Source organism: Carassius auratus, chromosome 15 (genome assembly GCF_003368295.1).
Source record: "Carassius auratus strain Wakin chromosome 15, ASM336829v1, whole genome shotgun sequence".
Taxonomy (NCBI): domain Eukaryota; kingdom Metazoa; phylum Chordata; class Actinopteri; order Cypriniformes; family Cyprinidae; genus Carassius; species Carassius auratus.
In genome coordinates, this window is record NC_039257.1 from 17,885,692 (window position 1) to 17,957,780 (window position 72,089).

The window sequence follows — 72,089 nt, forward strand, 5'->3', positions numbered from 1 at the left end:
GTATAGTGTGAGTGATTTGTGATATTTGTGACTTTCGTCAAGACTTTCTATCTCTAGAGCATTGTTTTTTCATGCATATGTCTAAAGTTTGTGTGTGGAGTCTACACTTCTGTCTGGGCTCCATTTGTGCCTATTTATGGGTCATTCCATTAGTTTTTCAAACTAAGCTCATAGATACAGCCATTTCAATAGAAAGAAAATAGATTTGAATAAAGGTTGTGCCATCTGCTTAACTATTGTATGTATTCAGTCCTGGGCAAACTCTATACCAAAATTACACCCGGGAGACAAAACCAGATGAATGCAGAACAGACCAGCCACAAGAATGATTAAGATGTGAAATGCCTTGCCTGAGTTTTTAAGCACATCATATGGGTGTATCATATATCATAACTTCATTATGTGTAGGTAGAGGCTAATGATCTGTTAGGCGACAGCTACTTAATTGAAATAACACAGGGTTTAGATTTGTTGGGTTTACGACTCAGGCTGTGACATGCAAAAAGTTATGAAGCAATTGGCGTTCCACATTCATCTTCATGTAGAACTAGATTTAGGAGATTTATTTTTGAGATTCCTCAAGGGCCGAACATGACTTGCCCCTGTGTTTGTAAAAAAAAAAAAAAAAAAATATATATATATATAATATATATATATATATATATAAATATAATATATATATATATATATATATATGTGTGTGTGTGTGTGTGTGTGTGTGTGTGAGTGTGTCTGTGTGATCCTGGACCACAAAATCAGTCTTACTTTAAGTCACTGGGGTACATTTGTAGCAATAACCAATAATACATTGTATTGGTCAAAATTATAATATATTTTGAGAAGATATTTCGTAAACTACCATAAATTTATACAAATACTTAATTTTTGTTTCATAATATGCATTGCTTAGAACTTTAAACACAGTTTTCTAGATGTTTTTCACTGTCAGATTTCAATTAGTTGTTTTTTGGCCAAATGATGTCCTTTCCTAACAAACCACAAATCAACAGAAAGCTTGTTTATGCTAACTAAACTTTTGGCAACTGTTTATGTTAAACTGTTGTTGTGAGCCATGTGCCATGCCATTTTTATACATGAGTAATAACAGATAACTTGTATAAGATATATATATATATTGTATAACATTTTTTTTTGTTATCATTAGCATTGTCAGTGATACACAAGTAATATAGTAATAATATATATAATATATATATGATTTTAGTACTAAGCATGTCAAACTTCATAAGAAGCATTAAACAACAGCAAAACAACACACACACACACACACACACACACACACACACACACACACACACACACACACACATATATATATATATATATATATATATATATATATATATATATATATATATATATAGTGTAATATAATATAATAATTATAAAAAAAATATTATTTTTATATTACTAAGTGGCAGGTGAGAGAGAAAAAGAAAGAATAAAGGGCAAAAGTTGCAGTTCTGTTTGTGTCCACAGAAAACCAAGAGACAGCTGGAGATCTCAGTAGCACCAGGAGGAGGAGGAGGAGGAGGAATCAGGCCACCCTGAGCCTTTTTAATAGCAGCTGCTGTCAGGACGCTGCCATTTTCATTTGACTTAATGCCTGCTGTACTTGAAATTCAAATGCTTTAGATCTTAAAACAGCAGAATGTGTGTCAAATTGCTCAGACCCGATGATGACCTGAGAGGAGGGAGATGAGGAGGACACTTAGTGATTGTTTAGTTAGAAGTCACGTGGAGTATCGGTGAGCCCACTCGTGTGCATACTTAAGTAGAGATGCATACTAATGCACGTTTCCTGACTGAGGGGCCGCTTGTTCATAAGAGGGCACTGTTCTACATTTCAGAGCAGAGGCCAAGGTCACCAGACGTGCACGTATGAGGAAGTTCCTCTCTAATGAGCTCAATTATCAAGCTGAATGAGGAGAGAATATTACTCCTGCTCAAGTCCATGATGTCAGGATTTGGTCTGTTTCTCTTTAGTATGTTTTCAATATCGCCTGCTAGAACTCATTAGAAACATTAAAGGAAAGTGAACTCATTACTCAAAGTGAGTTCAAATTCAGTCTTTGATCTGAACATTCAAGAACAAAGTGGCACATATATTCATACAGTTTGTGCTTGGGTTTATATTTTAAGGAAAAAAGCACACACACACACAAAGTTTGGTTCAGGGTTCGACTTTAAACATCTGTGATTATCTATAATTAGCAAACAGTTTTTTTTTCTTACAATTTAAAGTTGACATAAATTGAAAGTTTATTTTGTGGATCACTTTGTGAAAAGAAGTAGAATTTATCATACTTTTAAAGTACTTTTTAAAACATATGTGATATCCTAAATATTGTTTTTAGCAATTAAAATGTATTATATTTATATTAAACGCAATTTTAAAGCTTTACATTGCATTTTGTCTGACTTAATTAGGACTTAAGTGCATATTTATAAGTATTTGTTTATTACTTCTATTGTACTTCTATAAGTGTACTGCTAAATTTACTGATCAGCATTTATTGTACTAAAACTTCTATGTCAAGTTTCTAAAAAAATATTTGTTATTACACATTTGTAATGATGAAGATAAAATGTTTTACATTTAAAATATATTTATTTTAATTGTAATGTTGGATAACACACTACAGTTAAAATTATAATCATGTGCTTTAGAAGTCAACACATCAAAATATTACCTAAAAGCAAAAAAGCAAAATATTATTAAGACATAATGGTTTAGAATGTACTTAAAAACTAAATAAAATAAAATAATAATTTGGCATTACATTTAAGTAGACTTTCTATATTTATCAAAATGTACTCTTCTTTAAGCACACTTAAGGTGCCTTTTCTCCAATTAATGTTATCTGCAAGCTTTAGCTTTTTTTAATCTACTTTGGAGTACACTACAAGTTTGCATACAATGAGACACACTTCTTTTAAAGAGAAACTAATAAGAAGAAGTTTTGAAGAATGTCCATGCTACTGTTTTTCTTATGAAATCATGTCTACCACCTACCATAGTTAAGAGGCTCTGTCAATATCCCATGAGTATGCACAAACAAATAAACAAACAAACAATAAATAAAGTGATTAATAAAATAAAAAATAAAGTAATATTATTTAAAAATGGATCAGCCCCTAGATATGAAAAAAAATTGCAAGATTTAAACACACTACAAAGCATAGTCACATTTATGTTTCATCTAGCTTGTGTTCTCTGCATGCTTTCATTACAAACATCTACAAATACAAAAATCAACATGACAGAATTTACTGAGAGTCAGTAATGAAAAAAGTAACCAGTTAAACAGTCCTAGAAAGACACCTCAGAGTAAAACATTCCTTCACTGTTCAGTATATAGGCTTTTCTCTTTCATAGGATAAACTCTGTCCATCTCCCTCCCTCCCCCTAACTTCTCTTCAGTACTTATCCTCCTCTGACCCTGTGCATGACCCTTATGACCCCCTGATCGTTATTCTCTGTGAAAAGACGACAAGAAAGTAATCCTCCAAATGAGACCAGCTTAAAATCTTTAGTTTTGGATAATGAGAGAGAAGCTCAACTCCAAACTACCAAACAACTATAATAACAAAAAAAAAAAAAAACAACAACAACAAAACAATCTTATGGTACCCATTTGTTATGTGGTGAATTTTACCTCCTCCATGTACTATACTAGTTTAGTTAATGCTTAATATCTTAAAGACACATTGCATACAATAAAATGCTAGTTAGTTATTTAGTGATGGCAACACTAGCTTTATTTACCTTTCAGTCGTCACTCTGTGTCACGTTGGTGATCAATGAATTGGGATCTCGCCTGAGAGCCCTATCATCTTTGAATGTAAACTAAACAAGCCAATGCACATATGCATGCGATAATTGCATCAAGCTCCTGCTCGTCATGACACGAGTATAAGTAGGCAGCAGATGCAATGCATATTCAGCTTTTTCTTCGAAACCCGAGCAGTTCTATTGTTCTGCTCTGCTTATCATCCGATGAGGATTCTGAATGAGTCTAAGAGAGCTCTGGGAAAAGGGTTCTTCAACTGGTGTTGGTTTGATGGCACTGCAGTGGTGGTTCGTTGGTGAACATGCTGGTCCTTCTCATGGGGGACCGACTATTTCATTCTGTGCTCCTCGGTATGACCAGATGTCAATTGTGGCGTTGGAGGGTGAGCTGGAGTCTTGGGATGAGGACTCGGCTGCGTTGCCTCTTTCGGGGAGAGTAGCATTGCCTAAGCCTGAACCAGAATTGATTGCTATGTTTTCCTGGGCTGATTGGTAACTCTGGGTGACCATGGCTGGTTCTCAGCCCCCCATGACAGTGCCATTCTCTGCCCCGAAATGGGCAACCCAGAGGGGACAGCCATTCGAGAGATGATGACCACCTGACAAGCGCTTCCCAGTCTGTCTCACTGGATCATTCGGACTGTCAGACTTGGCTATGTGATTCAGTTCACCCGGTGTTCCCTAAAGTTCAGGGGCATCCAGTTCACTTTCATGCTGACCAGTGATGCTCCTTCTTAGGGGCAGAATTCACAGACCTGCTGGTGAAGGACTTGATATAGTCAGTCCCTCCAGCCGATATGAGGTTTTACATCCCTTACTTCATTGCACCCAAGAAAGGCAGTGGCTTACAACCAATCTTGTACTTCATAACATACCATTCAAAATGTTGATGCAGAAACTTATTTTCAAGTGCATCCGCCACAGAGATTGGTCTGCAGCATTTGCGTACTTTCATGTCTCCATTTTGCCTTGGCACAGGCCATTTCTCTGCTTTGCATTTGAAGGATGGGCATTTCTGCACAAGGTCCTTCCCTTTGGGCTGTCCCTGTTGCCCCATGTATTTACAAAGATAGCAGACTTGGCCCTTGTTCCCATGAGAGAACAGGGCATTTGCATTCTCAAATATCTCGATGTCCCGGGAGTCCCAGGAGCAGATGTGCGAACACAGGGACATGGTGCTCATTAACCTCAGCCAGTTGGGACTTCGGGTCAGCTAGGAAAATAGAAAACTCTCTCCAATGCAGAGGATCTCTTTTCTTGGTTTGGCGTTGGACTCAGCCCATCTGACAGCACGCCTCACAGAGGAAAGTGTTCAGTCAATGCCGAACCTGAATTCTCTCAAGTGCATAACAGCAGCCCCACTGAAACATTTTCAGAGGCTCCTGGGGCATATGGCATCCACAGCCACAGTAACGCCACTAAGATTGCTTCATATGAGGCTGCTTCAGCATTGGCTTCACTGCCGAGTCCTGAGATGGGCATGGCAACACTTCACACGCTGAATGAAGATCACTCTGACCTGTCACCAAGCTTTCAGCCCAGCCATCTCCTCCTATGAAGTCAGAAGCATCTTAGGTCAGTTTGTATCATTTACATTCCTGACCTGCTCAGTCATGCATCCAACAAGCTTTCATGGCAGCAAGCTCTTCTGGGAGAATGGAGACTCCATCCCCGAGCAATTCAGCTAATATAGAGACATTTTGGAGCCACACAGATAGACCTGTTTGCCTCTCTAGACATGTCCCATTTCAAGCTGCTCTGTTTCTCGACTGGGGGAACCCTTGGCACAGATGCACTGGTGCATAGGTGGCCCCTTGGTCTGTCAAGTCAAGTCGCCTTTATTTATATAACGCTTTAAACAAAATACATTGCATCAAAGCAACTGAATAACATTCATTAGGAAAACAGTGTGTCAATAATTCAAAATAATGCAATAATGGATTCTGTCTATGCAAGTTTGCGTTTCCCCCAGTGAGCCTACTTGCACAGACGTTGTGCAAAGTCAGGGAGGACAAGGAGCAGGTGCATCTTACTGGCCCAGCCGGACTTGGTTCCTGGAACTTATGGTCCTTGCGACATCCCCTTCCTGGTGCATTCCTCTGAGGAAAGATCTATTTTAACAGGAACCTATTCGTTGAATCATTCTCTTCTCACTGGGAAGACAGACAGAAGACAGAACTGTGCTTTCCTTCCTCCAGGAGGTGTTGGAATGAAGGCTGTCTCCCTCCACCATAAATGTATATATGTGGCCACAATTACCACACATCATGATTCTGTAGGCAGTGAGTCATTGGGAAAGCAAGACCTGATCATCAGTTTCCTGAGTGGTGCGAGGAGACTAAATCATCCTCTAAACTGCACTGACTTCAATCAAGAGGGTAAGTTACCTGCATGCATTTTCAGTCAACGAATTGTGCCTAGAATTTGAGCCAACTAACTCTGCATTATCCTGAGACCCCGGCCTGGTTATGTGCCCAAGGTTCCCAATACACTTTTCAGGGATCAGGTGGTGAACCTGCAGGCGCTGCCCTCAGAGAAGGCTGACCCAGCCCTAGCTTCGCTCTGTCCCGTTCACACTTTACACATAAATGTGTACTATATCCAGAGCTTTAGGACCTCAGGGGCAGCTCTTTGTCTGTTAGGGAGGACTAGCTAGGCTGGCTCACTGGATAGTGGATGCCATCGTCTTGGCATATCAAACAAGGCGTGCCTTGCCCCATCAGGTTGAGAGCACACCCGACATGTAGTGTTTCTTCTTTATGGGCTTTGGTGCAAGGCGCCTTGTTGTGAGATTTATGTAGGGCTAAGGGCTGGGTGAGACCAAACATGTTTGCTTGGTATTATAGCCTTTGTGTAGAGCCAGTTTCCGTTTGTGTACTGGCCTCGAGTAGCCAGTAAAACCAAAGGAACTGCTCGGTGACTCAGTTGCTGCACCATTCCCCTCCATGGAACATATACGTGTGCTTATTCTTCAGTTCAGTTCCCCACAGGGTAAACCCTGTGGAGTTCCTCCATGGCCCTCAGCAGCCAGACATGATGGAGCGTCCAATGTCAGGCCTAGCACTTGTAAGTACTCAAGTTGGTTGACCCCTGTGCTAGGCTAGGTGTCCATATGTTGTGATCCCCACGGAGATCCCATGTGTCTATTTTACCATGGTACGGTTACCCTCTAAGCCTGTGTCTTTCCCTTGGCAGACTCTGCACTGCCGTCCTTGCCAGTGTTGCATCCCTCCTATCTGGGCCGAAGCCACCTCAGAGACATTCCATATGTTTTACTGCCCTTAATGCCCAGTCCATATGTGTAATCTCCACAGGATACCTCCCTGTGGGCAGGATGTGGATTCCGTAGCATCCCTGTAAAGGGTATGCTTTCCCACTGTCATCAATAAGTCTTATTGTATGGATCTAGTGGAACAACAGTAATAGACTCTTTCGACGTATGGCATGTACTTTATTCCATCCCAGTTGCCGCAGAGGGGACCAGGTGGCTTATTAGGGGCTCTGGAAAGGGTTAAGATAGCACTTTGTTAGGGATCCTAGTTTGTCAGTCACCAATGTGACTTGATGTGACCGACTGAAAAAGAACATCTCGGTTACGTATGTAACTAGCTAGGGATGTAACGATTCACTCATTTTCTCGATGCATCGATTACAAACACTGCTGAATCATATGCATCGATCTTGAAACATGATTTTTGAAAAATGAATCGCCGATCTCTGAGAGTTATCGATGTAAATTGCTAAGAATCCAATGAATCGCGATTTCTATAGCGATTTAATGCTTTCAAAATATATACACATTACAAATAGTGGCTCTAATCTCTCCTTCACACGCTCCACTGTTACCGCCTAAGACTGTCACAGGATTGTGCTCACGCTCCGTTCGTCTTTGATGCAACTTATATGTGATCTCTCCTCTGGACTCTTGGCCAGTTATACTCAAGTGAAGTAGTTTTACTTTTCTGTAGTTTGTCATGCCATGATAAATCTGTTTTAAAGGGATACTCCACCGTGTTTTCATATTAAACTATGTTTTTCCCTTAACTAAGACGAGTTGATACATACCTCTCTCGTCTCAGTGCGTGCACTCAATCGCTTTGGCGCGGTTACACTTTGAAAGCACTTAGCTTAGCATTCATTCAATATGGGCCAAGCAGAGAAGCTACCAAACTCCTCCAAGTTTTCCCTATTTAAATACAGTTACTTGCGTAGTGTAACTCGACCTAGGACGGTAACACAAAACAAAACGTTGCGCTTTTCTAAGCGTGTAAAATGGATAACTATATTGTGTGGCGGAATACCATGGCAAGTGCTTGTAAGCACTTCGTCTTGGCGCAGTAATATCTTCACTAGAGGGAGCGGGGGCCGGTGAGAGGATTTTTTACGAGTGAAGATATTACTGCACCAAGACGAAGTGCTTAAATAGGGAAAACGTGGAGGTGTTTGGTAGCTTCTCTGCTTTTTAGTGTGACCGCACGCCAAAGCGATTGAGTGCATGCACTGAGATGAGAGAGGTATGTATCAACTCGTCTTAGTTAAGGGAAAAAACATAGTTTAATATGAAAACATGGTGGAGTATCCCTTTAACAATGCTGATGAACCAAATGTACGAAGGAAACTGTTAAAATAAATACAGCATTAACAATGACCTTGAAATAAGAGCGCAAGGTTTATCTGATAATCAGATGCATGAAAGTAGTGTTTGTTGCTTTAGCAAAAACACATTGGGTCATTTTCTCTCAGAATCATCATTGGCTGATGGAGAGGAGAAGTTAAATAGCTACTATAAGCATTTTATTCGGTAATATTTAGATAAAGAAGTTTTCACACTGAAAGAGAAGTGATCTCACTCTCATAGATGTGCCAGGCTATATCTGCAGCTAAATTGAATAAAAGCAGAATGAACTGATGAAACGTTAAAAAAAAAACACAATATATAAATACAATTTATGAATGATGCAGTGCTAATTGATATAATTTATTACAGTACAGAAACTTATAAAAGTATATTTTCTACCTTATTCTGTGCAGAAAATTGAAATAATTGCTAATTAAATGTAGATAATTAAACAATCATAAAATTGCCATTAGGAAAAAAATATTGATTACAAATGATTGATTAATGTCCAGCTCACAGCTAATATTTGATTTCTTACAGCAAAATAAAAGTAATAAAAAAAGAAAAGAATTCTTTGTAAAAAAATAAATAAAAAAAATTTCAATTATAGTAATTATGATAATATATAGGCTAAATACATAAAACGATTATATTTGACATTTCTCTCACTTCTGAAATTATGGCTATGCCCCTGGTGGGACAAAATGTTAGCCTTATACCAACATAATACTCTTAAAACTATTTTTTTAAAACTTAGCTTACATAGATTTTAACGTATGCCATGTCATGCCATAGCATCATTAAACTAGCATCTAACAATGGACAAAAGGTTTTTATTAATTTATTTACCTATGGTTCTCTAACTATAAAGGGTGGTGTAATTTGCCCCCTGACTAAGCATTTAAAGAATTTAGGGGAAGCATTTAAATAATCCCGAGAATGCATTTAAAGAATGTAGAATTGAATCTTTATAATCAAATAAAATCAAAGAAATCGGAGATGTCATGTCCCGTCACCACAGTTACCATGCGGGGTGACGGGTCACTGGCTCTAGATTCTATAACTTATAAAAAGCATTTTTTCCTTTAATATTAGATAAACTATAAATAAAGAAAAAAAGGATGGTCCACCAATTCTTGAGCTGTTACTGACTGTATGCAACATCTACTGCTCTGCAGATCCTTACAAAAAAAATCATTGATTCCTTTTTATTATATATTGTTGTATGTGTTGCACATTATAGAAGACATAAGCACAAAAATATTTCAAGGCATTATACTGTAAAACTAAAATGACTGATTTTTTTTACTAGGAACCCTTTAAAGAATGCTGTATGTATAGCAAATTGAAAATGTAATAAAAAAGGACATTCAGAGCACTGAGCACAAAGCAGTGAAGAGCTCTTTGATGTAAACACACACCCACTCTTGGAATGGAAATGTTCTCTTTCTCTCTGCACTAATGTCTCTGTCAACAGTCAGAGAAGAGAGCAGTTAAAAGCAAATGAATTGTATGGATTCACATCGACGAGTTGCGTAATGGACAAACAAGAAGTACAAGGGATTTTGTTCATATGTTCTGTACTGGCAATGACTAGCAGCATTCAAAGGCCGAAACTGAACGTGGGAGGGTTCATGAGCAGGGGAGAGACTGAGACACTGGGACAAGAGACAGCAGAACAATAATACAAACTGTGTTCATCTGCTCTATCCATCCTAACCAGAAACTAAACGTTTGACAGAACATCGTTTCAAAAATGTACAGCAGTTACACAACAATTAGGCATATATATTTATATATACTTTTCTTATATTTTGCAGTTTAGATAAGTTATCAAAATTATGAAGTGCTTTTAATGGAAGTACAGGAATTATGCTATCAAAAAAATCAATATCAAATCATACACTCTAGATTAAAAGTAGATTAAATATATTCACTAAGCCAACTTCTGTTTTTAATAATGATTTGTTTATTAAAAAATCTTATTATGTTTCTGTAGAGTTGCACTACTTGACATTTAAAATTTTACAACCTGAACTAACCTTATATTGTGTATATGATATTTTGAGAGACTTATTTGCCATGACTTTAAATTGACAAACGTTTTTCACATATTAAGAAATAGTGAAGCAGTCATATTTTGCCACACTATTAAATACCCTTTCTTTTTCTATTTTTTTTTCTTTAATCTGATAATTGTTAACAAAAACTAATTTGAATACTTTCATTTGATACTTTCATAATACTTTCATTTTAATTTGAATAATTCATCACTTAAATAAACTGATTATAAAATAAATATAAACTGAAATGTATGATTGTAGAATAAATATAAACAGATATAAAATAAAATATAACAATCCTAAACTTATTTTATATCAGCTAATTGCCAATGCATTATTTAATATTTTATTTTATCTTAACTTGAAGTACTAAAAATAATTTGAATTTAATAGCAAAAGACTAAAACATTTATAGTTAAACCTGTTAATTGTTATGCATTACTGTGAAAAACTGTTGATCAATCTAATGTACAGTTTTTGGAAGTAAAAGTTGTTGGATTCACTTTTTTATTTTATATTTTTTTCTTTTTACACTTTGTAAACTAAGATTTTACTGTAATTTTACTAAATTTTACTGTATTTTGTACAGTATTCTGGCAATTACAGCTGTCAGTTTTAGTTTGTAATTTCTTTTCATCACTTATAGAATTTGTAATTAATAGTTTAGTAGATCTTTTCGTCTTCACACATCTTTTATTCATTCTAGCAGGTTTATTAACCAACCCTGTAAACATAAACACCCTCTCCAAACCTTCACTTTTCCCTAACAAAGTCTTTATGTTTAAAGCAGACATGCTGTCTGGACAGTGTCTCTGTCCAAGGGCCTCCAACCATGCTACCGGTGAGGGCACATCCTGTCCCGGAGCAGGGGGAGCTCTGGTCGTGGGAGGTGAGGCAGGCAGGTTAAAGGTTAGCGCCCCTCTCTCTTAAGTTTTAAAAGGCAAGGACACTGGTTATAGACCTGGGTCACTAGCCACTGACTTCTAGTGAGACTGCTGAGCCTCAAGCAGACAGCACTAATGGCTTCCGCAGCTATAAAAGGCTGAAAGTGGAAACGATTAGTGGGCTCATTTGAGGGGCGATGCATGCTACCACAGAAACATGTTGGACAGCATCGTGACGGAGACATTATATACACACAGAAGCACAATTGGACTTAACAGCCATGGATTGATTTCCTCATCAATCACCACCACAGTTCACTTAGCATTTGACCTAAATGAGCAAACAAGGCCTCTGTGTGAGTTCACTGCATACCTGAGCGGCTGGCTATGGCCAATTAGACTGCTTACAGAGGGACAAGCCCATTAACATCAAAAGACAAGGAAGAACCTTTGTGCTTCATTTGTAGCTCATGCATTAGATCATCATACTGAGAAATAGGAAGCTGCAATATTGAAGATATTTTCAAATTCAACCAAAATCTGTGAATGAAAAACATCAGATCTAGTCAACCAATGTTTCTGTCCCTATTTATAAAAAAATACATAAAAATTTTTTTTTTTCTATTAATTATACTAGGTTTATAACAAAACTCAAAAGTTTTGTGAAAAGGGTTTTTTTCTTTCAAGGGTTAGTTCACCCAAAAATCTAAATTAAAGTCATGAATAACTCACCCTCATGTCGTTCCAAACCCGAAAGACCTCCGTTCATCTTCTAAACACAGTTTAAGATATTTTAGATTTAGTCCGAGAGCTCTCAGTCCCTCGATTGAAACTGTGTGTACAGTATACTGTCCATGTGCAGAAAGGTAAGAAAAACATCATCAAAGTAGTCCATGTGACATCAGAGGGTCAGTTAGAATTTTTTGAAGCATCGAAAATACATTTTGGTCCAAAAATAGCAAAAACTACGACTTTATTCAGCATTGTCTTCTCTTCCGTGTCTGTTGTGAGAGAGTTCAAAACAAAGCAGTTTGTGATATCCGGTTCGTGAACGAATCATTCGATGTAACCGGATCTTTTTGAACCAGTTCACCAAATTGAACTGAATCGTTCGAAACGGTTTGCGTCTGCAATACGCATTAATCCACAACTGACTTAAGCTGTTAACTTTTTTTAATGTGGCTGACACTCCCTCTGAGTTAAAAAAAACCAATATCCCGGAGCAATGCATGCACTCAAACAGTACAATGACTTAACTGCTGTCAAGAGAGAACTGAAGATGAACACAGAGCCGAGCCAGATGTACATTAATGTACATTGATGTTGCTCCTCTATTCCCCGCCTTTCTGAAACGCGTCGATTTTTAGAAAGCTCATCGTTCTGAAAAGCGAGGTGTACACTGATTGGCCAGCTATCCAGTGCATTGTGATTGGCTGAATGCCTCAAGCGTGTGATGGAAATGTTACGCCCCTTAACACTGTCATGTCATGTCTCCCGGCACGACCAGACAAAAACAATAAAACCCATTACAAACTAGGCATTTGTTGCATCCAGTGGGGACAAAGTTACCGATTATAATTAATTATATTGCGTTTTTACGCATTTTACACAGTTTAAACGAGCCAATTCAGGAGGGTTTGGACAAGTCTTAACTTTTATTAAGAATATCTCTTTGGATTTGAGACTTTAGTCTTTGCAACTTTACAGATCTGTTTTGTGCACCAAGAGCTTGAGACACTCCAGAGAAGATGGAAAAACTGAAATCACGTTATATGACCCCTTTAGTGTAAATGCAATGAGTTAAGAATATTTGATATTTAAATAATAAGGACTTCACTAAGGTTACAAGTTTGTACAGTTTGTTTTATCTGCGTCTTGTTGCGATGTGAAGAGTAAAGTCAAGCAGTTCTACATGTTATCTCACAAACAGATAAATCCCAGTTTCTGAGAACAGCATGAAGAGCCGCACATAGGGAGACATAACAAAAAGCCCACTCCATTCTGAGCATGTCATAAACCATCCTGCTGGGTTCTGATCCAGAACGGCTAATCCTGCGTTTAAGAGGGTTATTCAGCGCCAAGGACACAGAGTTCCTCACCCACTCGCAATGATGGTATTTGTCTCACAGTACCCAAAACATCTAGCATGGGATCTCTTACTTTAATTTCTGGGAGAACCCCATTAAGAGATAAGAAAGTGTAGTTTTAATGGTTATATTTATGCCAGACCATTTTTTCAGTGAAGTGTAGGTTTGACCTCATTCAAACCTGGCTGGCAGATCCCCAGTGATTCACTGAAAGTGCAAGATCCCGAGTAACTCTTTCATCAGTTTAGCATGGCCTATATCTTTTGTGAATAAACCAGCACATGACAGCACACTCCTGGTGATGATAAGGAATGGACTTGCGGCTGGTCAATGTTTAGCTTGCGCATTTCAGAATACACCAACACATGATCAATAGTTTGGTTTGTGCAACAAAGGCAGTCCTGTTGCCTGACTATCTGATTCACAAACAGAGGAGAACGTCTCGAGGGCATCGGGAACTTTGCAGGGGCTGAGGTGCTATCAGTCATCATGTGGGAGATCAAAGAGAAGCCTAGAGACATTCAACAATGGAGGAACACCAACAAAACTGACTGAGAGAGAGAGAACAGAATGACGCAAGAAGAAATAAAATCAGTAGGTCATTGAATATTAACTAAACCATGTTTCCATCGAGCCAGATAGGATAAGGATAAGGCTTTGATGAATGTTATCTAGAAGGGGGAAAACAATGTAATCGCTTTAATATCTATACCTAGAATATTTTATATTTGCCTTTTCCAAATTAGATGTTTCTACCAAGAAACATATGGCGGACAATTTCATAAGTAACTTCTTTGGAGTTTCAGGAGGAAGAAACTCTCAGAAAATCCTTCATATAAACTAAATAAATGATTAAAAGAGAGAAGATTTTGTGTTTAAAGAATGACTGTCCTATTATATCCAATTATATATATATATATATATATATATATATATATATATATATATATATATATATATATATATATATATATATATATATATATATATAATTGGATATAATAGGACAGTAATATATTTGCTACAATATTTTTTGATCTTTATTTAAAGTACTACATCCATTGTCAGTTCATGTCAACTCAAGTAATAATAATAACAGATACAACTTTTGATTTTAATAATATCTTGTGTAATGTGATCATATGGAATATTATTGTGAAGTTATAGCTATTAGCAAATATAGCAAAAATATTAGTAATTTTTGAGTTTTCTCGACTTTTCTCAACTCAAGTGTCCTCGCCTTTGTTTTTTGTTTTTACAGTGTACACTGAAGTAACAACACAGAAATACTCTGGAAACTACCCATGCACTGTGGTGACAATTTTTGTTCCGGCAAACTACACCCATATTTTCTTCAGAAACAAAAATTGTATTCATATATTGTATTTACAGAAGTATATCTTTATAGTACAGAATTATTTGAAAAAAGAGAGAGATTTATTTATTTATGTATTATTTATTTTTTCAGAGAAACATCATTGAGGTTCCTCGCAGTGGCACTGATCATTTGACTATATGCAAGTTAAGTGTGTCACTCCCTCCAGCCACGGTGTCAAAAGACAGGGAAACACAGCCTGATCACATTGTGCCTGCAGTCTGTGTGCCAGAGACTGATGGGTTTTTATCGCCTCTTGTATATGGCAGGGATTCAAAAGCTCCTGCCAGTGAAACTATGAAGCAATTTATCAGGGTTATCAAACAATCAACATTTAGTCATTACAAAAACGCTCAAGTCTGGCTCCGTTTCAAACCATCGCAAACATGATGACAGATTTAAATAACCCGATTTTTTAGGAAAATGTGAGTGAATGTGATTGTTATTATTATTTATTAATTTATTTTGGTACAAATTGTGAAAATGAATGGCGTCAAAAATAGTGTGGGAGAACTATCCCTTATAGTTCTATACTGATTGTAAGTACCTATTTATTCTTCACTATTTAAGATGCTATTCTATATTTTGTGTGCTTTGAATATATATATTTCAATGTTGCACATTTCAGCTGGTTACAGAACACAAAAACTTACGCCATTTGATGTCATAAAGCACATTTTTGCATTCCTAATTTCAAATGTTGCTACACTTGTGTCTCACACATGGCATTGCATTGTAAACATGCAGCTCTCAAGTTAAAAGAAGTTAGACAAAAAAAAAAAAAACATTGCAGTGCCCTGCGTCTTAAACTTTTGCATTTCACTGCACTATATTTCCATTGATGTAACATGCAATGGACAGAAGCATTTGACCCGTGTGTGAACATCTAATGTCTTCTACAGTTTCTTGTGTTGCTGAAAGTAGTTGAAATTATTGAAAGTACATATCCAGGTGGTTTTTCATGCCACTGCCCTTTTGAATGCAAAAATGACCACCTGCTGATGATTTTTGCATTGCGTTGCGTGCTACAGTAGATGGACAAATTTCACCATTGTTGATCGTTGACACTCTATTCTAAAAATGCTGTGCTTAAGCGAAGTCAAGCAGTTCTTTATAAACCATTTAAAACCTTTGAAGGTTGAAAGTCTTGGTCACCATTTACTTTCATTTAATGAAAATAGCATTTCACCCTCCACTGCAGATAGTTACAAAGGTTTGGAACGACATCAAAGTCAAGTAAACGATGACATAAATGTATTACATTTTAGTCCATTTCATTAAACAATTTTGTTCTAAATATGAGTGATTCTAATAATGATGCTTGCCTTTCGAACACCACTAATTATGGCAGGAAATGGGTTGGCCTTAAGAAACCAACATTGTGGGATCTAGAAACCATCACTTTGTTTGTAATGAGATTTAATTGTGCTCCCTCAAGCCTCCAGACGTACATTAAAAGCAGATTTGTGTCAGTACCAGTGCTTCAAATGAGACCACACTGCTGGTGGATTTAATCCTATCAGCCTTCATATTGCGTCACACACACATCACAAGAGAGCTCAGGCTGTGCGCAATTACACACATATTCCAGAACAAATCCCATCAACAGGCAGAAAAGATTTGTGCCAATTTGCTCTTAAACTCCTGCCATCTCTGGAACCATATTACTTTCATTGTGATCACAGTGACGGATTATAACCATGACGTCAAGTCGTCATAACTCATTACCAAAGTCCATTATGTACGATATGTCAAAGTTCAGGCATTCACCTAAATGTTCCCAGAAATTACATAAGATGTGTGAAAGACGATTGACCAAGCATTGGTCACACTAAGGTCACATGATCTGCATTCGGGTCTGCCTTTTTTCATTTTAAGACTCTTGCGAAAGTTGTTGTTTAAAATCTCATGTTGTGGTTGATGATTTCAACCACAACATGACAACTTTTTTCAGTCAGAGATGATTATGAAATGTGCTGTTCCTTTCTGACCACACTCAACGTAGACAGTCCTTAAGGGACATTTATTGAAAATCCTCTTTTTTCTTTTAGGATGTGTGGAATGTGCTAACTGTGATATCTTCGTCCAACCACAACCACCGTCTGAGCGCTACCATATCAGATCTTGCGTTGTAAAAGTACACATTATGGTTTGAGAGAACTGGTTGTTGTTTCCGAGTGAAATGCTAGTTATGCTAAGTTAGGTATAGACTGCATTCACTGAAACTGTTGTCTGTGCAGTTGGCTTTTCTGTGAGACAAAACAAAGCTTTTTAATGATGGGTTACAGTAAAACTGTTGCAGACATAATTATAAAAAGAATTGTATCCATGCAAGTATTCTTATTTTCATGTGGCCCAGTGACCTGCACTAGTAAAGTCTTCCAGCTCAAATAATCCTGTTATGTATAACAGTTTACAGTAGGTCAAACAACAGCAAAACCCAAAGACACTAACTCTAAAATAATCAATATTCAACCTAGTAATTTTAATAGTCAAATAATAGTAACAAACATTGGAATTAGAATAAACTGCAACTTTTAGCACTGGGATTTTAACAATCCAATGATTCGTTTAAAAAATGTTCTTAATAGTGCAAATTACACCTACTTAATGTTAATGCACTTTTTTTTGAAACTGTATTAACTTCACCTTCCAATACTAGCTAGCTAATATTGTCAGATTACAAAGTTTTTACAATACAAAACCTACATTTATTTTTGCATAGAACATTTAATGTTCCTCACAATACATTACGAATAGAGCATTACTATAGCAAAAAGACTTAAGTTCCTTATGTTTTTCCCCCCTTGTTTTCTAGTTTTTCACAAAATTTAGAATGTGCTATGTGCAGGTTTAGCGATTTACTTTGTGTTGCTTAGCTATTTGGCATGTAATTTGGTTGGATAGCATGAGAGTTACTGCTCTGACGACATCCTGTTAGGAAGTGCAATCAGTCTTTTTGAATTTCACTTGGAAAAGCTAACATGTTAATGATTCAAATGTTCCTTTAAAGATCAAAAAACTGTTCTCAATACTTTGTGAATCCATTCTTTTAAGATGGTTTCCAGTGGTCTCTTTGCAACAAACATGCGCTTACCAGATACAGTTTATGCTAACAAAGCTATCACTGAGGTATTGCATGTTAAAGTCAGCATGAAAGCAAAACTGACCTAGTAGTGAAATTACGTGACATTCAGCCAAGTATGTTGACCAATACTCATGTTATTGCCAGCCCGAGATTCGAACCCACAACCCTAAGGTTAGGAGTCAAACTCTCTTACCACTAGGCCACGACTCCCCCACATGTCTTTTGTATGTACTTCAGTATGCTCCCAGTCATAAATAGTGCTGTTGTAGGTGATTTCATTGAATGTTAACTGTAATGCACGAAACGTCTGAAAGAAACACATTCAGGTTTTAATTAATGTCACATTTATTTTCCTTGAAAAACATGGATAGCAGTCAGCAACCAAAACACTCATGCACACCGTACCATAAACAGGAGTGTTTATAGAGTAAGATAAATTAAAATGCAATCATAAAATGTACAAATCTAAAAGTAGATTACCCTGATAGTGTTATTGTGGCGGCGATAAAGTACATAAAGAACAGAGGCCACTTTCTGATGTATACATGTATAGAGCACAACAGTGACCAACCGCTTAAGGCCATGGTTTAGCTTAAAGAAAAATAAAAATAAAATACAAAGTTGTGTTGCCGATCTCTGACTGAATGACTCTGACTGGGCTTCTGAATAATGAGAAGCAAACTGAACATCTCATTGGCTGATCATCTCCATCATTGCTGGTTAAACAGGAGGACACATAGCCAAAGAACTTTGTACCATGTGTTGATCAAGTTGAATATAAAGACTGCAATAGGGGTTAACCAGAGATCACAAGTGCAATGCACTGTATGGCATGCAAAGGTGATGTTTTATGGTTAACAGGTCCACCTTTGTGTGACTAAGAGTAAACAAGAGTTCACTGAACACCATCCATTTCAAGGCTGTGTTAACCAGTACAGAAGACGCAGTTATACTGTACTCCAAACAATCATAAGGTAGACTACAGTTACAAGAAGGTTCATTTACAGACTGAACACTTCAGCATAAAGGGATAGAAAGGACTACTTGGAGTGGGCATAGAGAGCCACAGGACTGCCTTTGTGACTTCAGAAAGGAGGCTTAATCACCAGTGTTAGCATGCTAGCATTATTAACATGTGGCTGCATAATGTTCGTACATGCATTCATAAGGTAGAAGACATGGGTAAATAAATAGAAACTGTACCAATGTATTTGGTTATAAAAAAAAAAGCTTTAGTTGATTTTTAAAACCATAATCAGAGGGTTTTTGCTTTGGAAGAGGTCAACAGTTTTCTTCACTATCCAGTTGAGCTATTTCAAGTGTTCATTCTGTACAGTCAGCATTGTTTATCGGAGAACAACTGAAAATGTCATCCTAAGCTTTGTGACGAAGAGTCTTAGTAGCTATGTTTGCATTTAAACTTGCAAATTAGACTGGAATATTGCATGAAACATTTGCGAATAAAGTACCGTTTCCATTTCATGTGTTCCAGAGAACAAAACAGTCAATTCCTGGGAAACTGGCATAAAGGAAAAAAGAAAATTCCCACATAATATGATTTTGATGGTATACAATAAAAATAAGTGACCCAGTCACTGGCTATGTTGAGGCACTTGAGTTTTGTTTGCGCAACCAGGTATTTATTTGCAAATGTATTTCCATTGTAGCTTAATGCATGTTTTTTTTTTGTATGCAATTTCCATTTCGTGTTTATGCTATATCCCAGATTTGCATGAAAACACATGGATGTAAACATAGCAGATAATTTCCTCTACATCTACTGTAGAAGAAAATCTTTATCCCGAGCCCTGTGACTTTTAGCAACTGCCCTGCAAAGGTTATTTTGGGAAGCTAGTTGCACCTTTTGCAACCATTCACATCATCCTTACAGTAGCAAAACCGTCCTTTGTTGAGCAGCGTGACGCTAAACAAGAGTCCATCACATTGTCCGTGTCTCAGAAGATGGGTTTGATCTTGGCTACTGTATGCAGATGTATTTCTTCCACCACGACTTCGAGAGCATTTTCATTTTATCAGCAGTACTGTGGACCTTCCTCTCTCGTCTGGATCTTCGATCGGAGTGTCGGAGCCCGACGGAGATGGCGGCGTCAAACACCTCCTTAAGGTTTTTCTGTGTGAGAGAGGAGCATTCTATGTAGGCTACCGCTCCCATTTTGTCTGCCAGGGCGCGGGCGTCCTCTTCCAGGATGGGTCGCTCTCGGTGCCGTGCCAGTTCGATGAGGACCTTGACGTCCTGCCGTAGGTCGCACTGGGTGCCCACCAACAGCACAGGGGTGAGCGGACAACGGCGTCGGATCTCTGGCACCCATTTTTCACCGATGTTCTGGAAGGAAGTGGGACTAACGACGCTGAAGCACAGGAGGAGTACGTCAGTCCGCGTGTAGCAGAAGTGACGCAACTTATCGAATTCATCCTGAGGTAGAGAGAGAAAAAGGAAAGCGTCTCATTACTGATGTTTAGAGGGTTTTGTAACACAAGGGCTCTCTCAAAAATCATTTGCGGGATTCCAAATTGTTATTTGAAATAATAAAATCCTTTAACTAGTTCTTGGGGTGTTTTATAATTCCCTGAAGCAATTAAGTGAAGTTATAGGTTGGCGCTCGCAAAGAACATTACATGTGGCACACGCTTTAATCTTAGAAACTCGGCCAAAGTTTTCAACTCTGGCACACCCCGTTCCCGTTTGTGCTGTACAAATGAATCGAAAGTATAAATCTGCTGAGCTTTTGGAGAGCAGGGCCTCGCGAAAACTTTGAAAACACCAATTAAGCTCGACAGATAAGAAGCCAAACCTTTTCAATGTCTACGCTACATCTATTTCTCATTACTAAATGCTAGGATTCGGATCAAATGTGAAACATGAAAACAAAGAAGGTAAACCTATACTGCTAATAAATATACAATGCTGTAAATAAATAAACAGCGGCTGAAATGTTATCATATTTAAATGTTTTCAAATATCTTTCATATATTTTGTTACATTTGCTTTTATATATTTAACTAAGTAACCACAAATCACACATTAAATGCACATGAATTTGTTGAATCTATTTTTCATTTTCTTTAGTGCAACCATTATGATTTGAATGCATGTAAATACTAGTCATATTACCCAGCCCTCCAATTATCACTCAAATAAAATAAAGCACTTAAAAGTACATAGACGTCAACTTACTGACGCACAGACATCGCCTGATTGACTTTATTTGCAAAAGACTGTTTTCTTTTGTTGACATGGACACCTGCACAACATTAATGGAAGTACATCCAAACTGAAAGAAAAAGTCTTTTGTCATGCTAGCCTTTGTTTCTCTGTATTGGGCAAAGTGCATTTGTTCTTTCTCTTTGAAATCTAAATGAAAGCCTGGGAAACTGAATCCTTATCTTCCCGTGTTTGCCTGAGCTTGCCTCTGCATGGCTGTGTAAAGGGATTAATAGGTTATGTACTAAGAGGGCAGAGTCATTTATTTGTTAACTCATTTAATGCATGACAAAGGAGTGTCCGTTTCTGAGGTTCAAAGCCTTACACAAAACCCTTCGACAAAACAATATGATATTCCAGTGTGGAAAGCAGAATGAATGTACAGCCAGGGGGCTTTTTGAATTATTTTCAGTGATATGTGACGGTAGTTACACAACTGCAGATTGAAAATAATCAGTGCTGAAAACATTTTTTGGCATCACAAAAACATCACTTGGAGGCAAAACCACTGGACAAAATAGAACCCTGCCTAAGCCTGCATGGCTCAGGAACTAAGAGGGAGATCCAAAAACTGGAGTGCCAATAGCTTGAGGATTGTTCTTTTCGCTCTCTTTACAATTTCCTCACAGTATGGCGTCCCCGCCGAGTTCTTCTAATTGCTACGTTTTTGTTGTGCAATCACTTTGTCATCCAATTTCCAAATCCTGGTTCCAGAGAGTGACAGAAACACCAACCCCGAATAACAAGATCTAGTTATTTGATGTTCCTCTGGGGTGCGTAACGCATGGGATAGTTGAGGTACGAGACTCGGATGCAGGTGGAGCTCTTACCTGTCCTGCAGTGTCACAGAGCTGCAGTCTCACTGGCTGTCCATCCACCTGTACGACCGCTGGAAAGAAACAAAAAAAAGGGAAAGGATGAGTCATTTTACCACCAACACACGCCCATCTTTCCATTTAGTCACCTGACACAGTGAACAAACACAACTGCACCACTTTAAGACTTTACAGACTTGAAGAAAAGAGTATATATACATTATCAACTTTATATCTCATATATGAAGTAAATACACACAATATATATATATATATATATATATATATATATATATATATATAGATATATAGATAGATAGATAGATAGATAGATAGATAGATAGATAGATAAAATACACACACATGCATATACTTTATATACAATTTCTTTAGATTACGTTAATAAATATATTTTATATCGATTTTTATCAATAAAATCTCAAAAGTCTCTAATAATAATAGAATTATTATTATTATTATTTTCAAATAACAGTCTGTAATGTAACAATCTTAATTTAACAAAGGCTCTTTAATAATAATAATAATAATAATAATAATAATAATATAAAAAATATTCTCAATAGCCTTCTTATTATAGAATAACAATTAATGTTCCTTATTCTTATTATATTTTATACACCCTCATGCACATATTCAACAGCTCAGATATAATTTGGGTTCCTGCAGCACACAAACAGCTCAGCATCTCACACTTTGCATGTTTTGAAGGACTGTACATGCTGTTAAATCCCATCAGCATGTTTTTTTTCCCCAACATGGCACAGTAAAGTCATCTGATGAAACACAGTAACACCGAGGTCCTGCTGATGGTGTGTCACATCAAAGCGTTCTGCGCGTCAGGCGCCTATACTGTGGAATTGTCTCCAAATCCCTGTCATATGATCTGCCTTTAATTCAGCCCTCTTCCCCCTCAAAGAGCCACCTGTTGAATTGCATAATTGCTCTCATCTCTAACTGCAGAGATTTCTGATCTGGTTCCAGGAGAGTGAGAGTGACATCATCACGGGCTCCAGCAAACCATATCTGATCACACATTGAAACAAGCGGACCCAAGTTTATGGGCCAGATTCTCAGGTCAGACATTATTGTGCAAGGGCTTCCTAATTACAAAGACGTGCTTGTGGGATCTGACCACTGAATGCTTCTTGTTTGAAGTCCATTCATAAATTGTGAAACCCTACTCTGGTGGAAAATGATGTTATAGTACTACAAAAGCACTGCTTTGGGATCTGTTCAGATCTAATATCAGGAAACATAAAAGATTGTGCAGTAAATTGGCACTACAAATCAGCTTTCAAGAAACCTCTCTCGTGTTTCACAGCTGCTTTCACAACTTTTTATAATATTTTTGAAAACTAATAAAATCGATAATCGAATTTTGCACTTGCACTTGATGGTCAAATATTTCTTGCTTCCATATTATATCTGTTATGAGTTTAACATACATATTACAGTCAAACATATCATTACATATACATATTATCATACATATTACAGTTCATTGATTTTTGATACTGTTCAACCTACACCGCATAAACTGTGTGTATATGTATTTTTAATGACCTAATGGTCACTGACAAAATTGCTGGAATAGTGAAGCTGTTTCTGTTAAAAGCTCGTGCATTTGTTTGCAACTGATGCGCAACAACGCACAATTACGAGTCTAAAGGCTCACCTGAGAAATCGTCAAACGCTGTCGGGACGTATTTTGTTGGATAACCGTTGGTCGTGTAGCTGACAATCAGGCTGGTTTTCCCGACAGCCCCGTCCCCGAGAAACACGCACTTCAGCAGGCGGCCCTGGCAGTGCGCGGGGCGCGGGGATCTGGGTTTGTGCGGCGGCACCGGAGGCGCCATCAGGTGACTGTAATCCATGACGCGCTGCTCGACGGGACCGCAGGTGGACCGCACTCCTAATGGAGTGACCCAGGAAAAAACCATCAATAAGAGCTCTCTAAAAACGACTGTGCGCTATGAGCGCTGCGTGAACGCGCTTGATCCGGTGCAGTGCGCGTAAAGCGTCAATTTCATAAGCTCCAAACTCTCAGAAGCTCCACAGAACACTACAGACTCTACAACAGCTGGGTGAGGAGTGAGAGAGACAGCTTTTATACTCAGCCTTTATTTGCCTAGCTCCTCCCTCTTCATGTGGCTTCTTTAGCATATTCATAACGCTTGACCTCACTCGAAACAACACACTTAAGTGTCTGTTAATAGATGTAAAAGCCTTTCGCTCTTCATATTCAGAGAACATCTCCAATTTCAACTCTGTTTTATATGACATATGCTTCATTTTGCTGTAATGTCCTACATTTTAAGCCTATGTCTTATTTATTGCAAGCATAAACAGTCATAACGGACTGGCAGCTTTGTAGCATTTTAAGTGTGGTGAAAGGTTATGTTTATTTATTTTGAATGCACCTTTTTATTTTCACAAAACGTATTTTGAGATAAAACATCGTCAGGTCCTCTTGACTGCAGAGAACACCTGTTCTACTTTAAGGGGTTTGCAAACATAGATTAATCAAAAAAATATTTCAAACATTAATCCAAGAGGAAAGTGTGCAACCTAGTGGCACATTAAGCACATTTATGTTTATGATTGTTAAATATGACCAACAAAACACTATAAAAAAATCACCAAAACGTTGCGTTAATAAAATATGACAGTGCCTTTAGGAAAACTGTACAGTTCATATTTATAGCACACTATAATGATAATTTGGTTATCAGAATTGAATAATATCTGACTGATCCCTTTCACCTTCTCCTTTGGCGACTGTGCATTCAGTTGAGCTTTTCTGCCACCTAGTGGTCAATATTTACAATTGAGTTTTTTAAATATTTATTTTAATAAATGTATCTACAATATGCACATATTATGAAACAAAGGGATGCCGAGTAACCGACATACAATATGATTAAGTACTTTTCACTTTTAGTATGATTCTATAGTTTTATGTTAGTATATATATGTAAGATGATGGCCATGAGTCACCGTTTGGACTGTAGAACGTACCAGGGATCTGATTATTTGTCCAGTTTAGACTTCATATCTACTGTAATTGGTCTCAAAGTATATCATCAGGTCGTAAACTCTGAAAATGATTTTATGGCCAGATGAAAGGCAAGGGTAACAGGAAAGCTGCACATTTCTGGGTAAAGTACAGCAGTCAGCTGTGACCTCATTGGAAACAATCTCCATAAGTGATTACGATATTCTAATCTCATTCTGACATGTTCAGGTGAAATAAGTGATGAACAGAAACAGTGTCTGTATTGATTTTGAATTAAACTGACTGTATGGGACCAGATTTACATTAATTCAAAGGACTTAGTTTGTCATTAAACTGTATGAGAAAAAATAATATTGTCTGTGTACATAAATGCTAAACTAATTATACGTTTCTGAAATTACATATTTGTCTCTTATTTGTCTCTTTGTCTCTTAATGTCTGATGAGGACATTATAGGTATCAGATCTGGTGGATGATATATATGTATATGTATATGTATATATATATATATATATATATATATATATATATATATATATATATATATATATATATATATATATATATATATATATATATATATATATACATACATTAAAAAATAAAACTAAAACAAAAAGATTGAAATTCTCAGTCACTTTACCAGCATGCACAATTATTTTGTGTGTTCAAGTTTTTTTCCTAAAAAAAGTCTCTATATCGCAAAACCAAACAAAAAATCAAAAACTGAAACTACAACATAGAGCACGTGTTAAAGTGTTATCAGCATCCACTCAGGCCTTTGATTGAACCCTATTAAAGCGTTATTAGGAAGAGGTCAGAGGGAGGAAGGGTAACCTTTTTAAAAAGTGCTGTTTGTGATGATGTCAAATTAAAGGCTTTTCTAATACATTTTAAATCTTATGTTTTAATAATCTTTTGTTGTGCTTTACAGAAGTACACATATTTTAAGCACATGCAAAAGTTTGATTATAATTTTAACAATAGTGTAATTACAAACCTTTTTTTTTTTTTTTAAATGACACAAGTTTAAATAGAAATCACATTCATGTGTATTCATGTAGCTAAATCTTTGTCAGTGCATTTGACAATAAACTTTACACCATTTGTACTCTTTTTAAAAGTATGCTACAGGGTACTATTTTTGTTAACAAGGGTCCCTAAAATATGTCTTATATGAAACATATCACCTACTTAACTATCTATACTGTTCTCTCTGGAGCACCATAAAAGTGGTTCATACATCTCATCCATAGAGTCCATGTCTTCTGACATCATACAATATTTTTGTGTGCCAAAATAACTCCTGTAAATTTAAGCCATTATAGCCCCTAACTTTTAAAATGCCATCGGATTCTGTGATTCAAAAGACATTTGACTGATTCATTCTGCCACATGAGGTCAAAAGGTCGCCTGACCTCAGTGATAAGCCACTTGGTGATTCTTCTGGCGTGTTTTTTTTTTTACAAAGGTCAGCTGTCAGGTGTAGTGCAGTCAAGTTTTGGGTTTACTGTAGGGTGGCGAGAGGGATTTGCTTTAATGGGAAATTAAACATACACTGAAATAATACCAAGAGGACAAAACATTGGAAAAGAAAACAACATTGTGGTTTTAATAGCTCTTAGGTATTTTAACAGGCTTAAGCTGCCCACGCATACACACACACACACACACACACCAACACAATGAGATATTTCAAGACTGGCATAAGTAAAAACCCCATTTGGAAACTGGTCCTGCATTCTATTTCCGGCAGGCGAGCTGCAGTCAGTCTGGATTCAGAAAGCCCTCACTGCTTTTACTTCACTGAAGTCATCCAGGTTTATTCAGATAACTGTCGAGGGGCTGTTACTGTACAGGTGGTTCAAGTATCCTAGTGGTCTGTGTTTCATTCATACACTCATACTGATACTGAAATGTGGAAATGGAAACGTGTCTTTAACTTCTCAGAATTCCAAAGCCTTTGATTTTCACCCAAGATTGTTCTTTGCATGGTCCTCCCTGGTTTCTCCTCCTATATAAGGCCCTGTGTCATTAGCTCCTCCCCCACTGCTGCAGAGGCGGGACTCTGAGCACAAACTGCTAATTAAGACAATTTTGAGTGACAGCGTGTAGCTCCTCCTCCTCTGCGAGGCGTCTCAATGGGCTTTGGGTTTAGCTCCACCTGGAGTGGGGTCCGGGGGTGGTCCGCCACCCTGGGTCAGGCGATGAAGGCTGCTCAAAAGAGAAGAAAACAACTATTATGATCAAAAACATCACGAGTCACCTTGACTCGAAGCACTGAAAGGATAAGAGGATCACTTATTGCTGTAGATGGCGCTATACTCACAAGTCCTTTATGTTGTCAATGTGAGTTTGCACTGCTATAAAGCAGCTGTCCACTTTGTCCTGTAAAAGAAGAGAGCGACATGAGCAGCAATAGATGTGTATTAAAATGAATTTTCAAAGTTAATATTATTTATTATTTCTTTATACGTCAGAATTTCATGTTTAATTTTAATAACTTTCTTTTTATTTTTCTTCTCAGTGTTCTCAGGCTGTTTATTGATTAAATGGATAGATAGATAGATAGATAGATAGATAGATAGATAGATAGATAGATAGATAGATAGATAGATAGATAGATAGATAGATAGATAGATAGATAGATAGATAGATAGATAGATAGATCATGGTATTAACATCTGTAAACTATGTTTCTTATTTTATCCAGTGCTTAATATATAAATATGTCTGACTAAAATACACAGGGAATACACATAGATGAGATGTCACTGTCATTAAAGCCCACAGAGATTGTGTTACCTGGTGCCTTGTGTAAAACAGAGGGACAGAGAAGACAGCAATCACACCTGAAGAGCACAAGATGACAGAAAAAAAAAAAAAGCATTTGGCATTAACTAATCATAAAGCTTCATAATCTACAGTATGTCAATCTTTCAAGGTAAATCTAATTTAATTGGAACAAAAATATCAAAATATCTCTGAGGCCTTTAGATTGGCAAGTTACAGATTAAACCACTGAATGCAAGTTACAAAGCATAACTAAAAGAAAAAGAAAAAAATAAAGTAGCTGGACATCATACCGATGATGAGCAAGGTAAGGCCATTGCAGAGGTTTCCCAGGAACGTGACCAGATACATCAGCAACAAGAACTGGGAATAACAAGCAAACATTACATAACTCGATTCCTAAATGGTTGTGTATGCAAACCGGTGTACAGAAAACACAAATCTGATTCCTCAAGCCACTTCAGCATTCTGTCAAACCCAACATCCACAGCGTGATCTGATTTTCTGGGATTATTATCTAACACAGTGCGTCTGGCCCAGAAAAAACGCTTCTCCTTATATCTCCTCACTCTTAAGTTTCTAATCACCAAGTCTGAAACTGGAAACCGCGCTCAAGACAAGACCCTCTTGTATCCTCCCGTCTCATACTACATAAGACCACACGTGTCCCATGTCACATTCCACACAGGTCACAGTGTGACTCTGTGACGCCCCGAAACTTGAGGACTATTACGAGTTTCAGCTGAAGACTTTGCAGTGCTCGGCTGGATTTAGATGTGTTTGAAAGACAAAGTTTTAAATAACTGCTCCTCCAGTATACTAAATCATCACTGTATTCACGAATATGGCGTAATCTAAGACATAAAAACATCTTGAGAGCTAGACGCTTCAGGATTTTACTTTTCTCTCAAAATGCAGAATATTATTTGAGATTATGCAATTCTGTGCTGTATTGGGTGGAAGATAATCTATGTCAAATCTATGCCACACATGCCTGAATATACACCCCAAAACACTGTCAGAAGTATTTGCCGTGGTAAGCCTCGAGTGTAATTAGACTGACAGCTGTGAGCGGCATTATTTTAAGTGCACAGCTGAGAGGCCTGAAATAATGAAAATCATTTTTGTCCTTTGTAGAGGACCTTTTTAATTGCCACAGTGGTTATGCACACATCTTTGGATTTATTAATGTCATGGAAAGAGAAACAGTTACAGTAGGTATATTAGTTTGCAATTATCATTCGTATTTGATGTATAACAGACTTTTTTTTAGATGTAAACAAACAAGCAAGAATAAAGTAGTTGGTTTCTTTCTGCTGGGGAGACACTATGCATCAATAGAGTAAAATATTCTTATGAAATATGAGAACTTGCCATGAGTGTTTCTCATTACAATGTGTTTCTAAGGGTTTTCTCAAGATGTTGTATATATAAACCTTTTTTAGCTGGGTCTCAGGAGGATTGTGTACAAAAACAAAAGCCACAGCTGCCACATTCAAGTACTGAATATGAAAGGAGACCAAAAAATGATGAGAAGATGAGAATTTTAATAGAAGCGGACAGGAAGAAAGAGAAATGAAAAGACGAATGTGAAACATTCAATAAGAGATTTCACAGAGAGAGAAATAAAAAAGACTAAATTCTAAATTCTAAGATAGGAATCCTTTTTCATCAGTGTGGAATATATTTCATTGCTCTAGCTGACAGATTCAGATGAATGAATTTTACACAGGGTCGTCAGTTCTCAGGCCTCACCTTGAGAGAGTTGAACAGGTTTCCCACGAAGATGAGGTTCCTCAGTGTGTCTACGGCAGAACTGGACAACACGATGGCCTTCTGTATGTAGTGCTGAGCCTCTTCCCCACTTAAACCGATGTCCAACTCTAGATATGACCTGCAGCACATCAATGCACAACACTACAGACATGGCCTTACACACTGACATTAAACGTACAGGTACATTTTTACGATCCAAAGCAGAGCCCACAATTGTTTCTTTAACAGTTGCCAGTTGCCGTTTTGGCCCTATAAAAAAAAAAAAAAGTGACATGCAATAAACTAGACTTTTGAAGACCTTCACAAAATGATGTAACTTGGGGCTATTTGTTACTCCAAACATGTAAAATAATTAAAAATCAATCAAACACTGCAGTAAATTTAAACTAGTATACTTTATTAAGTAAAGAAGAATCCAACATTTATCATAATTTTGTGTAGCCAAAATATGAGTATAAAACTATTTCCAACAAGCACCTTGTAGTCTCCTGAGGTTTAAACACAAGACTTGTGATTCCAAATTAATGTAAAAAAAAACTGTTAATTTTGTGAAAGAATAGTAGATTAATCATTATGTTAATATATTTATTGTTTTAGCTTATTTACACATTACAGTTACTTCCACTAAAAGACAGTCTTTGTGTGATGTTATGTTTAAAATGATTAAGAAATGTGCTTATAAAATCATGGCAAAATAGATTATTGTCTAGAAGACCCCCACATAATGTTGCTCTACTCAATGAGTTTTATGTCCATTTGTACTAAGGTGAGGATATGTTGAGAAAATATCTGGAGAAGAGGTCAGAGACTCACTGGAAAGGGTGAACTCCATCTCCCAGCTGGAGCACATGCAGCAGTTTGTAGTAGATTCGGACTGAGATGGTGAAGCACATGATGACCAGGGAGAGCGAGGACACCACAGAGATGATGCTCAGCTGGAAGAGGGACAGCAGCCCCACCACCAGCCCAGTCAGCACCATCCCCGTCCGCTCCATATCCTTCCAGAAGATCAGGTCCATCACTGCATGCATCGAAAAAAAGAAACAGTCTCGGGTTTAACAACAGCTTTGGTGGACAAACACATCTTGGGTTGTGGGTGGTTTCCAGGGTGTTGCTTTGTCATTGCTTAATGTAAATATTTGCTCCTTCGGTGATCTCTAAATACTCTTAATGTACTCCTACAGTGTTACTGAGATTGGCAGTGGCATGTTTCTCCTCAACAAGATATGATTCATGACTATATCGCAAACGTGTGGGATTCATGTCAAAGTTTAATACTTCGGATTGGGGTTTTGAGGGCACCTCTAATAAAATGGATGGGAAGCTTAATGTGATTTGCTCAAGTAGGACATGTTCTTGGACCAACAACCTTGTTGGACCTGAAACAACATTCAGATCAACCAATCAGATCTTAAGGATAGGCTTAACTCCGGGGTTGCATCTTGAACAACACCCTTATCAACTTATACCATTAAGGTGAAGGATAATGTAGAGCAACGAGTGGCTGATACAAACCAGAAACAGTCTTGTTTTACAAATCATGTGCCACTATATTTAGTCTTTCTCCACTGTTTCAACAGAATTGGTTCCAGAAGTATTTTTCCCATTCATTTTTTTTTTTTTTTTTTTTTTTGTAAAGTCACTTTTTGTTAAAAAGTTGTAAGCCATGAACCAAATACATTTTGATTTGAGGCAAAAAACATATTGCAAATCTGACAAAAAGGTGTGTATCAATGCAAATGGAAATGAAAGATCTACGATACAATGAAGCACTGCAAATACCAAAATAAAAATAAAAATTATGGATACATATACAAATATGATTTTCAATATGTGTATAATGTTAAATATAGTTTATATTGTACTGTATATGAGAGTATAGGGAGACTCACTCTATTATGTAACTCACAGTGCTTCATGAGAGTGGGAAGCCATTGAAGTGTTGTTTTGGTATGATTTCTTTAATTCAGTTTTCTGATTGGTGGAGATTTGTCTGCAGAATTATGGGTAATGTAGTTTTTGACTGACGAAAATTAATGAAATGTGTACTTTTTTGAGCCAGACCGTTATAGAGATTATCTACAAGAGATTTTAGACAAACCTTTGGACAGAATCTCAAATCTGAAAGTATAAATGTCACATAAAAATAAAAAGCATTTGATGATAAAGTAAAAAAATGATGTATGAGCAGATATAAGGCAGCAGATGAGGTGACAACATGGTAGTGAGATAATCAGCTGTTTATAGGCTATATCCCTGCATAACGATTGGCAAGATTAGATTAACTAGCTCCTCCCAAACCTCTGTTTAGAACTCTATTTTTTAACAAACACTGAAACAGAATGTTACAGTGAGGAATACTTATACAGTGATGGTTTAAAAAGCATCAATGTAGATAAATGTAAAACAAAACTTCTAAGGAAGGACAGAAACATTGAAGCTACAGTAAATGAGTCGGTGGGTATGTTTAAGTTATTGATGACAGAAAGACAAATTGCAAGGAGTCTGTTTGGTCTGACCTTGGCTATTTTTAGTCTGTGTAAGAAGGAAGAGAATCTAAGAATTTAAAGTGGTCCCTTTAAGCACCTGCTGACAGCACTCAACCTGCTTCCCATTGCCTATCAATAGTCTCAGGGCTTCTGCACATAACATAGACTCTTAGTAATAAGTACAACCTTACTTCTCAAAAACAAGCACTTCTCAGTGTCATAAAGCCAGTTTTATTCAGTAGGAAAACACTCTGTACCCTGTCTTAAGGGACTTGTATAAGTAAAGCAATAGCTTACAGGCTAACACTGTGGCTAATCCATTCAGAATTACCTCAGCGCTAATGCCATTCATGTCTGTTGTGAGACTCTGAATGGTGGACCTAGCAGAAGGTGGATGGACTATTTATAACCTAAACGCAATGTATAGCAAGCCTCTAGCCTCAGACAAATCTGTCTATTGTTATGCCAGGTGGTTCAGCTGACGTATTTGACGCAGTTAGCTTTAACAAGCTTGCTCGGCTCAGGCATTATACACAAACGCAAAGCTAATGACAATCTAAACCTGTTAGCAACTTAGTTGGTTGGCAATGGGAAATTGCATTGCAACCAACAAAGTTGCTAACTTAGTTAGCAACCATGGTTTTGGGAAACGCACCCCAGATTGAATGAAGGTTAGTGAATTTTCAGCAGTTTTTCAGTAATGTTAGCAACAAACACATGATTATTTGTTCAATAATACAGTCAGTTGATTATTATCACTAATAATTTTAGATTTAGATTTGCGGTAATGACTGACTACATACTTAATTACCAAATAAATAAACTTGAAGAAGGATAATGAGATGAAGATATATGAGAGAGATATGAAAGTAGCACAGTTAAATGTAGGGTCTATAATTTAACATTTGACTTGCAAACGCTGCAATTAACCAATAAAGTGAATAAAAACTGAAAATAACCTCCACTGTATTATGTTTTATGAAGTTAAACTTCTACATGAACGTAAACATTTCCAGTTTGCATTCATTCTCTATCTCCCGCACAAAAACACATTGCCTCATTCCATGAGATGCACACATATCTAATCAGAAACGGTAAAAACGATAGACTGAACTTCAATGACACTATAGGATCAAACTTCCAACTCTTTGCCATGTGGTTCAGACGGAAATAAAGTTCACCTAACTCATGTCTCTCGGTGCTCTCAGCTCAGATAATCATATTCTCAAAGCCCCAGTTGGTGTATTTCCTGCTCCCTCACCTTTACTGGTCATTTTGGAGTCCTCATGGGCCGATCCCTCTCTCGCCTGTGTCCCTGATCTTCTCTGAAAACCCCTCAAGCTGTTTTTGGCTGGGTCTGCTCTGTCAGCAGCCCCCCGGCCCAACAACCCAAAAATAAATCTGCACAATTGTGCCCGCCCCATTAAAGAAGACAGAGGCAGTTATACTGACAAATACACTCACTCACAACTACACTGTACATACTGTACATCTTCATGTGATCTGTTCAGACAAATCAATGATGTAATACATACCTAATATCTACACTGGATTTTAGTATAATATATATACTAGATTTGACTCAACTACTGTTATGAAGAAGACAAAACATACTAGACCATGCTAAAAAAAATTCAAGCACCGTTTAATCACTCAAATAATCATACTCATGTACACGCTATACTCTGTTTAATATAATTCTTTACAGAATATTGCAGTTTTATTCTTACTTTCCTTTCCAAATTGCACGTTCATCTGCTTATAGCATAATAAACAACACTTAAAACTGGAAGCTTCTCAGGTTATGGGGTTCAATACCACAAGGCATGTCTGTTTAAGCTGGTTCTAAAGTTTGTTCTAAATTTGGAAAAAATGTTATGCACAAAACAGTTGGACACAGGGTTATATGTATGTTTACGCTGCAAAAAAAAAAGCCACATTAAAAAAAAATGAGAACTCTGAAGCAGTATGAAGCCCATTTGAAACACCACTGACTTTCATTGTACGGAAAAATAGGTCAGACTTTATTTTAAGGTTCAGTTCTCTCTGTTAACAAATCATTTAATCATCAAATCATGACTTTTGTCTCAATAAACGTGTAATTTGCTGCATATTGACAGTAAATTATGTGCAGTTAGAATTAGGGATGTAGAATATGTTTATGCAGAATGTGTGCTTTATACAGAAAGTACTAATAAACAGCAAATATGTTAATAACAGATATGTCATAAGCAACTAGTTAATAGCAAGAACTGGTCCCTACACTCTTAAGAATAAAGGTCCCAAAAGGGTGTTTTGTGCAGTGATGCCATAAAAGAATTGTTTTTGGTTCTTAAAAGAACCTTTCAGCAACAAGTTCCTAAAAGAACCATTTTGAAGAACACTTAAAAGATCTAAAGAACCCGTTTTGTCTATTTGAAAGGTTCCATGGATGTTCAAGGTTCTTCATAGAACCATTGATGCCAATAAAGAACCTTTATTTTTAAGAGTGTATACTGAAGTGTTATGGAAAAAGAAAAGAAAAGAAAAGAAAAGAAAAAAAAAACACTGTGAAATTTATTGTGTGTGTATTCCAAAAATTGTTAGATGGTCTTTTTAAATTGAATTAAATTAAAAAGTATTAAACTTGGAAGGTTTTGGAAGAAAATTTGGAATGTGGAAGGATAACAGCAGCTTAATTTTGGGGTGAAATATCCTTTAAAGAAACGTTTATAATGCAAAAGCCTCTAAATGCCATATGAAATTTAGATGAAGATTAGGATTTTTATCAAGCTTCTATGCTTAGGTTGAGTCATTTTACTTTAATGGCAATGTGTAGGTCCTTTTCCAGGCTATTAAAGTGAAATAACTGAACATAAATACAGGAGCCTGTTAAAAATCCTAATTTTAGATGAACATTTCAGATGGCATTTAGAGGCTTTTGCGTCTGAACTCTTCAAATATATATATATATATATATATATATATATATATATATATATATATATATATATATATATCCAGTATATATAAGATACCTCAAAATCCTACATTTAACTGAAAAGTATCATTTCTGTTTTCATATCAATCAATCAATCAATCACCTTTATTTCTTTTATATACTGCATCTAATACAAGTATTTTTGTGTCTAACAGTTTGTTTTTGCCGTCTTTTGTATATATATATATATATATATATATATAGCACAAGAACATATGTTAAGAAAGGTTGTTTTTTTTTGTATGATCTATTATTCTATTTACTAATAAATTAATTAATTATATTTTATTATTATTTTCCCTCCCCCCCCCATCACTCTATGGTATGTGCTTTCTGTGGAGAACAATGTATTTTAGGCTTTTATTTCCCTACGATATTTTTGAAAAACAAAAAAAGAAATACATCAGTAAGTGTACATGTAAGTGCTGTGTGAATGTACTTTGAGAATCACTGAATAAACAGACCTATTGTGCAGTTTTAATGTGTGGTATGTTCTTAAAGTGCACCTGTTTCTGCTACAGATTACTGTGATTGATTGTGAACATCTGTTGTTCTGGATGACGGCAATTTCTGTGTTGTGTTTACATGAGGTTTTGGACACAGAAGGCTCTTTACAGTCAGTATTCTTCAGTGCACATGAGAATGCATTAAGCCAGCGCCCTTCTGACCTCCAGGCCGGACGCACACGCCAGCCCTAATGGCTCTGAGCCGTATGGCATGACTCTGCTTTTACTGCTCTGTGTGTAATAATGAAGACAGACTGGCCAGGAATCCACTCAGTGGCATCAGCCCATTACAGTTCATCCCCTGAGTGTGTTACCATGGCGACGGAAACTCTATTCTCCAATAAAACTCCAGCATTTGTTTCACATGTGGGAAGCCGGTGCTTCTCGTGAACAAGAGAAACCGTATCCCTGGGATCTGTTTTACATATTGACATGATTAGGTGCTGTCAGAAATGACCAGGCTTTAAAGAATATGGCGTTTAGAGCAGCCTTGGTGAAGCAGGAGCTGGGAGAGAGACGGGAAGAGATGTCTAACCTGCTATCTGGAGGCAAACTGCAGGCCCCTCTGTTAGGTTGAGAGTGAAGTAGCGCTGCGCACAGAGCTGTTCTTCCTGAGTGTTTCGTCCAGTGGTGGGAGGCGTTGTGTGTGACGACTCCACCTTCTGCAGGGTGGCGGTGGTTTCCATGGCAACAGAAGGGTCTGACCCATGAAGCTGTGGTACTGCAGACATAATTCACAATTAATCAGCATGAAACTATCTGGATGACACTGTATCTACGGTGAATAAACATTAGTGTTTTCAGTATATATATATATGCTTATGCAATTATAAATAATTGATTAATAATTGAATAACTTTATTTATAATTCTTTTTGTTATTTAACGTGATTATAGTCATTATAATTCCTATTCAATTAGCAATAATGGTATAAAAAATCTAATTAAATAATAAAATTCATATCTTCACACACATAATTGAAATTTTCATTTTTTTAATTATGTAAAAATATTTAAATTAATAAATAATGTTTTATTTTTATTATAAATTTGATTAAATAAAAATGTAAATTTAGAATTTTTATTTAAAAAATAAAATGACATTTTATTATTATTTATTAATGAAAACAAAAATAAATACATTTACAGTTTGAGATTTATTTACACTTAAAATTAATTTGGAATTTACAAATTACAATGAAATGTATGTTTGTATATTATGTGAGCATACACACACACACACACACACACACACACACAAACAAACACATCATTTAAATTATGTAATTTTATTAATTATGTAAAATGTTATTAATAAATAACAATAACAATTTATTTTTATTTTAAAACAAATAATTATATATTAAATATAATTAAATACTAATTAAACGTACTAATTAAATAATAATTTATTTTATATAACCCTTTTTAAATTTAGTTTAGAATTATTTTATATATATATATAATATACTCAGCAGATTACTAATCAGTATTCAAAAACAAGGTATACTTGCCATTCAGGGTGTTAGTAGTTTCTACAGACTTCCTATGTAGTTGTTCAGATATTTTAGTGCATTGCTATGCTTTTCATTTGGGTTTTCTGGGTGGCTTCTTTCTGGCCAAAGACTAAAGACCCCACCTCCAAAGATTTTCTGACCAGATCAGTTCCCTTTAATTCAAGTCAGTGTCTGCTTTGAATCAAGCTATTTTAAAATGCATCATGCACACATGCAGTAGCACACATCTAATTACATTTAGTATACATACGCACCTGTTATTTGCTCATCTTGATGACTGCATGTTAAGTTGTGTATGCCTGAGATCTCCTCCTTTGCTTCCCGTGTCCTTGTGTCTTTATCCTGAAACTCCTCCACCCTGTGAGTCTGTGGCTCTAGAGTCCACTGCAGGCTCTCCTCCTCCACGTCTCCCTCCCCTTCTACAGTCAAGAAGGCATGAGGGTCCCACTCCACAGCAGGGGAGTCCGGAGGTCCCTGGGTCTCCAGAGTGTCTGTGCGGAGCTGTGACCCTCGGCCGCCCCTCCCGCTGGTCCTGCGGCGTCCCGAGTCTCTCCGCGATGAGCCATCGCTCTCGGAGAAGGCAATGTAGGAGAAGGTGAGCTCAAAGGAGTTCTGACGCGGTGTGCTCCACACGGAAGAGCTGCTGAGACATGCGTCATCATCCTCCAGGCCTTCATCGTCATCAGACCATTCCCTGGCCGTCTGCAGTTCTGGGAAGTCAGACTCCTCATTTCCACCTAAGGTAAAATCGTATATGATTAGGGGTATGCAGATGATGGCTTTTAAAGGGACAGTTAACCCACAAATGAAAATTACCCAATCATTTACTCACCCTCAAGCCATCCTAGGTGTACATGACTTTCTTCTTTCAGATGAATACAATCAGAGTTATATAAAAAAATGTACTGGCTCTTCCAAGTTTTATAATGGCAGTAAATGGGTGTTGAAATCCAAAGAAGTGCATCAATCCATCCAAAAAAGTGCAATTTGTAAAGAAAAATGTTCCAGGAGGAGACTACGCCTACGTCATCCGCTGGAACGCCACTCTCTTGTGAAAACTTGTACAATAGTCAGTGTACGCTAGAGATTGCAGTTTATAAAGTTGGAAATATGGTTATTTTCCTTGCCCAACTGCATCAATTCACTTCAGTAGGCCTTTATATACCCCCAGAGCCATGTGGAGCACTTTTTATGATGGATGGATGCACTTTATTGGACTTCAAAATATCAACACCCATTCACTGCCATTATAAAGCTTGGGAGGGCATGGGCATTTTTTCATATACAGTAACTATGAAACAATAAAGTCATCTACACCTAGGATTGACTTGAGGGCGAGTATATCATGAGGTAATTTTCATTTTGGGTGAACTTGCTACATCGTTAGAAGAATGGCATCTACGCTAATATTTGTCTGTTTCTCTCTTGTTCCGAGGTCACCGTAGCCACCAGATCCAGTCTGTGTCCAGATCAGAGGGTCACTGCAGTCACCCGGATCCAGTACGTATCCAGACCAGATGGTGGATCAGTACCTAGAAAGGACCTCTACTGCCCTTAAAGACAGCGGAGACCAGGACAACTAGAGCCCCAGATACAGATCCCCTGTAAAGACCTTGTCTCAGAGGAGCACCAGGACAAAACCACAGGAAACAGATGATTCTTCTGCACAATCTGACTTTGCTGCAGCCTGGAATTGAACTACTGGTTTCGTCTGGTCAGAGGAGAACTGGCCCCCCAACTGGGTTTCTCCCAAGGTTTTTTTCTCCTTTCTGTCACCGATGGAGTTTAGGTTCCTTGCCGCTGTCGCCTCTGGCTTGCTTAGTTGGGGTCACTTCATCTACAGCGATATCGTTGAATTGATTGCAAATGATTGCACAGACACCATTTAAACTGAACTAACCTGGATGATGACATCACTGAATTCAATGATGAACTGCCTTAAACTGTAATTTTGCATAATTGACACTTTTTTCCTAGTTAATGTTTTTTCAGCTGCTTTGTCACAATCTGTTTTGTCTTAAGTGCTATATAAAGAAAGGTGACTTGACTTAATCTGTCCCTTTTAGGGGCTATAATAGATGTGGTTATCAGGAAAACATGCAAAGATAACCGAATGACTCATACGGTATATTTGAATGTGTGTAAATATACTGTATATGAAAATATTACCGTCTGAGCAGGGAGGCGTGGAGTCAGGTGTCGAGCTCACTGTTCCGAAGTCCTCTGAAATGAGAGAGCAATAAACGACGCTCAGTTTAAGGGAATCACTTGAAATTTGATTGTCCTAGTGTGTGTTATTATTATTATTCCTAATATATTTCCATTAACCGGTCAGCAAAGAACACAACAAGAACTCTATAGCAATTTTAAGTAAAATGTGGAAATTGTCCAGCGATGTGACTATTTTCATCATGAACTGTTTAATTCAGAAGTGCATAAAAATTCTGTTTATAAAATTCATATGAAACTAATTCTATACAGCTTAAAATGAGTAAAAGGAATAGTTCACACAAAAATAATACAAAATTGCTGAAAATTCACTCATTCTCAGGTCATCCGAGAAGATGTAGATGAGTTTTTGTTTCTTCAGCATAACAGGTTTGGAGAAATGTAGCATTACATCACTTGTTGATCAATAGATCCTCTGCAGTGAATGGGTGCCGTCGGAATGAGAGTCCAACCAGCTGATAAAAACATCACAATATTCCACAAGTAATCCATCCATTAACATCTTGTGAGATGTTTGTCAGAAATTCTGACGGCACCCATTCACTGCAGGGGATCCACTGGCGAGCAAATGATGTAATGTTACATTTCTCCAAATCTGTTCTGATGAAAAAACCAACTCATCTACATCTTCGATAACCTTAGTATTGGTATTCATAATTTTAATAACAGGACAGAAACTATTTTCTGTTTTCTGTCTACAACATTTCCTCCACTGTGGTTTTTGAGAAAGCTGCTCTTAACACTACATGCTCTCTTCAGATAGTTGCTGTTGGTCATACAGACCTGTCCTTAAAGTGGGCAGTTCCTGCCAAGAATCAACTGCAAAGTGAATCAGCCTTAGCCAGCTCAAGTCTATTTGAATATTATGGGCATCCATAAAAGAGACCTGTGATAAAAGCCTCAGAGCCTCCATTTCATGTTTTGCTCAGTGGGATGAGTAAAACAAACTGAGGAACAAAGCTTTGTTCAAACCTTTGTTCAAGTCAGAGGTTTCCTTTTCAGCTCTCTGTCATTATGCATCTGGTCTATAAACTCATACATTTAGTGCCATATTACATTTATATACAATCTTAAAAATAAAGTTTCCAACAGGGGGTTTCATACTAATGTGATAGAACATGAAAAAGATGTAATAGAAGTATTTTTTTAACTCGTCTTAGGGCTGTGAGACAAAAGAATTATATTCAACTTTATTATATATATATATATATATATATATATATATATATATATATATATATATATATATATATATATATATATATATATATATATATATATATATATATGTATATATATATATATATATATATATATATATATATATATATGTATATATATATATATATATATATATATATATATATATATATATATATATATATATATATATATATATATATATATATATATATATATGTATGTATATATATATATATATATATATATATATATATATATATATACTGTATATATAATGGAAATATTTATTTCTGCAGATTTTTAAATCCAATTCAATTTTACATGTCAATGCAAAAATAAGCAAATTTATCAAATAATTATTTCAATATGATTTTAATCTTCAACTACATATTTTTTCCCTTCTCCTGTCATGGGGGGCCAAATCAAAGGTGATCATGGGCCCTTCAGACATTTTAGCTTCTCAAAAGATTTTCTTTCATTTTTGCTTTTTAAAAGAACCATTTTCCCCATGTTTATTTATTTATTTATTTATTTATTATGAAGAACCTTTTGTTTAGTGGAATGGTTCCATGGATGTCAAAGGTTCTTCATGGAAGGTTCTTTAAATGCAAAGCCATTAAAATAATCTTTTTTGAGTCATCTAGTACATTATAAAATTTACTTCAAATCAGTGCTGTAAAATGATTAATCACGATTAATCAAATCCAAAATAAAAGTTTTTGTTTGCATAATATATGTGTGATATGTGTATATTTATTATGTATATATAAATACACACACATGCATGCATATATATTTCAGAAAAAAATGTTATATATTAAATATATTAATAATGTAAATTATTAATATAAATACATACATTTAAATACATGTAAACATTACAAAAATATATATACTGTATATATGTGTATTTATATATACATAATAAATATGCACAGAACACATACATATTTTATGCAAACAAAAACTTGTATTTTGTATGCGATTAATCGCTTGACAGCACTACTTAAAACATTTTTAATTTTACCTTCTTGGCTTGGAAGTTCATCATAATATTGTATTTTTGTTTTACAAATACTTTTTTTCCCCTCTCAGAAAGCCAGCACAGCCACAGACCCCTGATTTAAAAGATAGAACCAATGCATTTCACCTTCAAACATCCCCATCACAAAGACTAGATACTAAAAGCAGTTAATAACATTAAAAAGGTATTGTTTTTTCTGTCTAAACTAGAATATCATTTGTAATATATTCAGTATTCATGGTTACACTCACAATCTATAGGACAAACTGTAGAAAAAGAAATCAGTTGTAGCAATTGTTACACCAAATTATGCCAGATTATTACGAATGACAAGGATTTTCAATTTCATTGTCCTTCCCTCAAATACACTTATAAACAGCGCAAGTCTTAAATCGATGCTGCATTCATAGGTCCAGAGCTAGTACGCACTGCAACATCAGCAGAATCCAGCAAAACAGACGAGTGAATGAACGCTGGAGCCAACAACAATCGAGATGATGCATCAGACACAAAGCAAGAGAATAAAAACACGTCAGCAGCATACAGAGACAAATACAGAGACAAAGGAGAGACTCACTGCAGTGGGAGAACCCTAAAACCTGACCCATGCTCCATCAAGGCACCGCTGGGCCCATCCCTGTCCTCCGTGCTGTGGCACTCCTCTGCTGGATCGCTCTCTCACGCTCTGTGCTCTTCACGCACCCCTCCCTCGTTCTCTCCTTTAGTGCACTGCTGTTTCTCTTTCTCTCACCCTCCCCTCTCTTCATCAGACGGCCCCTCCCAGGTTCACTCGCTCTCTCATTCTCTGCTGCAGCCGATGGACTCAGAATACCACTTTGTGTGTGTGTGTGTGTGTGTCAGTATGAGTGCATTCATGTGTGTCTGCTCTCTGTCATCTCAGATCGACATCCTCTTTATGTCAGTCTGGATGAACATGTTGCACCCTTAAAATGACCCAAGAAACATTTGAATTAGCATTTTTTAAAACGACATATTCAAAGGTTAAACGACAACAAATAAAACTCTAAATAATGCAAAAAGTAACTACACAATTTTAGCTACTTCAGATACAGAAATTAATTTTTTTTATATGAAATTATGGCTATGAAAATTGGAAATGCTGATTAAATATACTAAATTATAGTGGTGTTCCGTGTGGAGTATAAATTCAGCAACATAGACTTTTATATCTCTCGTGTGTATGTATGTATGTATATATATATATATATATATATATATATATATATATATAATGTGCATTTCTGTAAGGCTTGATTTAATAGTCTAATGAGGCTTTTGTTTGTGTCCACTGCCTTCAGCAGAGCCAAAGCCTCATGGGTTTTGAAGTACTCTAGCAAATGAGAAGTGCTCACGTGGTTTATCAGCTACTGTACATCACGATGTAGGACGAGTACAGCAGCCCACACAGGTTCACATTCAGACAAATCAATTCAAATCAAACTACAGTTAAAGACTCACTTTCATTTTTTTAAATATATTTTTTTGTTTTCCATAATTTCACTGTTATTTAGTATAATGTAATTATGATATTATTTGTAAAAAAATATATTATTATTTAAATGCTTATTTGAAAATAATTATTTATTTTAAAACATATATATATATATATATATATATATATATATATATATATATATATATATATATATATATATATATATATATATGCTTAACTGTCACTCATATTTTTGAACAATGACTTTGTAGTAAATTTTTATTATGAAAACATTTTATAACATGATATTGACGTACCATTTACATGGTAATGCAATGTCTGATTTAAAAATGAGTTTTAAAGGATGAATTTTAAGATTTTAAGTTTTCAGTTGATATATAATTTCTCATGATTTCTAAAATGTGATCAAAATCGTCTTGTTTTTTTTAACAAAGGTCAAAAGATTTTTGATATATAGTTTGTCAAGATTAGATTAGATTTGATTGTAATATAGTGAAGTAAATGTAGGCGTCCCACAGAGCGGACGGGTGACAGTTAACAGGTTAAAATAAATAATATATTAATATATATATATATATATATATATATATATATATATATATATATATATATATATATATATATATATATATATATATATATATATACATATATATTTTTTTTTTTTTTTTTTACAAATTTTATTAAAAAGTGAACACAGTAAAAAAAACACACACACTGACATAGTCTACACCAGGCAAGATTCAACTATGAAGATAAGGAATAATTCATTATAATCTTGATTATTTTAGTTGTGTATTTGGGGCAGCTGTGGCTTAATGGTTAGAGAGTTGGAGTTGTAACCCAAAGGTTGCAGGTTTGAGTCTTGGTGCTGGCAGGACTTGGGGGAGGGATGAATGAACAGCACTTTTCCACACTCAGTGTCCTTGAGCAAGGCACTGAACCCCCGGGCGCTGGATATAGCTGCCCACTGCTCCAGGTGTGTGTTCACTTCTCACTGCTGTGTGTGTGTGCTCTTGGATGGGTTAAATGCAGAGCACCAATTCGTAGTATGGGTTACCATATTTGGCAAATGTCACAACTTATTATTATTTTTTTTTTCAAAACAATGCTTTGAATTAACTTTTTCGTAGTTTCATGAATTGTTTCGTGTGTCTTAGTTGTTTTACCATTTAAATTTAACTGAAAATATAATTGAAGTTTCCACGGTGACAGCTTAACCTGAATAGTGCAACAATTTGCCCTTTTCATACGATGTGTGCTCGGTGTCACTTTTTCTGGGCAATAATGATTTAAATGGGTCCTATTATGCTCTTTTACAAAGTCTTGATTGTGTTTTGGGGGTGCACTGGATCAGGCTCTCATACTAGGTTGTTCGAATGTCATATTTTACATTATAACAACACCTCTCTCCCCAGTCCGGCATGAACAGCTGGGAATAGTACCTGTATAAAAATGAAGGTCCGCCTGATGAAATACAGATGTAAATGTCCCTTCAGTCTGAGGCTTATTCACTTCACTTTTGATGTGAAAAATCTTTTAACCTTCTACAAAAATAGAACCTTTTTATTTTAAAAACAAACAAGCAAGCCCTGTCCAGATTTAAAAAGTAATGTAACGCATTACTTTCCATAAAAAGTAACTAAGTAACGTAATTAGTCACTTTTTTTATGGAGTAACGCAATATTTTAATGCATTACTTTTAAAAGTAACTTTCCCCAACACTGAAAAAACATAATAGCACCCTTTTAAAGGTTTACCTTTTGAAAGGTACTGCACAGTGACAGCTTTTGTATCTTTTTTATACTGTATTAATGTAATTGTGAAATCGTATCTTACAGTCAAGCAAACATTTCATTAGAATATAAAAAGTGTAACATTAGTCTCGGCCTCTGACGTCACTGGAGTTTCAAAAATCATGTGAAACATTGAAAGTTTGCGGCATAGGATCTTCACAATATGTCAGAGAGTCTGTGGTGCCTCGAAAACGTGATTGGTTGTTTGACATGTCAAGTCAGTGTGTCTGTTATGTAATCGTAGTTACACTGGTTTGAATGTCAGGGTCGTGAAATGCACCCGCTAACTTTAATCACCCATTGTGTGTAAATGGCTCAAATCCAAACGTCACACACCTACACTACTTAAATACAGGTAATCTGCAAGCCTTCCAAGAACTGGGCCTTTCTAAAGAGGACAATCCCTACTATTCATAAAGACAGTTACCTTAAGAGACACACTAACTGGCCATTTAACCATTCAGACTACTATTTTACTTTTTCAAATAATGCATAGTGAAACTCAGTGTTTAATTTACTGTGAATCGGAAGTTTGTGTGGCAGCATTTGGTTCTTATTGGCACTTATGGAGTTAGAAGAACAAAATGATGTCTAAAAACTAGTGCTGGGCAACGATTAATCGCGATTAATTGTATGAAAAATAAAATTAATTGTGTTCATTATATATGGGTGTGTACTGTGTATATTTGAAGACACACATATACAGTATATATTAAGAAAATATTCACATGTATGAATATTTTTATATTGTACAAACCTGATTCCAAAAAAGTTGGGACACTGTACAAATCGTGATTAAAAAAGGAATATAAATCTAATATTTTATTCCCAATAGAATATCGATAACATATCAAACGTTGAAAGTGAGACATTTTGAAATGTCATGCCAAATATTGGCTCTTTTTGGATTTCATGACAGCTACACATTCCAAAAAGGTTGGGACAGGTAGCAATAAGAGGCTGGAAAAGTTAAATGTACATATAAGGAACAGCTTGAGGACCAATTTGCAACTTATTAGGTCAATTGGCAACATGATTGAGTATAAAAAGAGCCTCTCAGAGTGACAGTGTCTCTCAGAAGTCAAGATGGGCAGAGGATCACCAATTCCCCCAATGCTGCAGTGAAAAATAGTGGAGCAATATCAGAAAGGAAAGAAAATTTGCAAAGAGTTTGAAGTTATCATCATCTACAGTGCATAATATCATCCAAAGATTCAGAGAATCTGGAACAATCTCTGTATGTAAGGTTCAAGGCTGGAAAACCATTCTGGTTCCCGTGATCTTCGGGCCCTTAGACAGCACTGCATCACATACAGGAATGCTACTGTAATGGAAACACAACATGGGCTCAAGAATACTTCAAGAAAACATTGTCGGTGAACACAATCCACTGTGCCATTCGCCGTTGCCGGCTAAAACTCTATAGGTCAAAAAAGAAGCCATATCTGAACATGATCCAGAAGCGAAGGTATTTTCTCTGGACCAAGGCGCATTTAAAATGGACTATGGCAAAGTGGAAAACTTTTCTGTGGTCAGACGAATCAAAATTTGAAGTTATTTTTGGAAAACTGGGACGCCATGTCATCCGGACTAAAGAGGACAAGGACAACCCAAGTTGTTATCAGCCCTCAGTTCAGAAGCCTGCATCTCTGATGGTATGGGGTTGCATGAGTGTGTGGGGCATGGACAGCTTACACATCTGGAAAAGCAATAAAGAGGAAGATGTGACAGAGAAGACCTAAGACACCTGAGCAACTAGAAGCCTGTAATAGACAAGAATGGGACAACATTCCTATTCCTAAACTTGAGCAACTTGTATCCACAGTCCCCTGACGTTTGCAGACTGTTGTAAAAAGAAAAGGGGATGCCACACAGTGGTAAACATGGCCCAACTTTTTTGGAAACGGGTTTGTATATAAATATATTGCATATATAAACATTAGATATTTTTTTCTAGATATACACAGTACATGCATGTGTGTGTATTTATATATACATAACAAAAATGCACAGTAAACATCCCAGCAAGGCTCATTGACAGTATTGTACATGACAATTAAATCCGTCCTGTCTGTATGCTCATTATGAAACACTGTGTAGTTCACCAAGTGCATGTGTGGACACTAATCCAGATACATCACGAAGTAGGGATTACACGCAAGTAGGGAAAGAAAGAACACTGTCTGGGGATGAGTGAACATAAATAGATTAGCCAATCAGAACTCAGCAAAGGCTTGGCAAACGTAATAAACACACCCAGAATTAATTAGACTTCATATCAGTAGAACAGTTCAATGGATTTCATTGGGAACAACGGAAGCTTACTCAAACATCAACATATTTAGGACACTGTTAACACTGTTTGTCCAGCAACCGTCCCTCCCTTTTGGGGGCTCAAACTCAACGGGAGGCGCTGGATCAGCTTCGGAGGACCAGAAAGAGGAGTTTGAGGAACAGTAGGAGACTGAAGCAAAGGATCCGGGTGGCCATGAGAACCGCTAGGCGGGCCAGCAACATGGAGGTGCCCTCCTTCCTGCGGCAGCTGGTGAAGGAAACCGAGAAGATGGTGACCTTCTTCTTCAAGGGTGGCCGACGGGAACCGGGAGCTGACGATGAGTACTTTGAAAACGAAGAGGAAGTGGGCAGACCCTACTTAGAAAGGCCCATTTTGGAGAAAGATACGGCAGAAGGCGGGTCGAAATGGGGCGTTAACTACGGTATGGCCAGTATGCAGGGCTGGCGAGCCCAGATGGAGGATTCCCACACCTGCATGCCAGAGATGAGCGATGCATTGCCAGACTGGAGCTATTTTGCCGTGTACGATGGGCATGCGGGGAGAACGGTGGCTCAGTACTGCTCCAGACACCTGCTGGATTTCATTCTTGACACAGGTACTCACCCATTAAATGCAGATAGACAGTCTTGAAGGTAAAATGATAGAATTTATACATTTGTTACTTGAATGTTGTTTGTTGTTATACCTACCTATTTTTATTAACCGTAAATTTTACATAATACAGCCAAACCATAACCCTAGTATATGTTAATAATTAAGATTGTGTACGTATTTGTGTATTCACCTGGTAACAAGAACACCTTAAAATAAAGTAACTAATATTTTTATAAAAATCTATAAAAAAAAATCTACAGTGCAGTAAGACTGTAGTAAAAAAGTGCAGTAAAAAAAAAAAAAAAAAAAAAAAAAAAAAAAAAAAAAAAAAAATATATATATATATATATATATATATATATATGTATATGTGTGTGTGCGTGTGTGTGTGTGTGTGATTAAAGATGTCGCTTATCAGAATTGAAATTTTTATTTAAAATCTGGAGGAAATTTGAAAGAAAATGGGCTAGTGATCTAATAAGACTGATTTTTCCAGTTTTAATCATATCAATAATTTAATAATAATGCAATTCCATTAAAACTTGATCTTTGTTCTTAAGTATTAAAACTTTTAAATGTAAGTTTTTAATCAATGTTTTAGTGTTACAAAAGTGGTTATCATCTCAAAATGCAGAATTTGTCCGAGATAAGTCCAATATGTTGAATCACAAACTGGGGTCCATGGAAAAAAAAGGTCAAAGAAAGAGTGTAAAAACATAAATAATGATAACAATAAATACGTTATTTATTACAAATTCATTCAGCTTTCTAAGCCCTTGAGTTTTGTATAATTTCGTTCTATTGAACAATTAGATTTTACACACATTTAGAAAAATTTTTCACAGTATCAATAAATGCATACTGCATCTTTTACAATATAAATTAGTCTTTCTACATACAATATATATATATAATACAATATATTTTAGTCCAGAAATATGTGATGTAATTAATTGGAATAATGGAAATAACAAGCTTTCCTCTAGAAATTTGAAAGGCAGGTTACTGAGCAGGCCTGAGGTCACCGTGCTTGACTCTGTTATATGATTGTCTAATCAGGCTGTGTGACGGTGAATGAGGATGTAGACCAGGTCAAAGATGGCATCAGAGATGGCTTCCTCAACATAGACCGCCACATGCACACCCTGGTCCGCAACGAAACCTGGGACCACAGCGGGTCGACAGCAACTGCTGTCATGATCTCTCCACGAAACATCTACTTCATCAACTGCGGTGATTCACGGACCTTCCTTTGCCGAGACGGCCAGGTGGTCTTCTACACGGAGGACCACAAACCTATCAACCCACGAGAGAAAGAGCGCATCCAGAACGCGGGTGGCTCTGTCACACTGCAGCGCATCAACGGCTCGCTGGCCGTGTCCCGTGCCCTTGGCGACTTCGACTTTAAGGAGGTGGAATGGAGGACTCAGACCGAACAGCTGGTGTCTCCTGAGCCAGAGGTGTACGAGCTGGAGCGAAGCCCAGAAGATGAGTTCCTGGTGGTGGCGTGTGATGGCGTCTGGGATGCCATCGGTAATGAGGAGCTGTGTGCGTTTGTGCGCAACCGTCTGCAGGTCTGTGATGATCTGAGAGAGATCTGCACACAGGTCATTGATCTCTGCCTCTATAAGGTTGGTATCAGCAGTGACAGGATCCCATTGGCCACTAGCCATATGATTAAAGCGATAGTTCACACAAAAATGAAAATTCTGTCATTAATTACTCATCCTTGTGTTGTTCCAAACCCGTACGGTTTCTTCTTTCATCTTCGGGAACACAATTTAAGATGGCAAGCATGATGACATTTTTGAATAGGTTCAATATTAGTTCAAATGCATTTATTTAGGATATGTTAAGTTATTCAGTCATTTAAACTGAACTATTGGGAAAATATTAGCTAAAATCATTATCATTAGCTAAAACAATTAAAATTGTTTTCAGTAACTGAAATACAATTTTTAAGTGAAATATAAATATTAAAAAGTAGAAAAATAAAACAAATGCTCAGTTTTATCTCACAAATACAGTCTAAACTTAAAACTAAAACTATTAGAATTATTACTTTGATACTATTATTATTTGTTTTCTTTAATAGAAATATGGCTGAAATTACATAAAATATAAGTATTCATTGAAAAAACAGTTGCTTTGGAATCTAATAAAAATTATTAAACTGAAATTAATCAAATGTGCTAAATAAAATTATGAATAAAACTCAATAAAAAAAACCTGATAAAAATGGCAAAAATGGTCTATTCAGTTTCGTTTGATGCAAATTATTTAGTACTTATTTCTACAGATCTATTATAAAGTCTTTTTTTTCCCAATTACTACCCCTAAATAACCCTTAAAAGCAAACAATGTGTTGTTAATTGCTTTAAATGTTTCTTCTTGTCTAAGTGTGCAATTCTTGGTAATGCAATACTAAATAGCTTCTAAAACCGAGTGTCAGTTTTTCTTTTGATACTGTGTGAAAATCATTGCATCGGTATGCATTCAACAACTCAAGTCTGATGCAAAGTCGATATTGAATTACCAGTAACTCCGTCACCTTCCAAAACATTAAACAAGTTTAGGAATGCCTTGTTACTTAAAAGGATTAGGCATTTTGGTTATGCAATATTATATAATGATATTTCCCTGCCGCATGTTGAGGCGAGGAAGATTACAGAGTGCATAATAAAATCAGCTTGACCCGTTCTATGTATGATACTGTTTTATAAATAGAATGATTACAGGAGAGAGCGAGAGGAGATTACAAGTGAGATTCAGACTGCAGGTTAAGGGATATCCAGAGTTACAACCAGCTACTCGACCAGGCAAAGAGCTCCTTTGGTTTAATACTAGCATTAGCTGTCAATGAGCATACTGTATTTAATCTTAATTCATGAACTTTATGTATTAGCATTTTCTGGCATTATTTCAGTACTCTAATTTATTTAGTTGATTTTTGTGAGCAGGATTTTCAATTTGTACCCTGCAGGGAAGTTTAGACAACATCAGCATTATCATCATCTGCTTCGACGGCGCCCCCAAGGTGACCCCAGAGGCACTGCAGCAGGAGGCAGAGTTAGAGCACGTCATCGAGCAAAAAGTGGCAGGTAATTTCACCAATTCATTCAATATATAATAAGATGTGATTTAAACACACTATATTAGAACAAATATGTCTATAAATGACAGATTTTGTATATAAAAGTGTATTTTTTTCTTAATTTTTTCTTATACGTTCCTTAGAGATCATTAACATGATCAGATCTAGAGACGAGGAGCCTGAACTGCTCTATGTGATGAAATTCCTGGCGTCTGAAGATATTCCCGGCCTCCCACCAAGTGGAGGTATCTCATGCAAGTAAGTGATACTGTGGACAAAATGTATATAATGACTAACAATCAGGTATTTTCTCTCAATATGTTTATTTATTTATTTTGCAGGAAAGATTGCATAATAGGCGCATATCAGAAATATGCAGCAGCCTTTAAATCCCTTGAGCCGATGGTATGTATGAACACGTTAAAAAGCCATACTTTATTAATTAATGAACATCTGATTCGATTTTTATATGATTTGAATGTGTCTTTAAATAGAAAGAGTAAAAGTTCATTTTAAAAATAACAAGAATTCTTCATTATGTTGTCATTATTGAAGGATATTGGCGGCTCTGATGACTCCACCTAGTGGCCATTATGTTGGAGATGGACTCGAGCCTTGAATCTCTGTAGATGTAATAATCAATGCGAGGAGGACATTTGTACCACCTGCTTCACAGAGCTCAAAGTGCTTAGCCAAACTGTTTCTTTTTAAATCAATGTTGTGTATTGTAAACATTGAAACAGAAATAGGTGGAAGAGGATGATTTATCATATGCTTTCATGAAGGTAAAGCATGTACAGTACATAAAGCTTTTTATGGAAGACGGGAAGTTTTAACTTCACTTAAAGGTGAAGCATGGAACTGATGTGTCACCAAATTGAATTGTAAGTGTTTTTGATTAAGGATTTCCAGGCCACATGAGAATTTATCTTTTACAATAAACACTCCAATATTCCATAATAGGTTTATTTATTTATTTATGTATTTATTTATTTTATTAAATGAACACTTGATTTGTCTTTCAACTTGCATGTGATAAAAGAAAGCAAGCCCACTGAATTACACAAATCACCTTTAATTTTTTTTTTTTACTTTGTTAGCTTTTTAAGTAACACTTTTCTAAATGTATTTAAATAAATATTTTTGTGCAATATTACAGTTATAGGTTGTTTCATGATTGATTTCACGAATGACCCAAGATTTACATATTTAAGATTCAATGTATAAGTGTTATAAATATGTTTATTTGATTTGATTATAGATGTTAAGCTCCCTTTACCTACAGAGAGCTTAGATTTATATTATTATTAATCAAACTTGCACAATATATTAAAACTAACATCTGTAAAACTTGATAAAGGGTACTTGAACTATACATTTTCTCTCTCTCTCTCTCTCTCTCTTTCTCTCTCTCTCTCTCTTTACTATAGTAAACAATTTATCTCATCATAAATAATATAATAAACCCATTTTGTATAAAAGCACTCAACGTCTCTATCATTTTTATGAATTGTTAAGAAATCTGTTGACTCCCTGACGAAGGCTTGTATGCCGAAATGCATCTGAGTTTTTAAAGGTTTATAAACCTTCATATATGATGACTTAATTTTTCTTAAAGAGAGTGCCTTGGAGTTTCCTATTTGTTCTAAATTATGATTATCCCATCCAAAGAGCACCTAAAGCTAACATTTTGAGTCCTGGAAGTGTGCCTCTATAGACATTTGATGTTAAGAAATCATGAAGAACTCACAAGAATGAATGAGATTTAATGATGAGTGGATGAATTTTTCAATGGCTCCTATCATTTGTTGCTGATGCAGTAATTATTAATAAATGTAGTTATGTAGTCCAGCCATGCCCCAAGTTGTTCAGACCCTAGCACAGCCCGTGTCCGACAGTTTATAAGAATTACCGGTCCAAGTCCAACCGGAGCCAGCCAGTCAGTTTTTATTTAATGGCAAAGTGATTATATTTCGTTTAGTTTTTATTTTTATTTTATTAAGTTAACTTAGAAAAACATTTGAAGCATTTTATGTTTGTTAAATATAAGTTTTTGTTTTTTAAAGTAATGACCAATCGGCCAGTGGCAGACACTGTGCCTATGTTTGATCAGTTTAGCCTTAATTCTTAAATCATCAAGACTTGCCTAAAATATAATATATAGAAAACAGTTCAAGCATACAACAAAGTTCAAATGTTAAACCTACTGTAGATTAATGAAGCGCACACTGCAGGATATGGAGGTGACAGTGCGATCACTTGCCTTTTTTTCCAATGAATACGCTGTCATTTTTGCTTATAAAGGTAAGAGTAATAAGAGTAATACATAATTCGTAACTGTAAATGTCTACTTTTATTTAAACAGAAGAAACTAATGTTTATTTGACGACAGAACTCAAGACACATTTAAACAATATTAATATTAGCAATAGTTATGTATGTAATAATATGACTACATTCAGATAATTATTAATAATACATTCTAAGTTATGATTTATTTTATTCATAATTCATCATATAGCCTATATACAGTATACAAAATCAAACAAATATCAGTCAGAATAAATGGTTCCCATCAATTCTAATCAAGTTTATTGACATAAAAAACTATCATTATGTGAAATAAATAAATAATAATAAATGTACTTTCTGTATTCCAGCAACACTTCTCAGTTTGGTTTACTTCAAGTCAAAGTACTAAAACTAAATACACCACTAAAACTAAAAAAATTTAATGTAATAAAAACTGTAGACATATAAATATAATAAAATATTAAATTCAAAATACTAAACAAAAATATTAACCCTAAATGAAACAAAAATCACTCTCTATTAATCTCTATCAACTTGATAGTATTGAAATATTTCCTAATTATTTTAATGACATTTTTAAATGGGAACGCTGTTTTGCTTTGACATAAGCTTTAAGATTAAATAACTAAAGTCTGCAACAGATCCATGACACATTAGCACAATTGTAACAGTTTAATATGTTATTTCATGCTACAACCTTAGCATAACTTCCACCAGAGATATTCAACAAAGAATGTAAAATATACCAAGCCTGATTTATTCAATGACTTCACAATATACATCTAACTTACTATATGACCTTTTTAAATTATCACTGATGGAGAAACACAACATACAGTATGTGAAAGTTTCAGGGATTTTGATTAGCTGCAAAAATCTGAAATGTTTTAAATTGGATAATTAGACAAAATATAGTGCTGTGGTTGTTTGTGTTGAAAGTGGCATTGTGCGATACTTACACATGCGTATAATGATACACGAAAAGGTTTTGTGCAAACGGTTTTCTTCTGAATGGCTCCTAACATCCAGTGAGAGCAGATGACACTGAAGGAAATCCAGGCTATGGCAGTGTTTATGCTGGAGGTCAATTCACCTATTTGGACAGCACAGAGACCGTACCTCTCCTAATCCCAGACATTCAGCAGCAGCAGCACGTCTGGAAGCCCTGAGCAGAGAAGAGCTGGAGAAGTGCGCAGGAGGACCAGAATGGAAGAAGTTCCGTTCTTGCTTCATGCTTTTTTGTCATATCAATCACAAGTGCAGTATGGAGTACCTCAAGGCTCAGTACTAGGGCCATAACTCTTCATGCTTTACATGTTACCCTTGGGAGATATCAGCTTTCACTTTTACGCTGATGATACTTAGATCTATATTTCTTCGAGGCCTGATGTTGATATAAAAAACTGGATGACGAGTAATTTCTTACTGCTAAATTCTGAAAAAAACACAGGTGTAAATTATAGGACCTAAAAACTCTGCATGTAACAACCTAGAATGCTTTGATAGCAATCTTTCCTTCGAAAGCCACATTTCTAGCATTTATAAAACTGATTTTTTTCCATCTCAAAAATATATCTAAATTACGACCTATGCTCTCAATGTCAAATGCAGAAATTTTAATCCATGCATTTATGACCTCTAGGTTAGACTATTGTAATGCTTTATTGGGTGGTTGTTCTGCACGCTTGGTAAACAAACTACAGCTAGTCCAAAATGCAGCAGCAAGAGTTCTTACTAGAACCAGGAAGTATGACCATATTAGCCCGGTCCTGTCCACACTGCACTGGCTCCCTATCAAACATTGTATAGATTTTAAAATATTGCTTACTACTTATAAGGCCCTGAATGGTTTAGCACCTCAGTATTTGAATGAGCTCCTTTTACATTATACTCCTCTACGTCCGCTACGTTCTCAAAACTCAGGCAATTTGATAATACCTAGAATAACAAAATCAACTGCGGGTGGCAGATCCTTTTCCTATTTAGCGCCTAAACTCTGGTATAACCTACAGTACCTAACATTGTTCGTCAGACAGACACACACTTGCAGTTTAAATCTAGATTAAAGACCTATCTTTTTAACCTGGCTTACACATAACATACTAATATGCTTTTAATATCCAAATCCGTTAAAGGATTTTTAAGCTGCATTAATTAGGTAAACCAGAACCGGAAACACTTCCCATAACACCGGATATACTTGCTACATCATTAGAAGAATGGCATCTACGCTAATATTAGTCTGTTTCTCTCAAAGGTCACCGTAGCCACCAGATCCAGTCTGTATCCAGATCAGAGGGTCACTGCAGTCGCCCGGATCCAGTACGTATCCAGACCAGATGGTGGATCAGCACCTAGAAAGGACCTGTACTGCCCTGAAAGACAGCAGAGACCAGTACAACTAGAGCCCCAGATACAGATCCCCTGTAAAGACCTTGTCTCAGATGACCACCGGGAAAAGACCAGAGGAAAAAGATGATTCTTCTGCACAATCTGACTTTGCTGCAGCCTGGAATTGAACTACTGGTTTCGTCTGGTCAGAGGAGAACTGGCTCCACAACTGAGCATGGTTTCTCCCAAGGTTTTTTTCTCCATCCTGTCACTGATGGAGTTTCGGTTCCTTGCCGCTGTTGCCTCTGGCTTGCTTAGTTGGGGTCACTTCATCTACAGCGATATCGTTGAATTGATTGCAAATGATTGCACAGACACCATTTAAACTGAACAGAGATGACATCACTGAATTCAATGATGAACTGCCTTTAACTGTGATTTTGCATTAATGACACACTGTTTTCCTAATTAATGTTGTTCAGTTGCTTTGACACAATCTGTTTTGTTTTAAGTGCTATATAAATAAAAGTGACTAGACTTTGGTTCTGGATTGGTTGGCTGATAATGCTGAGCACTGTGATGGCAATAATCATTCAGAGCCCGCGGACGGATTCTCTTTCATTGCACTGTTGGCAGAGGGACGTGTTTTACCGCCTGCAGCCTGCACTCTTCATGGATGCAAACAGTGACAAGGTCAGCCATATCAGCAGTGAGTTCATTAAAAACTTCAACAATATTATTGCAGTATGATTGCATCTACTGCTGTCAAAACATTCAAACCCTTTATCCATCCATCTTGGAGCCTAAAATTACTCCCACATGTCAAAGTCTAAGGCATTGTTGAGTTTATGAGTAGTTTTCAGAAACCACAGCACAGGACATTTAACACAATGTCAACACTCTTAAAACAAGGTTCTTTGACATCTTTGGTTCAGTGAAGATCTTTTAAAATCCATTGAATCTGGACAAGAGATTCTTTATAATGGAAAGTCCTATTTTATGATTTTTTATAATGGATTTATTTTATTATAATTGTCATTGTTTATAAATAACACACACACACACACACACACACACACACACACACACACACACACACACACACACACACATATATATATATATATATATATATATATATATATATGCTATTAAATATTATATAAAGATTAAAACTATATTTAATTTATATATAGTATATTATAATAAAGTATTTAGTAGTACTGATATTCCAATAAATAATAATAAAAAAGTTTGATGTACTTTATACAAATTTATATAAATTATATCAATAGTAGGACACACATACAGTAGCACACTAATGTATGACTCTCAATCAGGGGTGTCCGAGCGGCTGCCATATCTGAAGTCACTGGGGGTTAGGGCAGTGATCCTGGAGGGGTTGTTCCAACAGGACATCTTCCCTCACAATCTGACAGAGATTGACCAAATCTGAGCATGCTTCCACAATTCACACAGCTTATCATAGAAAGCCGTAAATCAGGTATGTATAAATTCATTACTAAAAATGCACTTGATTTTATTTTGGTAGTTTTACTGTCATTCACTCTTTCATAAAATGAAACGTTTTCATTAAATATTTTATCTGCATGTGATGTAGGTGGATCAGGATTTTGCTACCTTTGCTATTCACTAGATGGCGCTGTTTAGTCACATTGCACCAGTCTTCAGTCTTATTGTACACTGATCTCCAAGTAATTAGACGCTTAAGCCATGTCTGAAAATCGTTAAAAAAAAAAAAAAAAGATAACAATAAAATATATTAAATTGGCATGTGGAGACAAATGATGCACATTTTTCAATGTCAATATTAACTAATTACTTTTAACCAACTGGCCACAATGTAATTTATAGTGGAAATACTGTTTGAAGGCAGTTCACCTCAAAATCTCATAGTTTTCCTCATGTATAGAATAAGTGTGGATGTTTCACACTCACAAGCACAAAGTGTTCACTTGTTCACATGTTTCTTTTTCCTTTTATATCTTTTTTTAAATGTTCTTGAAATGTGCGCTTGGCTCTCATGCAAACATTTTTTGGGGCTACTGTAATTCCCTTTGTCAAGTCAAGTCACCTTTATTTATATAGCGCCTTAAACAAAACAAATTGTGTCAAAGCAACTGAACAACTTTAATGAAGAAAACAGTGTGTCAATAATGCAAAATGACAGTTTAAAGGCAGTTCATCACTGAATTTAGTGATGTCATATAGTATCTGTGCACTCATTTGGTCAACTATATCAGTTAAATGAAGTGTCCCCAACTAAGCAAGCCAGAGGCGTCAGTGCCTTTGTGCTTGTTAAAGGGACAATAAGTAACTTTTTAGGCATTTTATTATCTAAAATCAATATTTTTATTCATAAGTATGCCCTCAATGGTGTACAAATACCTATGCCAATGTTTAAACTAATCCTCGTAAATGAAGAATTTATTATCTTTATATACATGGGACGGGTAGGTCGATGGAGGCTTCCATGTAGTTCCGCCATCTTGCAAAACTATAATAGCGGAGAGGGACAAAAAGTACTAAGCCAACGCGTTTCAGAGCCAGAAACGCAGGTGCAGAGCAGTGAGAGGCGCTTGAAACTGCACCGGCAAGTTTAAAAGTCTGCATTCTTATTATGGACCATACATATGCCGCGCCACAGGAGAAGAAAACATCGTCGCCAAAACAGTCAAAAATAGAACGTAAAAGGAAACGTGACCGTAGATTACAGAAAACAAGAGTTAATGTCGGGGAAGCTTTTTCTAGGTGGAAAGAGCTAATGCTTGATAAAGATTTCAAAAGAGACGCTGAAGTGGCCAGTTTTCTTCTCGACAGGTAAGTCAGTGTTACAATCTATATTACAATATTTTTTTTATATCTAACAATGCACATTATTCAGAAAATATAACGAATAAAGAAGACATAACTACTAATTACAATATTTCATGTTTTCCACAGTCAGTAATTCATACTGTAACATTCGTTTGTTTATGGTCATGTTGCAGTTTGTTTGAAATAACACACCTGTTCACCTGAAGGAAAACTCGACGAAGTGCTATTAGAAGACATCCCGTCAAAGCTTTTTGGTACATATCGCCTACCGTAGATGCAACGTGCATTTGAAAAAGCGAGGCGCTGGAGAGCAAAATTAGTTTGAATGTAAAATACAATTTCACCACTAGATGGGAGTAATCCCTTTAAACAATGGTGAAAATTTTGAAAATTGTGAAATCCTCTTCACAAAACCTTATCTTATACTTCTAATTTGGTGGTTTGTTTTGCTCTCTCTTCTGCACTTCCATCATTTCATTTGCCTACGTCATCTCGCCAATCTCTCGTGAACATGCATGATGAATAGCGAAAGCTAGAGATCACGGTTTCTAAAGTTTTAAATATGGATATTTTAAGTGCATATGGCAGAAATTAATTCAATATTTTTCAGACACAAAATGCAGTGCTTTGCTTCAGAAGGCCTTTTTTAACCCCCGGAGCCATGTAAAACACTTTTTATGATGGATGGACGCACTTTATTGGACTTTATCATATCAAAACCCATTCACTGCCATTATAAAACTTGGAAGGGCCAGGACATTTTTTAATCTAACTCTAATTGTATTCATATTAACGAAGAAAGTCAAGCCTAGAATGGCTTGAGGGTGAGTAAATCATGGGGTAATTTTCATTTTTGGGTGATTTATCCCCTTAAGCAATGTTAGGGTATGTTGGTTGTATTAAAACAATATTAAAGGGGTTAATATGACGTTGCAAACAAAAAAAAAAAAGAACATTATTTGGTGTATTTAGTGTAATGCAATGTGTTTATGCGGTTTAGGGTTTAAAAATAGTACTCCGTTACTAATGCAACCTTGGTTCCCTGAAATACGGGAATGACTACTGCATCTTCTAAGATGGTATGGGGAAAAAAGCCTTTTTTTTTGCTCCTGAACTGAAGCCTTTTTTTCAATCACGCAGTGAAACTGCACGACCATTGGTTAAAAAATGAACCAATGTCTAGGCAGCAGAGCTATGGTGACAAAGAGAGCCAAAGCCTTCCAGAATGGCTATATAAGCAGGGACTTACCACAGGATTCTCAGGTTGAGAAGGACTTACCACAGGATTCTCAGACTGAAGTGACGACTGAGTCGTGCGGCTACATGGAATGGCTAGCAACTCACTTGTTCCCATATCTCAGGGAACCCAGATTACATTAGTAACCGAGTACATTCCCTTTTGATATTACACTCATACTGCGTCTGCTAAGACGCCATGGGAACACAGTACAATCATGCCGTGCTAATGTAGTGGAATGACTAAAAGTATCAAAACTTCCATAAGCAACCAGTGCCCATAGAGTGGTTAACAACAACCCAGACAGGCTGAGCTTCCTGAGGTAACACCGGGCCTGGTTAATCGTTCCAGAGTATTCCTGTAACTTCACTCGGGGGTGCGGTTACTGAAGCTTTCAAAGAGTTGTTCCGACTGCCTATAAGAGGTAAATTCTCAGAGATCTGACGGGGCAGAGCAAAGATAACTCTCCGTCCTCCTCAGAGGGAGGAACCACAAGAGAGTGTAATGGCTTACAGTATGGTTTGAGCGGAGTGTATAGAAAATTAAGCACACAAACGTGCCTTGGTTTCCCCTTCAGGCCCCTCAGCACAGTGGGTAGATCCCATTGTAGGGACGGTAGACGGATGAAGCTGATTCAGTCTTCTGGCACCCTTTAAGAAGTGGATAACAGCGCTGTTTCTGCCCACCGATTGACTCTGCAATAGGGGCATAAAAGGCCTCTATAGTCGCCAACATAGACTTTGAGCGTGGATGGGAATCGTCTCTTAACGAGCAGCTCTTGCAGAATGACAACACCTCTGTCAAATCAGAAGTATGAAGGTCTTTACTGTGGTTTAGACACCAAGCAGAGAAAAAAGGTGTTGAGATTTGAAGGCTATCGTCAAGTGTCCAGAGGTGCAGGGACCACAGATCAGGCCAAGGATGCCATATTGTCCCGTTCGCATGAGAGAGGAGATCCTGCCTCAGCGGAATGAGCCAAGGGGCCACTACCAACAGCTGAGTCAGCTCTGACAGCCACAGCTGGTTCATCCAAAGGGGGGCCACCAGGAGAATCTTGTGTTTTTGTTCCCTTACTCCTGATTACCTATGGGATCATGGAGATCGGTGGGGAAAGAGCTCAAAGAAGGAGGTCCAGCCAATCACAGGCCAACACGTGCCTGTTCTTCGAGTAATAAATTGGACAATGAGAGTTGTCTTCTGAAGAGAAGAGTTCTACCTAGGCCTGGATCTGAGGATGGAGCATCCATTGACATTGACATTACTCCTTGATAACATGTCTGCTCCTTGGTTCAATATGCGCTGCTCTCAGAGAATGCAGGTTGAGTTGAGCCCATTCCAGGAGGAGCTTCAAAGAGAGGCGTACCCGGTGATTTATGTAGGATACTACAGACATGTTGTCTGATCGGATTAGCACATGGTGCCCCTTTAGGACTGGCAGGAAGAACTGACAGACTCGACATACAGATGACTTTCAATACATTTTCAAAATGTTCATTTAGTTCAGTAATTCAATTATCTTTTGGTAAATGTGAACCAAATTCTAAAACTACTTCAGTCTGTGTGCATGAATGTATTTAATACACAAGTTTCACAATTTGAGATGAATTACTGAAATAAAAATATTATTGTACCAAAAAAACAGTACACAGAATCTTGTCAATTACAATTTGCAACTAGACGGATGTACTGTTACTTCCCCTTCAGTCAAAAATCTGGGTGTTATATTAGATAGCAACTTGTCTTTTGAAAATCATATTTCCAATGTGACAAAATCCGCATTCTTCCATCTTAGAAATATTGCCAAGTTATGAAACATGTTATCTGTTTCTAATGCAGAAAAGCTAGTTCATGCATTCATGACCTCTAGACTGGACTATTGTAATGCACTTCTAGGTGGTTGTCCTGCTTCGTCAATAAACAAGCTACAGGTAGTCCAAAATGCAGCTGCTAGAATCCTTACCAGGTCAAGAAAATATGATCATATTACGCAGGGGTGGCAGTGACTCAGTGGTTCATGTAGGTTGTCTACAAACCGGAAGGTTGGTGGTTCAATCCCCGGCTCCACCTGACCAAGTGTCGAGGTGTCCTTGAGCAAGACACCTAATCCCAGCTGCTCCTGACGAGCTGGATGGCTAACACCTCAGTCGGTGTGTGAATGAGTGAGTGAATGGTAGAATGTGAGGCAAATTGTAAAGTGCTTTGGTCTGTTGTAGTCTGTTGAGAGCACTGTATAAATGCAGTCCATTCCATTTACCCCTATTTTACAGTCTCTGCACTGGCTACCTGATAAGTTCCATATCAGTTACAAATGATCATTACTTACCTATAAGGCCCTAAATGGTTTAGCTCCTTTAACTAGCCTTCTACCATGCTACAGTCCATCACGCTCCCTAAGGTCACAAAACTCTGGACTTTTGGTAGTTCCTAGGATAGCAAAGTCCACTTAAGGAGGTAGAGCTTTTTCACATTTGGCTCCCAGACTCTGGAATAGCCTTCCTGATAATGTTTGGGGTTCAGACACACTATCTCTGTTTAAATCTAGATTAAAAACGCATCTCTTTCGCCAAGCATTCAAATAATGTATCTCTTAAATTGTGACTGCAGTTGTATCTGATCAAATGGGATAAACTAATTAATTTTACTTTGTTGGAACAGCAGCTATGCTAATGATGTCTCAATGTGTTTCTACGTATGTTTTGCCACGGGATTTACATCCTGTGGTAACTATGATTTACACAAGATCCAGTCTAGATCCAGAAAACCTGAGAAGAGATTATGCTGACCCCTCAGAGGACCCCAGATGAAGCTAACTCTGAATCAACAAACATAACTAACAAATATTGCTACAAGTGTGACTGCGTCATATAATAACTGCTGTTAATAATGTTCATCGTCTGGCTGACTACGTCTTGTATTCATTTTTCTGAAAAATCCTGTCATATGCGCAAAACTGACAGTCAACACTTATAAGCTACTACTAAATATTGTAGAAACTTAATTTCCTGTAAAGTTGCTTTGTAATGATTTGTATTGTAAAAAGCACTATACAAATAAACTTGAATTTAATTAAAATAAATGAACTGTTACACAACATTCTAATTTATTGAAATGCACCTGTACTTCTAGCATTTCCAGGCAGTTGATGTGGAATTATATTCGCTGGCTGGGGAACAACATGCTCTTGTCAAAATTGACCCTGAGTCCCAGGCACTCGAGATAGCTGGGTAGGAGTTTCCTGCGTGATACTACTTCAGCCTACGACTGGGCCAGAACAAGCCAGTCATCAAAGTAGTTGAAAATGTGGATTCCCATCTGTCCCAGAGAGAGCCACGTCCATTTACTTCGTAAAAGTGTGGGGCGCAAGGATCTGTTTCAGCATAGTCATCCTGAATGACCTTTTCATGAGGGCGTGATTTAGGTGTCTGAGATTGAGGATAGGCCGGAGACCACTATCCTTTTGGGGACAAGGAATTAGTGGCTGTGGGAACCTGACTCCATCTGAGCTGGGGGAACCATTTCTATGGCTCCTATCACCAGAAAATTAATCACCTCTGAGCACAGGATGTGTGCATCTTTGCTCTAAACTGAGATGGGAACCACACAGCTGAATCATGGGGTATTTTTAGTGAATTGCAGTGGATAAATACATGTTATTGTTTCCAACACCCAGTTTGGCACTACAGGGATGGCCTGCCAGGCATCAGCCCGTGTGACAAGGGGTTGGATTAAATTGAGTGGCTGGTCATCGTATGGGAACCCCACACTCAGAAGAGGAAGTTTGCTTTCCCTGTAAATGCTTCAGTAGACTCAATGCTTTCATAGCAGATCAGTCAGCCGCCGTGCGCACTGTCTCAGTGTGGGCCTAGCCCAGACACGTCAAATTTGAAGCTGTCAGTGATATTAATAATTAGTGACGGGATTCTATTTTAATCCACCTAAAAAGATCAAATCGCTCGTTTGAAGAGGAGTTTTAATCTTATGTGTAAAAACTCTAGTACTGTAGTAACTGTAGTAAGAGTGGTCTTTCTTCATCAGTGCAGCTTCAGTGTGGGCATGGCCCAGGCAAAAGGGGCGTTCAAATACAAAGCTGTCAGCAATATTGATCATTGGTGACAGCGTTCTGCTCCAAACTGCCGAGGAAGATTGAGCCACTTGACAATGAGGGGCGCCGATCCTCATATGTAAACACATTGGCAGATCAACGAGCTGCATGGAGAGTGAAGGGGGGCTTTGATGGCATTAAATCACTCAAACCTCATTATTTATACCCACAGGTTCGCCATTTCTACCTCTGAGTAAATGGGAGGAGAGAAACACAAGAGCGGGGGCAAATTAAGCACACATTATGTGTTTTGGCATGAGATTGCTCAAGCCTGATCACTCAACCCACAAGCTCGCCATTGCTTCCTCCAAGGTAACTGGGAGGAGAAAAGCATGAGAGCGGTGAGGCAGGGCTGCCTTCCACGAATGCCTGGCAGGCTTTGGCTGAGCTTTGTCACCATAGGCTCATGCAGATCCACTACCAAGCCTTTGGTTCATTTTTTATACATTGCACGAACCAATGGCTGTGTAGTTTCACTGAGTTTGCTGATTTTATATTCAAGTTAGTGCTGGCTGCAGATAAAGTTTTAGTTTTTGGTAATTTTAATTTCCATGTTCATAATGAAAAATATCCATTGGGGTCAGCATTTATTGACATTCTGAACTCTGTTGGCGTTAGACAACATGTCTCAGGACCTACTCATTGTCGAAATCATACTCTAGATTTAATACTGTCACATGGAATTGATGTTGATGGTGTTGAAATTTTGCAGTTAATTAAGCAATAATATCTCAGATCATTATTTAGTTTTGTGCCAACTTTATAACTAAAACTGTAAATTCTACTTCTTGTTACAAGTATGGTAGAACCATCACTTCTACCACAAAATACTGCTTTGTAAGTAATATTCCTGATGTATCCCAGTTCCTTAGCATATCCAAAACCTCAGAACAACTTGATGATGTAATAAAACTATGGACTCTCTCTTTTCTAGCATTTTAAATACAATTGCTCCTTTACGCTTAAGGAAAATTAAGGGTGCTTTCACACTAGCACTTTTGGTGCGCACCCGAGTTCGATTGACGTCAGAGTTAGGTTCGTTTGGATGATGTGAACGCTGTCTTCTGTACTCTGATGCGCACCTGTGAACTGTACCCGAGTCCACTTAAAAATGGTGGTCTGGGGTACGGTTCATGTGAACCACTTTTAATGACAAATTATTTGATGAAAATGTGTGTTTGTGTGTGTGTTTCACTCACTTTCCTGATGAGCGTGACTGACACACTGCATGCAGAGAGCTGTACATCTCATTTATGTTCGCCTTCAATGTTCTTTAGAGCATATTCAGTAGATTCGTAAGTAAGACGCAAGTGCCATTATGTACCGAAGCTTTATAAAAAAAAAAATGAACAGTTCAAAAACTTAATACATAAAAGTGCAGAGAGTAATGTTATTAATTTGCCGCTTCTCCTGCGCTGTCGTTACCAAGCAATGGGGTAAACAGTGCTGGCTTGATGACGCAAGCGAACAGCGGTTCGGACTCAAATATTATAATATGAACACAGTCCAGCGGGGGCAGGGGGAGGGGGGAGCAAACTAACTTGGGTTCGGACCAGGCAAGTGAACCAAGTGTGAAAGCACCATAAGGTAAACAGTCTGACACCATAGTATAATGACCACATTTCCACCCTAAAGAGAGCAGCCCAGAAAAGGAGCACAGCTGGAGGAAAACAGAAAAGCATTAACTAGATCTGATTACTTCTCATCTCTTGTACTTGCTACATCGTTAGAAGAATGGCATCTACGCTAATATTAGTCTGTTTCTCTCTTATTCTGAGGTCACCGTAGCCACCAGATCCAGTCTGTATCCAGATCAGAGGGTCACTGCAGTCACCCTGATCCAGTACGTATCCAGTACAGATGGTGGATCAGCACCTAGAAAGGACCTCTACAGCCCTGAAAGATAGCGGAGACCAGTACAACTAGATGAGCCCCAGATACAGATCCCCTGTAAAGATCTTGTCTTGTCAGATGACCACCAGGACAAGACCACAGGAAACATATGATTCTTCTGCAAAATGTGACTCATGTCCACACCCAGTGGCTTCTCTCTGTCCTGACAGAACGGTGTTTCCGTGTTTTATGTCTTGTGAGTCGCAGTGTTTCTGTATGACGTCATCGCGTCTACCTGTCTGTAAGCGTGCATACAGTCGCCAGTTTCTGCTCGATGTCGGCAGAACCGCATTTTTACTATGCTCAACTCAGAGGACTGTAAGAGACTGTTGTGTTTTTGTGTTCACGGAAACATGGCTCAGCAACAGCGTTCCAGACGGCGCTATTCAGCTCGACCAGCTGACGTGCTATCGAGCGGACAGAGCTTTGTCAAGGGAGGAAAAACCTGCGGCGGCGGGCTTTGTGTTTGCATCAATTACGCGTGGTGCCGCAAAACTGTTGTGATCAGAAAACACTGCTCACCCCTGGTGGAGTTTATGATTATTAAGTGCCGGCCGTTCTATCTGCAGAGGTAATATACTGCTATACTTCTCATTTTGGTGTACATCCCCCCGATCAACATCATCAGCAACAGGAAAGACGCACTAAATGAACTGTACCAGCACATCAGTGAGCAGCAGACAGCACACCCTGATGCTTTTCTCATCATAGCTGGGGATTTCAACCATGCTGGAAAAAGATTGTGTTTCCAAAAATACATCAACACATTAACTTTCCAACATGAGGTAATAGCATTTTGGACTTTGTTTACACCACACAGAGAGGAGCTTACAAAGCCCCCTCCTCCCCCACCTCAGAGCCTCAGACCACATGACTGTAATGCTAATGCCTGCATGCTCATTAGAGTAGCCAAACCAGTTCAAAAACAGATTTAAGTGTGGCCAGAAGGATCATCAGAGGTTTTTCAAGACTGCTTCAACACAACTGACTGGGACATGTTTAAGCAGGCAGACACTTACAATAACACCACTGACCTCCAAGAGTACTCGGAGACTGTCACTGCCTACTTCAAAAAGTACATTGATGATGTAATGGTCACAAAAACCATCACTGTCCGGGCCAACCAGAAGCCGTGGATGAAAGGGGAGGTCTACAGACTTCTGAAGACATGGAATGCTGCCTTCAGAGCTGGAGATGAGGTGGGCCTGAGAACAGCCAGGGCCAACCTGTCCCGCGGCATCAGAGAGGCTAAGAGACAGCACTCCAGGAGGATAGCCCATCAATTCAGCGACAGCAGAGACACTAGGAACCTGTGGCAGGGGATACAGACCATTATGGACTATAAGCCCCCACCACGGACCTGTGACAACAACATCTCTCTGCTAAATGAGCTGAACACCTTCTTCGCTCGCTTTGAGCAACAAAACAGCACCACTGCACAGAAGACTCCACCTCCTCCCGGCGACCAGGTGATGATGCTGACCCCAGACAGCGTGAGGAGATCCTTCAGCAGGATCAATGCACGCAAAGCTCCGGGTCCTGACATCATCCCTGGGCATGTACTGAGAGACTGTGCAGCAGAACTCACTGATGTCTTCACAAACATTTTCAACATCTCACTGAGTCAGGCTGTTGTTCCCACATGTTTTAAAACTACCACCATCATTCCAGTTCCGAAGAAGCCATCTCCATTCTGCTTCAATGACTACTGTCCTGTTGCACTTACCCCCATCCTAACGAAGTGCTTTGAACGACTAGTCATGCACCACATCAAGTCTGCCCTCCCCCCCTCCCTGGACCCCTTCCAGTTTGCATATCGGTCCAACCGCTCGACCGATGATGCCATCTCCACTACCCTCCACTCAGCACTCACACATCTGGACAAAAAAGGACTCATATGTCAGAATGCTGTTCATTGACTTCAGTTCAGCATTCAACACAATCATCCCTCAACAGCTTATTTACAAACTGATCCAACTGGGGCTCAACACTTCGCTGTGCGACTGGCTGTTGGACTTTCTGACTGGAAGACCTCAGGCAGTACGGTTCAGCAGCAACACATCCAGCACCATCACACTGAACACTGGGGCCCCCCAAGGATGTGTGCTGAGCCCCCTCCTCTTCACTCTGCTTAACCATGACTGCACACCTTCACACAACTACAACCTTTTTATTAAGTTTGCAGATGACACGACTGTGGTGGGTCTCATTAGCAACAAAGATGAGACAAACTACAGGAGCAAGGTGAGCCACCTGGCCAGGTGATGCAGTGACATCAATCTCTCTCTGAACGTGGAGAAGACGAAGGAGATTGTTGTAGACTTCAGGAGAGCACACACTCAGGATGTTCCTCTGACCATCAACGGTGCGTCTTTGGAGAGAGTGAGCAGCACCAAGTTCCTGGGTGTGCACATCACAGAGGAACTCTCATGGACTGAAAACACAGCAGCACTGGCCAAGAAATCAAATCAGTGTCTCTACTTCCTCCACAAACTGAGGAGAGCCAGAGCCCCACCCCCCATCATGTACCCCTTCTACAGAGGCACCATCAAGAGCATCCTGACGAGCTGCATCACTGTGTGGTATGGCGCCTGCAATGCGTCCTGCCGAAAGACTCTGCAACGCATAGTGAGAGCAGCTGAGAAGATCATTGGTGTCTCTCTCCCCTCCCTCCAGGATATTTATGGAACCCGTATCACCCGCAAAGCCCTCTGTATCGTAGGTGATCCCTCCCACCCATCACACAGCTTCTTCAGCCTGCTACCATCAGGGAGGAGACTGCAGAGTCTCCAGGCAAGGACCAGCAGATTGAAGGACAGCTTCATCCACCAGGCAGTCAGAAAGATGAACTCACTCCCAAACTTGCCCCCCCTCCCCTCTTCTGCCCCAGAACTATGAAGCCCCCCAGACCCCCCCACACACTAATATACCAGTCACTTTGTGCAGCACTGGTCTGCTCACTACCTCATTCTCCATGGAGCTGACATCATTCCAACTTCATCAGTCAGATAAAATAACTGCTCTTGAGCCCTTTGTCACTTTAATCAGACTTAATAAGCTATTGTTTGTGCACTAAAAAATCTTTTATCTGCAATGTTGTTCACTTCATTGATTTGCACTCTATCTGCCTTTTGCCTTGCACTGCTTTATTTAACTTTATTTTTAATTTTATTACATGTCTTTTTTAACATTCCCTTATTGTATAGTTGTATCTACTTTTTATATTTTGATCTAGATTTTTAGGCTTTAATTTTAATGTTATCTGTGTGCACCGGGGGTCTGAGTGTAACGCAATTTTGATTCTCTGTATGTATGTATTGTACATGTGGAAGAATTGACAATAAAGCAGACTTGACTTGACTTGACTTACAGCGATATTGTTGACTTGAATACAAATGATTGCATAGATACAATTTAAACTGAACTGAGCTGAATGATGACATCACTGAATTAAATGATGAGTTGCCTTTAACTGTCATTTTGCATTTTCCTTTGTTTTCCTAATTAATGTAGTTCAGTTGCTTTGACAAAATCTATTTTGTTTAAAGCACTATATAAATAAAGGTGACGACGACTGCAGTATTGAAAAAAAGGGTTCAGTTAAGGAGAAAAAAGCTTTTTCTAATAAAATAGTTGTCAGCATTAAAAGATGTTGCTTTTTGAGGTGCTTTTATAATTGTTGCTTTTATAAAGCAACAATTATAATTGTTGCTTTTTGAGGTGCAAATTTAGTTTGATATTAAAATAACAGTACGTTTATGTCAGTTATTTTACCTACAGATCAATTGTTGCTTTTTGAGGTGCAAATTTAGTTTGATATTAAAATAACAGTACGTTTATGTCAGTTATTTTACCTACAGATCAATGCTTGTCGTACAGATTTCTGCTCATTCAAAACCGATACAGGTGAAGTAGCACATTACATTTGTATGAATGCATTATTGAGAGAGTGATTGAGTGTGAAGTGTTGTAGTACTTGTTTAAATCATGCTTTCATATGAATATATATATATATATATATATATATATATATATATATATATATATATATATATATATATATATATATCTAGAAGGAAACAAATTCCTTGAGAACTATAACTTCCCACTCATATTCATTGTCATCATAGCCTTCACATTCCTTCTGATTTGAGTGATCCTTCCCTATCATGCTAGCTAAATATGTTTAACATGAATTCTTGCTAAATATCCAGTTATATTACGGGATGCTGGCATGTATTGTACTCCATATTGTGATGGAGTGGTGGTGGAGCGCTCTTGTGAAAACCACGACACTCCGACTTTTAATAAATCTCCAGTCAAAATCACACCGCTCCACTCGATGCTCTGCTCTGCTCACATACTCTGTAATGCAATGTTGTGTGTCCCAGCTCGAGGAGACAAAACCAATAAAGCCCATTACAAACAAAGCATTTGTTGCATCCAGTGGGGACATAATTAATGAGTATAATGACTTGCACTGCACAATGACTTGTCTTTTTACACGTTGCATTGCGTATAGCACTGCATATCGAGCCGCATAGAATTAAAACCCATGTCTGCATTGTGATCAAGGCAAGGCAAGTTTATTTATATAGCACATTTCGTACACATTGTTAATTCAAAGTGCTTTACATACAATAAAATAATAATGAAAAAAATATAATCACAAAAATAAAAAAAGTAATTTTTATTTAATTTAAACTTTAAACATTACTTAAAAATTGACTAAAAAGAATTTGAGATATAAGAGATTTTTCATAAAATACAGTGCAATACATAAAATACAGTGCAATCAGTTCGGACATCGCACTGTTCTCATTCAATAAATGCACAGTAAACAGAGGAGTTTTGAGTCTAGATTTAAAAGTGGCTAATGTTTTAGCACATCTGATCTCTTCTGCAAGCTGATTCCAAATGCTGGCGTCATAATAACTAAAAGCAGATTCCCCTTGTTTTGTGACTCGATCTTAATGATCTGAGTGGTCTGTTAGGTTTTATATTCAGTAAACATATCTGCATTGTATTTCGGTCCTAGGTCATTGAGTGATTTCTAAATGACCTTTAAAATCAATTCTAAATGTAACTGGATGCCAGTGTAAGAACCTGGGGACCGGTGTGGTATGTGAGAGTGATCCTGGACCTTTGTGAGCTGGATCTGTTTGAAGTAAGGAATATTATATACTGGATATTTATAATGCAACATATCAGCAAGAGAGTGTATTATTTTTTCAACATATATAAAATTCACTGTATGTATCCAGCTGAAGTAAACACTATAGGCAGTAAAACAGCCAACAATTTTAATTTCTTTTTACACAAATTACAATTACAGGGGCAGATTATCAATTAATAAAGACTTCTTTGTGAGGTTACTTCTTTGTAAGGCGTCTTTTGACCTTAAAAAAACTTTTACCACAGTGCATGATTTCGAAACTAACACATTTAAATGTGTGCATTACACAACCAGCTTCCATTTGTATGGCTTTTCTTATGTAGTAAACTTCCTCATTAGTGCAATGTGGCATGCTTGGCTACAAGTCTCATGAAACACAAGTCACAATAAAAAAGGTTCAAAGACTTTTAGAAGCAAGCAAAAAAAAAGAAAAGAAAGTTGCTTCTGTATTTTTATCTCACACTTGCTTCACTATTAGTTAAGTTTAAAGAATGGGTTTTTACTGTAGATGGTACATTATTTTCAAATGTGATTAATAAAGAATATCTTATTGTGGCAACTGGTCACTAGATAAAAGAAAGATTCATGCAAACAGGATTTTTGTTTTATGTCAATATTTCTGCCTACCTTTTGTTTATTATTGGTTATGTGGTATTATTTTAATCTCCAGTATTCATTAAGGTATTGGCTGGGGCATGATGTGTCAGGGTTAGAGATCTGTGACACAGACGCAGCCTTCTCTGCAAAGGTACAACTGAAAACACGCTGACATGTCTTGTTTTGTGGAAAATGTGTGGGTTTTTCTTGGAGACATGACATGGTGTCTGCTTACAATTTGATGTGTATTTATGATTCACTGAGACTAATGGAGTGGAAAATGCTTATGCAAGAGTTTAATTCACAAGATGACGAACGGTATCATGTTTGTCAACTTAACTCACACTGGCATTGAAGCAAAATAATTTCCTGTATGATAAAATCAAGTCTTGATGAAAAATGGTAGTCAATTAGTTTATAAACATAATTTTATATTGAGATTAGATTAACTACATATTCATTTGGAGCCCATGCACTGAACTTGCCAACTGACTAATAATTATTACTGTATAAACTTACTCAAGTCTTGGCGACATGAATTAGGTCTTGTTATCTCGTTGTAGAATAACTGATGGTGACGCAAACAGTTAACACTCTTCCAGAACTCAGAGTGTGCAGCATTGCTGTTAATGGTTCACTGGTGGAGCTGGTTACAAAGTCACTGATTCCCCCATCACACAATCCATTGTCTCGTGCTGAGGTGGTTGAGACCATGGAGGCCAGTCTGCAGATGCCACAAGGACACTAGCCAAACTTGACCATGAGAGACATTTTACTGAACTGAGTCTACAGTGAGGCACAGGTGATAAACTGCAGAAAATTGAC

General features: G+C 37.2%; 3 protein-coding genes across 4 annotated transcripts; 1 reads left to right on the forward strand and 2 right to left on the reverse strand.

Annotated features, from left to right (window-relative positions):
• Positions 1 to 18,256: 18,256 nt before the first annotated feature.
• LOC113115286 (rho-related GTP-binding protein RhoU-like) lies at positions 18,257 to 24,087 on the reverse strand. The gene is made up of 3 exons (XM_026282752.1): positions 23,664 to 24,087; positions 21,983 to 22,041; positions 18,257 to 20,363 (listed from the first exon to the last, which is right to left on the reverse strand). The coding sequence occupies exons 1-3, from the start codon at positions 23,926 to 23,928 to the stop codon at positions 19,908 to 19,910; spliced, it is 780 nt and encodes a 259-aa protein (XP_026138537.1). The 5' UTR covers positions 23,929 to 24,087; the 3' UTR covers positions 18,257 to 19,907.
• A 2,502-nt stretch (positions 24,088 to 26,589) lies between these two features.
• LOC113115287 (reticulon-2-like) lies at positions 26,590 to 42,266 on the reverse strand. Of its 2 annotated transcripts, XM_026282753.1 has the most exons (10): positions 42,098 to 42,266; positions 39,234 to 39,287; positions 37,319 to 37,801; positions 36,084 to 36,269; positions 30,387 to 30,594; positions 29,553 to 29,691; positions 28,091 to 28,160; positions 27,810 to 27,856; positions 27,334 to 27,392; positions 26,590 to 27,218 (listed from the first exon to the last, which is right to left on the reverse strand). In XM_026282753.1, exons 1-10 carry the CDS (start codon positions 42,126 to 42,128, stop codon positions 27,143 to 27,145), a joined length of 1,353 nt encoding a protein of 450 aa, XP_026138538.1. In that variant the 5' UTR covers positions 42,129 to 42,266; the 3' UTR covers positions 26,590 to 27,142. The 2 variants fall into 2 exon arrangements, with proteins under 2 accessions (XP_026138538.1, XP_026138539.1); XM_026282754.1 differs by lacking the exons at positions 36,084 to 36,269; positions 37,319 to 37,801; positions 39,234 to 39,287; positions 42,098 to 42,266 and adding an exon at positions 33,324 to 33,435.
• Positions 42,267 to 47,068: 4,802 nt separating this feature from the next.
• Positions 47,069 to 51,733, forward strand: LOC113115288 (protein phosphatase 1A-like). Its single transcript, XM_026282755.1, has 6 exons — positions 47,069 to 47,684; positions 48,743 to 49,314; positions 50,667 to 50,784; positions 50,921 to 51,035; positions 51,119 to 51,182; positions 51,333 to 51,733. The coding sequence occupies exons 1-6, from the start codon at positions 47,282 to 47,284 to the stop codon at positions 51,360 to 51,362; spliced, it is 1,302 nt and encodes a 433-aa protein (XP_026138540.1). The 5' UTR covers positions 47,069 to 47,281; the 3' UTR covers positions 51,363 to 51,733.
• The last annotated feature ends 20,356 nt before the right edge of the window (positions 51,734 to 72,089 follow it).

Excerpts from the sequence above, each read along its gene's own strand:
- LOC113115286 (XM_026282752.1), bottom strand. The coding sequence starts at position 23,928 with ATGGTTTTTTCCTGGGTCACTCCATTAGGAGTGCGGTCCACCTGCGGT. Across the intron at positions 22,042-23,663 it reads AGCGTTTGACGATTTCTCAG|CGGTCGTACAGGTGGATGGA; the intron begins GTGAGCCTTTAG and ends GTTTCTTTCCAG. Across the intron at positions 20,364-21,982 it reads TCTGTGACACTGCAGGACAG|GATGAATTCGATAAGTTGCG; the intron begins GTAAGAGCTCCA and ends TCTCTACCTCAG.
- LOC113115287 (XM_026282753.1), bottom strand. The coding sequence starts at position 42,128 with ATGGGTCAGGTTTTAGGGTTCTCCCACTGCA. Across the intron at positions 39,288-42,097 it reads TTTAGGGTTCTCCCACTGCA|AGGACTTCGGAACAGTGAGC; the intron begins GTGAGTCTCTCC and ends CTCTCATTTCAG. Across the intron at positions 37,802-39,233 it reads CACGCCTCCCTGCTCAGACG|GTGGAAATGAGGAGTCTGAC; the intron begins GTAATATTTTCA and ends ATTTTACCTTAG.
- LOC113115288 (XM_026282755.1), top strand. The coding sequence starts at position 47,282 with ATGAGAACCGCTAGGCGGGCCAGCAACATGGAGGTGCCCTCCTTCCTG. Across the intron at positions 50,785-50,920 it reads CATCGAGCAAAAAGTGGCAG|AGATCATTAACATGATCAGA; the intron begins GTAATTTCACCA and ends TACGTTCCTTAG. Across the intron at positions 51,036-51,118 it reads AGTGGAGGTATCTCATGCAA|GAAAGATTGCATAATAGGCG; the intron begins GTAAGTGATACT and ends TTTATTTTGCAG.